The sequence below is a fragment of the Wyeomyia smithii genome, chromosome 2 (genome assembly GCF_029784165.1).
Source record: "Wyeomyia smithii strain HCP4-BCI-WySm-NY-G18 chromosome 2, ASM2978416v1, whole genome shotgun sequence".
Taxonomy (NCBI): domain Eukaryota; kingdom Metazoa; phylum Arthropoda; class Insecta; order Diptera; family Culicidae; genus Wyeomyia; species Wyeomyia smithii.
This window is the reverse complement of record NC_073695.1, coordinates 232131160-232203248: the sequence shown is the minus strand read 5'-3', so window position 1 is coordinate 232203248 and position 72089 is coordinate 232131160. Positions and strand designations below refer to the sequence as shown.

Here is a 72089-nt window from a genome sequence, read left to right as displayed (position 1 = left end):
ACACTGGATGTTGCTCATATTGGAGATGAACAGGTCAATGGTTGCGGGTACTCCGGATCTACTCAACCGGGTGGGAGTGGCCGGACCTAAGATGTTGTAGTGTCCTACTTGTAGGTCGTTGAAGAGGATCAGGCCGATTTGGTTGCGTCGACTGTTATAATGAACTGCCCCTGCCTCCGAGTCAGTTTGATGATGTCGCTTCTTAGGTTCGTTGCCGACCCGTCCCTTACGTTGACTTGCTTGGGACAGTAAGCTGCGATGATAGTAATGGGACCGACTCCAGTGGTCACTTTCAATCCCACGGCCTCGATGACCTTAAGTTGAAAACTCGGTAGCAGATGACAGCTTATCTCGCGCCGAAGAGCAATAGCCACACCTCCTCCAGAAGAATATGCTCGATCTAGCCGTACAAATCGGAAAGGAAGATGTTCACCTCAGGTTTGAGATGCGTCTCCGTGATGATTGCAATATCTATTTTGTGCGCGTTGAGGAAGTCAACTAGCTCGTAATTCTTGTTCCTGATGGAGCAAGCGTTCCAGTTAGCAATCTTGATGATTTCACGGTCCATACTTGGAAGCGATCATCACCGCAGACTGCAGTTGTTCAGCTCTACTTTTGCAATTGCGAAAAGTGTTGATGCATTCCACGACCAGTGAAACATATTGCTCCATGGTGAGCATGGGTTCGTTTTCAGTTGTGCCAGTTGCAGCTTGGGAGAAAGTCATCACGGACGAGTTCCCTTGGAGACCTGGTGGGGGTGAACGGCTACCGGAATTTGTTGCTTCAGCATACGTAGAGGCAGCTGTGACTGGTTTGGTGGTTGGATTCAGCGGTAGCGGGGCGAGCAAAGGTATGGGGTGCCGGGAGCCAATGGCAGGGAACTCCTTTGTGTTGTTTGGGGGCATCTTTCGGCGACCTGGTTGATTGTTGGTGGAGGCCCGCTTACGAATCTCGATGAACTCTGCGCGTGGATCTGGATTGGTTTGAGTCCATTTGCCTTCAGTTCCTCCAACAGGGTGTCAACTTCCATGTCAGGAAGACAGCGGAGAGCAACCTTGAGGGGTTTTTCTGCTTCGATGCCATGGGAGAAACATTCCACCTCGTGTTTCTGCAGTATCACTTGCACCGCCTTGTAATGATTCAAAGACGGAACCATCAGTTTGTATCCCTCAGTGCACATGCGGATGGTGCATTTCAGTCCTTTGTCGATATAAAACACAATTGCTTCACGTAGTCCTTCCGGGAAGCCTTTCACATAGAAAGATGGGATTTTTTCCTTCTTCACTACTTCGGGATCCGTGGCGTTTTCCAGGACAGCGAATCTGTTGTTGGCCAAAAGCTTTTTAGCCGCAGGATCAGGCGTATTGTCAGGCCGAGGCCTTTTCCCCGTACTAGAACTGGTTTTTGATTTACTCATATTAGGGTTCACTGTAGCGTCGGTTTCCAACGTGAACACACAAACTTACGAACGAAAGTACAAAACGAACGGAGCGAAAATAAACTACTGTACTGCTCAACAAGCTAGCAGAGAATGATGAATGAGCGGCTTCGGGTGAACCAGGCTCTTATATAGGCCAAATAGCACATTTCAAATGGCAAGGTCTATGATTTTGTCGACCGTGATTGGGAAGCAATCATATAACGACCAATCAGTGGCCGAAGTTTTCGTTTGGACAAGGCTTCACTATTTTCAAAAGTACAATAGTTTGAAAAATAAAATTACAATTATCTGCATTTGGGAAGAATCTTAGAAGATTTTCCAATCTATTGCTGCAAGAACGAAGGAAATTCATCGAATACTAACCGATTTATTAGCATTTGAAATTGGACATATTTTTCACTTTTTTCGGTTTTAGATTTTCATTTCACATCCCTATATAGCCGAACTTCCTGAGAGAAGTATACTACTTCAAAAACGGGTTGGAAAAAAAAACCAATAGAAAAAGAAAACCAACCATTCCTCTTTTCTTTTGTTGTCTAATGTGGTCTTTTAAACACTGCCCAAAATACTCCAATTTATGACATTTCATTTTTCAATTTTATTCTATTTTTTAAGCGTGTACTGCATTTTAGGCAAAAATACGAACTTCCGGTTTCGATGGTTTTATTCGTCAATATTTCTATGACATGTTGAATATATATTGATATCAAGACTCAATGGGGCGGTTAAAACTATGCTTCAAAATGGTGGCTTCCATTCTAAGGACATTAGTTGATTTAACAAATATCTAATGTTATCATTTCAAAATTGAACGAAAATGTTACAAACCAAAAACAAATTATTTTAATAGGAGTTCGTCTCTCTGTTTGTTTATTCTATGGATATTTTCTACTCAGCACCTCTAAAGAACCCTCCGTTCCATAGAAATCACTTGATAAGCCCTAACCTCAAAGTCGCTGTATAATTCAACCTCTTGCTTCTTTCGGCTTGCGATACCAATTGTGCAAACACGCACACGTACAAATTGTACACTCCAAATTACTTCCAAGCCGTAATGGGCGGCTGAGACGCCATCAGCAGTGCCAGCCTCTCTCTCTCTCATCAACGCCATCATCATGATCGGCAGTCGAAGGCTAACTCAAATCTACACCTTTCTTTCTTCAGAACGTTCCGTCTCTGGTCCCTTTCTGCTGGGTCGCCTCGCCACACAGCAGTAAAGCCAAAATGTAAATGAGCAAGCAATATTTACTATTTTGATAGCACGTTTTTCCAGACGGACAAACAAACCACGCCATTCTAGTGGGTCCATCGTCGCTGGTTGGCAAGAAGAGGGTCTCGGAGCAAAGACGACGACGTCGACGGAGTCGGTTCTAACCGGAAGAAAGAGGGAAAATAAAAAATGGCTTCACTCCTAGAGCTTTTCACCCGTTTCATTCCTGTATCGCAGTTTCGACCACGGCACAACCGACACTTATTGTCGGATAACCACGTCTGGAACCCGGAGCAGGAAGGCAGAAAAATAACACCTAAACAAATATTGATTCGAGATATGGAGACGGCAGAGTATTCATTTGCAAGTTATAGCTTATCTTCCACTATGAAGAAGTTGTACGCCCATAGAGCGGGCAGAGAGATCACTCGTTCTTTTTTTTTGAAACTCTATAACCAAACAGAAGTATTGCAGTTTATCTTGAAGAGTCCAATATATTAGTCAGCCAGCATCATTCTCTTTTCAGTATATGGTAGTTAATGAAATTATTTCTCAAAGTGTTAGATCCGCACACTCTGTGACCGTGGGGGGCTGTTTCGCCAGAACCGTATGTGCAAACAATTGCCGTTTGTCTGTTGACAGTGGAAATACTAGCCATTCTTGACCGGTGACTGTTTGTACCCCGTAGCTGGATAATCTGCATAGCAATCTGCATTACGTACCTGATCACTTGGTTACTGTCGTCGTTGTTCAATTGACGCTGAGATAAAATATTGTAGCGAATTTGTTTGTTGTTCAAAGCCGTGAATTGCCAAGTAGTAAGGTTTAAGATGTGTAGTTTTAATTACATTAAATTATTAATGCTTACGAGGGGCCGTTCCTAATGGAAAATTGTTCCACTTTTTTATTTCTCTAATATGATTTTTCAAATCTTCAAGAGTTAAAATTAGTTCTTTTTTTTATCGTATTTTTTATTTGAATCCCCAAAATTTTTTATTCGCACGGCTTAGTTAACGTTTGCGTAAAGCGAGAGTCATGAAATCCCGGATGTCACAGTATACCCTTCTGATTTAATCAGACCAAGTCATTTCTGGCAATAAAATCGATCCACTTTTGGAGAACAAGAAATACAATTTTTGTCCTCCGAACCTATTTTGAAGGGGCTTGGCTTGGCAGAGAAGACACAATAACCGGCATTCATACGCACAACCAGGAAGGTAGCAGCCACCAGTGAAGTGTTGGCATTTATCCACTCGAGGCGAGTTTCGAACGCATGTATTGAACATTATGGAAATTTGTTTTTTTCTTGTATACTGATTTATTATACTGCCCCAATGTGCGCCTCTTGGATCGATACTTGAAAATAAAATTTTGCTAAAATGTTTCAATGAACAGACGAGGTTCGATCGTTCGTTGTTCGAGAGCATATGTTTTGGGGTGTCGAAGAGCAGCGGATTTGTTGATTCAAGTTTACTATTCATAAGTTGGAGGCAATTGATGTAAAACGCACCAAGCTGGTGAAGTATTCACAGGCAACTTCAGTAAAAGTGTAATTTATCCAGCACACCCCACTATTGATTCGCTTAAAAAAGCCAATGATTTTGAATAAACATTAGATCTGCTTATTAATTATGTATGCGCGACGACGACGGCTCATGAGGGGTAAGTTGTTACATATCATCAACGAAGCGGTAACTGTTTTGAAGCTTGGATATCTCAGTTTCATTCGTCCTCATTGATCGACAGACTGGTTGACAGAGACTCCATTCAAGAAAAAAATGTTTTGGTGCTTCCAGTGTCGCTCATTGGACGGTCGTCAATCGTCGGCCGACAGCTAGGGTGAGCGGAGGAAACGAATTCATTCTAAGGCCTGGAGCGTCAACCTTTGCTTACAAATAGGCGTGGAAAATTTGTTTGTATTAATATTAATGACGACAGTAAGTTAATGTACGTATATATGTAGAATTTTTTATTTTTCTGTCTGACATACCGAGAGTACCTTGAGAATAACATGAACGCTTATGTTGTGACGAAATGGGATGATAATTTGTTGTTTACATGCATCCTTTTGCGAAACTTCAACCAGCTGCAAATAAATAAATATTTTGGACATGAATGATTCAATTCACACGACTAGACCAGTGAAGTTCAACAATCGTTCGGTACACTAATAGTTGGTTGCGAAATCTATCGCAAAAGAAGGGTCAACTTGCCGAGAGATGCATTAGCACTTGAGCATTGCCATTTGTGGGTATCATGAACAAAACATTTGAAAATTACTTTCAGATGTTCCTTGATAAGAACTGGGAATTTAATGGAACTAACTTGGAAATGTTTCGTATGCACATATTTTCAAAACTTAATAAAGCTTGTATAGCTTAACAATTTGGAATGAGGTTTAGAATCGACATAATCATCGTAATCTGTTTGAACAATAATTTCAGGGCATAAATTCGAAATCATGACTATACTTTACGAAGTAGTCGAAAATCATGCAGATATTTTCTAATTTGTTTAATATTTTGAGGAAAAGATATTATGTAATTTATTTGTTACTTAACGCGAATATTTTCATTCTCTAATTTTTAATTATTTAATTTTATCATTTTACCATTTTTCGACCTCCACTCATTCATACTTTATTTTTTTTCCTTTTCATTCTTTCATTCTTTCATTTATTCATTTTCTTATTCTATAATTTTTATTTCTTTTATACTTTTACTTTTTCATTTTTCATTCCTTGGTCCTCCATTCTTCAATCTTTAATACTTTCATTGTTTTGTTCTTTCATTTTTCCATTCTTTCATTCACTATTTAATTTTTTAAGTTTGTTTACTTCTTTCTTCTATTATACTTCCATTCTTTCCATCATTCATTCATTCATTCATTAAATCTTTCACCCTTTTATTTTTTCATTCTTGTTTTTTTTTATTTTTTTCATTCTTTCATTCTTTCATTCTTTCATTCTTTCATTCTTTCATTCTTTCATTCTTTCATTCTTTCATTCTTTCATTCTTTCATTCTTTCATTCTTTCATTCTTTCATTCTTTCATTCTTTCATTCTTTCATTCTTTCATTCTTTCATTCTTTCATTCTTTCATTCTTTCATTCTTTCATTCTTTCATTCTTTCATTCATTCAAGCTTTCATTCTTTCATTCTTTCATCCTTTCATTCTTTGATTATTTCATTCTTTCATTCTTCCATTTTTTCAATCTTTTTTTTCATTTATTCTTTCATATTTTCATTCTTTCAATCTGGAACTCTTTCTTCCTAACTTCTTTAGTTCTTTAATTGTTTATTTCTTTGATTGTTAAATTCCTTAATTTTTTAACTCCTTAACTCTTAATTACTCTAATTCAAAAATTCAATGATGCTTAATTTCCTTAATTCTTTCATTTTTTTTATCGCTTCAATGTTATTTTAATCTCTAATCGTTCTTTTATTCTTGCGTTCTTTTATTCTTTCGCTAATTTCTTTTTCCATTTTTTCATTCTTTCAATATTTCATTCCTTCATTTTTCCAATTCTTTTATTTTTCCGTTCTTTCAATCTTTCATTCTTTTAGTTTTTCAGTCCTCCATTCTTCCATTCTTTCTCTTTTTCTTTTTCTTAATTTTTTCATTTTTTCATTCTTCTATTCATTCATTCTTTCTCTCTTCCATTTTTTCATTATGTAATTCCTTAATTCTTTAATATTTCAATTCCTCAATATTTTAACTCTTTAATTCCTAATTCTTTTTTTTATTAATTCTTTATATTTTTATTCTTTCAGTTTTTCATTATTTCCTTGAAAAAATAGTTTTTTCATTATGTCATGCTTTTACTCTTTTATTCTTTTATTCTTCCATTCGCTCATTCTACTATTTTATAAGAAAATGTTTTTCATTTATTCGTTTTTTTTATTTTTTCATTACTTATTCTTTTATTCTTAATATTCCCTTTATTTCTTTTAGTCTTGAACTTTTTTATCCTCCAATTTATTCATTCTTATAGTTTTTTTTATTTTATCATTTATTTATTGTTTCATCAGACTATTTCTATTATTTTTCCATTATTTCATTCGTTTATTCTGTTAATGATAAAATTGAATAAAAGCATAAAGTTTTATTCAATTTTATCATTTAGTATTTTCCATTTTGTTCTTTATGTTTTTAAATCTTATAAAGTTGTTTTGATGTTCTTATTTGTTCCTTCATTTTTTCAGATATCAACTTTTTTGCAATCCTTGAGTTATGCAATTTTTGACTTATTCCATTATTCAGTTCTTTAATTTTTAATTTTTCAATTCCTCAATTCTTCAATTCTTCAAACCTTCAATTCTTCAATTCTTCAATTCTTCAATTCTTCAATTTTTCAATTCTTCAATTCTTCAATTCTTCAACTCTTCAATTCTTCAATTCTTCAATTCCTCAATTCTTCAATTCTTCAATTCTTCAATTCTTCAATTCTTCAATTCTTCAATTCTTCAATTCTTCAATTCTTCAATTCTTCAATTCTTCATTTCTTCAATTCTTCAATTCTTCAATTCTTCAATTCTTCAATGCTTCAATTCTTCAATTCTTCAATTCTTCAATTCTTCAATTCTTCAGCTCTTCAATTCTTCATTTTTTTAATTCTTCGGTTCTTCAATTCTTCAATTTCTTAATTCTCCGATTCTTCAATTCTTCAATTCTCCAATTCTTCAATTGTTCAATTCTTCAATTTTTCAATTCTTTAATTCTTCAATTCTTCAATTCCTTAATTCTTCAATTCTTCAATTCTTCAATTCTTCAATTGTTCAATTCTTCAATTGTTCAATTGTTCAATTCTTAAATTCTTAAATTCTTCAATTTTTCAATTCATTCAAATTCTTCAGACAGACAGACAGACAGACAGACAGACAGACAGACAGACAGACAGACAGACAGACAGACAGACAGACAGACAGACAGACAGACAGACAGACAGACAGACAGACAGACAGACAGACAGACAGACAGACAGACAGACAGACAGACAGACAGACAGACAGACAGACAGACAGACAGACAGACAGACAGACAGACAGACAGACAGACAGACAGACAGACAGACAGACAGACAGACAGACAGACAGACAGACAGACAGACAGACAGACAGACAGACAGACAGACAGACAGACAGACAGACAGACAGACAGACAGACAGACAGACAGACAGACAGACAGACAGACAGACAGACAGACAGACAGACAGACAGACAGACAGACAGACAGACAGACAGACAGACAGACAGACAGACAGACAGACAGACAGACAGACAGACAGACAGACAGACAGACAGACAGACAGACAGACAGACAGACAGACAGACAGACAGACAGACAGACAGACAGACAGACAGACAGACAGACAGACAGACAGACAGACAGACAGACAGACAGACAGACAGACAGACAGACAGACAGACAGACAGACAGACAGACAGACAGACAGACAGACAGACAGACAGACAGACAGACAGACAGACAGACAGACAGACAGACAGACAGACAGACAGACAGACAGACAGACAGACAGACAGACAGACAGACAGACAGACAGACAGACAGACAGACAGACAGACAGACAGACAGACAGACAGACAGACAGACAGACAGACAGACAGACAGACAGACAGACAGACAGACAGACAGACAGACAGACAGACAGACAGACAGACAGACAGACAGACAGACAGACAGACAGACAGACAGACAGACAGACAGACAGACAGACAGACAGACAGACAGACAGACAGACAGACAGACAGACAGACAGACAGACAGACAGACAGACAGACAGACAGACAGACAGACAGACAGACAGACAGACAGACAGACAGACAGACAGACAGACAGACAGACAGACAGACAGACAGACAGACAGACAGACAGACAGACAGACAGACAGACAGACAGACAGACAGACAGACAGACAGACAGACAGACAGACAGACAGACAGACAGACAGACAGACAGACAGACAGACAGACAGACAGACAGACAGACAGACAGACAGACAGACAGACAGACAGACAGACAGACAGACAGACAGACAGACAGACAGACAGACAGACAGACAGACAGACAGACAGACAGACAGACAGACAGACAGACAGACAGACAGACAGACAGACAGACAGACAGACAGACAGACAGACAGACAGACAGACAGACAGACAGACAGACAGACAGACAGACAGACAGACAGACAGACAGACAGACAGACAGACAGACAGACAGACAGACAGACAGACAGACAGACAGACAGACAGACAGACAGACAGACAGACAGACAGACAGACAGACAGACAGACAGACAGACAGACAGACAGACAGACAGACAGACAGACAGACAGACAGACAGACAGACAGACAGACAGACAGACAGACAGACAGACAGACAGACAGACAGACAGACAGACAGACAGACAGACAGACAGACAGACAGACAGACAGACAGACAGACAGACAGACAGACAGACAGACAGACAGACAGACAGACAGACAGACAGACAGACAGACAGACAGACAGACAGACAGACAGACAGACAGACAGACAGACAGACAGACAGACAGACAGACAGACAGACAGACAGACAGACAGACAGACAGACAGACAGACAGACAGACAGACAGACAGACAGACAGACAGACAGACAGACAGACAGACAGACAGACAGACAGACAGACAGACAGACAGACAGACAGACAGACAGACAGACAGACAGACAGACAGACAGACAGACAGACAGACAGACAGACAGACAGACAGACAGACAGACAGACAGACAGACAGACAGACAGACAGACAGACAGACAGACAGACAGACAGACAGACAGACAGACAGACAGACAGACAGACAGACAGACAGACAGGCAGACAGACAGACAGACAGACAGACAGACAGACAGACAGACAGACAGACAGACAGACAGACAGGCAGACAGACAGACAGACAGACAGACAGACAGACAGACAGACAGACAGACAGACAGACAGACAGACAGACAGACAGACAGACAGGCAGACAGACAGACAGACAGACAGACAGACAGACAGACAGACAGACAGACAGACAGACAGACAGACAGACAGACAGACAGACAGACAGACAGACAGACAGACAGACAGACAGACAGACAGACAGACAGACAGACAGACAGACAGACAGACAGACAGACAGACAGACAGACAGACAGACAGACAGACAGACAGACAGACAGACAGACAGACAGACAGACAGACAGACAGACTCCTTTTATGTAGACGTATCCTCCTTTTTGTATTTGTCTATGACGAATTTCGTGTGAAGACTGTTATGAAAGGCTATAGGACGAATGAGCGTAAGGAGTCCTTCGTGCAAAGAAAAGTTTTTGGCCAGTGAAGAATGTGTGTATCGCATACCGAATTTTATATACAGCCATACATGCTTTCGTTGACATTTGAATAAGATGAACGAAAAATTGAAAATCATGGGCGTATAGGGTACTAGACGGCAACGTTATAGTTGTGAAACATTTTTTCTGTCGGCTGTCTTATTTTTTGCCAAAACCACCATTGTTATAGACGAACACTTTCGAATGTCATCAAAAACTATTTTAGCTTTTCCCCAAACGCAGTGGCTAACAAATTGCAATTGCTTTTTGTTCGCGATGTTTTGTTTAGATGTTGTAAGTGACCCCACCTTTTTTTTTGCAAATTTTGTCATTTCCCCAGTTTCGTAATGAGCAAATAGTTTGACGAACAGCGGAACTGAACCGATAAAACTCTCAACCACGCTCACAAACAAACATTTATTTGCTCTCTCAGTTTGAGAGGGAGAAGTTTTCGCTAGCTTCTCCTTTACTAGAAGAGAAGTTGGCCAAATATCAAAACATTCAGGTTCACATTGAAGCCACAACCTAACCGTTTTCTAATTTAATATTATAGGAAGATTGACAACTCACCATGGGTGCGTATTCTGCAGAAAATTCGATTTTATACTGTTTTTGCTGCACCCCAGAGCGATGAGAACGGTAACGCAATGCTCAGTTGATCGCCGAGCAATTTATTTCATTTTTCTTGCGTGCGCGGATGAGCAATTTACAAGAGTTTCACTGGATTTTTGCTCTGTCAAATTAGGAGCGTTGTTTCGTCGGAGAAACTATTACTCTGCGCTCTCTCTACAGCAGATGGTGTGATGCACATTGAATGTAAGCTCGCAGTTATTAAGAGGAAAGAAAACTGTTTTCTCTTTAAGATGAAGATAAGCAAAACAAAGCCGGGATGGAAGTAGATAGTCACAGGTGCAGTACTCAGTTTGTTACGCTGTTGCGTGGTGTTGCATATAGCATCTGTGCGGCTGGGGGACAACAAAATTCCGTTCGTGCCGACGGTGACGACGTCGCAGACGTGAGAATGAAGTTCAAAATGCTGCGCACGTGCTGTTTGAATAAACCGTGGCGTAGTTTCGTCTATGGTCAATTCGAGAACAACATAAGAATTGTTGTTTATCGCATGACAGTAAGATGCCAAATGAAATCGACTTTCTAAATTTTTGTTTAATAGTGGGTATCACAAGTTTTGTCTTATAGAAAACAGTGCGCATAAAAATTCCAGCTCTCAACCACGCAACAAAATAACACGTTGTATCGTGTTGGAAGACATCCAAATTCTTCTCGTGTAGATTGGAAGCAGACACCATGTGCGCAGCACTCTCAGCCACACAACAGCATATCTGTTGCGTGTTGCAACTCGCGGCTGCGGCTGGGTATAGCAAAATTTATTTTACTTCATACAAAATATTAAAGGATTTCAGAAAGACAGTTGTTCGACATCACAGCATTTTTAACTCAGAAAAGTTCTGAGTCAGCACACTATATTCCTGAAAATACCTGAAAAGTTTAATGAATAATAATTTACGTATTCCTACGTTCGTGTCTTGGATACCATCCTTTTTTTTTTATTTTGATCCAATATTTAAATTTCTCCTAATCGTTGTTTACTTTACAGCTATGGGTATACTGCCATGAGATGACATTGTGACGTAGATCCAGGTGATCAGTTTTTCAGTACGGCCCAAAAACAAATGAATTTCGTGTCACTTTTGTATTAAAATAGGTGCCTACGTCACTTTGTTTTTTTTTTTTGATTTCATGCAACGTACGAGTAAACTACAACAAAAAGGTAAATACCAAAGGATAGGCCTTCGAATGCTGAACAAATCAGCATGAAAAACCCATATTAAAAAAATGGCACTTACATCACTTTGTCATCTCACGGCAGTATAAAAATAAAATAAAAATCAAAGAATCTCATTGTTTTTGTCTTTTATGTCCGTTGTTTAAACTTGTACGTAGACTTCCAAAAAGTTACTAACAAAACGATATAACAAGAGCTGGTAACTAGCTGATTCGCGAAACTTCCGAAACTGCTCATCATGAGGCAGTCAATCAAAATGTTTCCAATCATTAACTATATCATCATTTTACGAGATCGTTCTTTTTCCGCAGGCGTTTCTCAAATATAAAATAATTGCCTCAATTGTAAAGCTTTATTTCAAATCACTGTGTGATAATGGAGCTTCTATACAATCGCCTTTTGTTTTGTTTTATCGCCCGAAAACGGAAATTCATATGCAACAGAAACGTATACCGGGTGGGAAATCAGTCGTTACGATTTGAACAAACAAAAAATCCACTTGCGCCAAATATTTGAACAACAGTTTAGCTGCTATAACGATCTCAAAAGTGTAATACTGTCGGAAATTTATCACCAATTTGATGCACATAACTGGAAAGATGAGAAAAATGTAGCTAACGCAGCTGCAAATTTATTGTTCATCAAACTCAATCAGGTTGAACGAAAATCGAGTCATTCAAACAATAAAAAGATATTAATCAAAATAATATAATGCATTTCGCATTGAAGAAATATAAGTGCGCTTTAAAGAAAAAAAATTGAATTGTGAAGCTTTACAAAACATGATTGGTCGTTTTTTAATCCTACGAAGGACCTAACGTGACCAGTCAGAACGATGTCCGGATGCGCAACCGAAGCAGAAAGGGTCCCTAGGAATCAGGATGAAAAGTGAGTAAATAAATTAGAAAATCCCTTTCTCGAGGGTTCTCGTTTTACGGCCGTATCATTTCTATTATGGTGGATTTATGGTAGGAGAAAAAAACGAAAAGACTAAGAGGAAAAAATCTGAAAACACTTGACGCATTACGGCAGAGTTGCCTGTCATATCGGGCGGTTGTACAAAGTTTTCCTATCCGCTTGGGTTTGCTTCGCTAGCATCACTCTAGGGTCTACGCACATTGCACAAGTGTAAGAATATTTATCTTTCAAATACGAATAAATTAAGCTGAAAACTGCTTCGGGAGGATAAGTGAAACCAGAAAAGAGAATGAAACTAAATAGGCGTCGTTTTCGGTACCGGCGAAACGCTGATGTTGTTAAAGATTTAAAGTTTTTTTTCTCTTTCTTGCTCTTGCCTGTTTTGGGTCTTCGAAAGGGAAACGTAAAAAAACTCCGATCAGATAGTATTGGAAGGAACAAAAAATCGGTTCTTATATTCCGACGGCCTGCGATGCCTTCCGCTAAAACCACTTCTGCTGTACAATAACTCGGAACGCAAAGATTATGTTTCCCCCGGCGTTTGTGGGTAATTACTTATTATCGTTATATTTTGAGGTTTAATTCGAATCACGAGCCAAACTAATTACTATTTCAATGCAGCTTATTGTTTTCCTGTACAGGCTTAAGAGCGTTCAATAACTGTATCAGAGGTCGTACCTAAGCCACGTTTTCATTGTTCATTCGATCAATTTTTTTAGAAATATCATCATAAATTGAGCAAATGCTCTATAAAACAACATTGGTTTTATCATAAAACAGTCAAACTATTAATTCTGTAGCTTAATAGTTCTTCTGATATTAAGTGACGACGTGGCAAAAGATTGTTTTCTAATGTATGTATGTGTATGTATGTATGACCTTCTAGATTCCACTGTCTGGCAGTGATAGGGTGAAAAAAAGACAATGCTGTTGATTCTTGTTTCTGCGTCTGTCTTGTTTTCGGAACCTAGAAGGTGTTAGCTCTACCGACCTTCCAAAGACCCTTTGCAGAATGACTGAGTACTTGCAGCGCATTCCGGAGTCAATTTCCATTCGGTAAGCCCTCTCAGACTTTCAATTCATTTGACATATCAATATCAAAAAAATTGACCCGTATTTAATATATATAGGGTAACTGACGGCTTCGTCAGGTGATATGCGTTGTGGGCAGGATTCAGTTTGCCAAACTCTACTGCTTATATTCCACTCAGAAACTCAATTTGTGTTAACTTACCTTGAACGTTGAAGTTTTTTTGTTCGCATGAATGAATCACTCCATTAAAAACTCAAACATTTTTATTGTTTTTTTTTTTTGACAAAATTTAAACTGCCACTTTCACACATCTAGATATTTTTTTCGGCCGAAGAAAACTTCCACGAAACACATCTTTGCCGCTAGCGATATTTGGTTACGATTTTCTCGTGAAATATCAGGGCTAGTAGCAGAATAATAGTGACTTTAGTGACTTTTCAATAAAATATTGACCAAATAGAGACCAGATAACGACCAAATAGTGACCAAAAATATACAAAAGAGGGTTTTGAAATTTATTGTTGAACCATAAATAAACCAAGAATTCTAACTAAAATCTGTATCATAATTATTCAAAATGCATCTAAAATATTATTCACTTAAAGCTAAATATTAAATCTAGAATTAGTTAAACTAAACCCTAATCTAAACCTAAACCCAAGTTCTTAAATTTATCATAATTACTTACGCTACAGTATAACTAAAATTAATTATATGAATCACCCTAAAGATACGATACGATTATAACGAAACACATCCCAGACAACCAGAAGTCGCATAAGATTGCGCGGATTACCTCGTAGAAAGTTCTATGGCACATCAGTATCGTATTGCTGTATGAACAACGTATGTGTTTAATCGCTTATGGTGTTATTTTGCGAACTTCTTGCGATGAGTGTAACATACTCGCATAGTAATATACATAAACTCATATCATGCCTGTCGAAACTCATAGTAAACTCACAAGGTGATGATTATACGTATAAAGCAAAATCTCCAGTATCACGTCGTATTGCATATAAATCTAGTCGCAAAACCTATCATTTTGTATCACCCTTAATGACTTAACTCATGAAAACAAGCCTAGATAACTAAAAATCGCATATGTTTGCACGGGTTACCTCGTATAAAGTTCTATGGTACATCACTATCGTATAGCTGTATGAGCAACCAAGTGTTTTATCGCATATGGTTTTGTGTTGCGATTTCTTGCGAAAACGCCTTCTAAAGGCCAGAAAAGGCCAAATAAGAAAATGATCCCAAATTGCGCTCAGAATCGCCAAAAACGCCTTCTAAAGGCCAGAGAAGGCTAAAATAGAAAATGATCCCAAATTAAGCTCAGAATCGCCAAAAACCCCTTCTAAAGGCCAGAAAAGGCTTAAATAGAAAATGATCCCAAATTGAGCTCAGAATCGCCAAAATCCCCTTCTAAAGGCCAGAAAAGGCAAAAATAGAAAATGATCCCAAATTAAACTCAGAATCGCCAACGACCCCTTCTGAAGGCCAGAAAAGGCCAAAATAGAAAATGATCCCAAATTGAGCTCAGAATGGCCAAAAACCCCTTCTAAAGGCCAGAAAAGGCCAAAACAGAAAATGATCCCAAATTGAGCACAGAATGGCCGAAAACCCCTTTTAAAGGCCAGAAAACGCCAAAAAAGAAAATGATCCTAAATTGAGCTCAGAATCGCCGAAAACGCCTTCTAAAGGCCAGAAAACGACAAAAAAGAAAATGATCCCGAATTAAGCTCAGAATCGCCGAGAACGCCTTCTAAAGGCCAGAAAACGCAAAGATTGTTTTCTAATCACCCCAAAACCTCACCGAGATCCGGAAGAATTTCTCAACAGCCAGACGCGAATGGGCACACACGATCGCCAGCCGAACCTTCATTCTGAAAGCCTTCCGAGCGCAAATTAAAAATTTCCTGTTTCCATTCACCCAAAAGTGCACTTTCGCTTTCCGTCACTTCCTACCTTCGATTGCCATTACATTCTTCATTCAGGCGGCACAAGAGCGCACCGCGAGTGGATTATTGCCACATGAGGCGGTAAATGTAATCGAATTATAAAAAGTAGGAAGAAATTGCGCACGAAATAGAAACCAGGCCGGGGCCCGAGCGAAATGGAGCTCGGAAAAGCGCAAGCAAAAAGCCACCCCCTGTCCCTTGCCACCTTCTATCGTGGGGCCCCCAGTCAGCCTAGCCGAGGTGCAGCAAATCTCAGCCAAATCCACGGCCAAAGAAACCGAAACAACTTTCAGTTTCATTGAACGAACAACCGCTCGCTGCTGCGCAAGGGAAGTAAGTAGGCTGTGAACGGTGCGAAAAGAAAAGTGAGATAGCGAGCAAAATAAAAACAGCAAGTCTGTGGGCTTTACATAGAAAAACCGGGAGAAGGAAGAGAAAACTCGTTTGGCAAACGTTTCTAGTGCCTTGGAAACCACTCCGCGTACCTACCAGCCGACCAGAAATAAATTCAATTGCATCGGCACTAATTTTTATCTGTTTTTTTTTTCTTTTCTTCTTTGGGTTTATCTGCCTCCCACCGTGTCCGTGCCCGGAGGCCAATGTAAGCAGGTCTCAACCCGAGAAGACCTCTTGATTGCGGTTTGGAATTGCAAACGTAATCCGGAATTGTGTAACATTTTCTCAGGTGTTCTTGGGTTGTTGCCTAAAAAAATGTAATGCCTTGGCAGCATTTTTTTTTCTTTCTTCGAACAACGCTGACAACATGACAAGTCATAAATTCCTGAGTCATAACGTCCAGTTAAGACCACTTGTATTCTTACTGCACTTTTAGCTGCTGCTCAGCATCCGCCCGTTTTTTAATTAGTGCGCAGTCTGTGTTACGCTTCTGTCTGAACGGTTGAAGTGAGCGAAACAAAGACCTCCAGCGACAGCGTCTATTTGAATGATTACGATTAATCAAAGCTGGTTAGTGACCCCAACGCGGTAGTGGTCTGAGCCAAGCGGAAAGCTTCTTCCAGCTTTTCCAGTAGCTGTCGACATCTCATGAAATGCCTTCCAGGAAGAGCGCTTGGGTTAATTGTGAAAAAAAGAAAATATTAGAAAAAAAAAGTTTTGACATCATTTTGTTTTGATATGGTTTGTCGCTCAGTACTGAAAAGTTCGTCAAGAGTCATTTTGTTTCAAAGAAATTATATACCCAAAATCCGACGTGGTCAGGTTCAAAAATCGCGAAGACGAGATCAACAAACATCTTCTTGAGCGGCATTCTATCGGTCGGCAGAATTATGGCAAGCGTCGTAGTGGAACCAAGGATCGGATACTGGTGGTGTTGAGAACAATCAAGACAAACCCAGGGCTGTTAGATCATAATATCGCAAAGAAATTCAATGCTGGCCAAAGCACCGTCAAAAAAATGGTCTGTAAGAAGAATTGCGATCTGCGATGGCCAGAAGTTCTATAAAGCCACTAGTCGAGATAACTCTTAGCAAGTGCAAATTCGTGACAATCGAAACTATCGATTCAAGAATGCTTAAGTAGTGCTTCCGAAAAAACGTGTTGTTCCGTTTTTTTGAGCTCAAAATGAACCTGGAAAATTCTGGTCTAATTTGACGACCTGCCAATACAGCAGAGAAACGGGATTCGTTCCAGTAATTTACCCTCAATTTCGCCAAATTGAAAAAATACTGCGTAACTGTTAAACAGAAGTTTAGGAAGAGTGGAAAGGTGACTCGGAATGCGACAGATATGAAAAGATGGTGGAACAGAATGGCCGCTCCGGTAAACCAATGCGCCCAAATTCCTAATACTAATTAAGAATTAGGAATAGGAAATTAGCGACGATTATTTAGTGAAAAACCGGAACCCACATTTTCACTAAATAATCGCCGCTGGGCTAACAACCTGAAATATAGCATTTCTTGTGTAAAATTGGTCAACAAATCGAATGGTGATGGTTTCATTTTAGGCAGGGTACGGGAAATGGTCTATTTTGCCCCTTTTCACGCTATTTTTGCGTATTTTTGGAAATATAGACCTTTTTCCATGCCCTGCACAGAATGAAAATAACACCAATCGATTTTTCGACCAATTTTACCTAAGAAATGCTATATTTTAGGTTGCCAACCCATCGGCTTCTAATGAGTGGCAATTTGGGTTCATGTTTTCCCAGCGTGCAATTCAAGGGGTATTCGAAGAAGAATTTGAGATTTAACTGAAACCAAATCAAAATAATTATTTCAGTTTTTTACTTTAAAGTGCTATAAATTATCTTTATTTTGAATACTCAATATTTTTACTTCATTAACATGGCTCCGAGGTAGATCCATTTTTATCGTCCAGATATTAAACGACCCACGCTTTAATATACTAGGCAATTTATGTAAAAAACACAAAATGAAATTGAGTGAAGTTATTACATAATTGAACATCATTATCATCACATGACGACTATAGAAAAACTATGGCCAAAATTGGCTCTAATTGAGTTACCATATCACGTCTTCAATTATATTTTGGGTAAAGGAAAATCGAAAATATTCTTTATATGTAACATAGTATGGCCAAAACCAGTGTTTCACCCTGGATCCTTTCAATAAGTTTATTGTTATGTTTAAATAAAACAACACAAGTTCATCGATTGAAAAAAAAAAAAATAAAAATTTGATCGAAATTTGTACTAACTTTTTTGACTGTTATGATAATTTTCAAGTCATTTCAAATTATTTATACTATTTATACTGAGTTCGTGTTAAAATTCATGAAATATTATTTTTCCTCTAGTTTTCTGCGTTTTGTATCTTCGGAGACATTTAATTTTATTTGGGTGCGCAACTAAGTTCTCGCTGTTTTTTATTTTTAAGAAAAAGGTTACCTATCAATCATTAAAAGTTTTACTTATCGCTAATAACAGCTTTGTCTCATCTATTTGTCAGAGCTGTACTGCCTGTGATCGCATAATTGTAACATTCGACATTTTATGGATTTTGCGCTTTTTATTGGGAAATGCTCAAAATAGTATGTACTTTTCAAATCTGAAAAAATATGCTTATGTTTGTTTGAAAAAAATTGTAAAAAATACCAAATTGTTTTGTCACATAGCGTAAATAACCGCATAATTGTCACACTACTTAACCTTTTCAACTAATTTGTCATAAGAGCTTCCATCCAAATCCACATCTGTATCCTTTGGAACTCGGAAGTGATTCTGGTCCGGAAACCAACCACCGGTGATCCGTTTCTGATGTTTAGCTCATGCTTGTTGAATACAAGAAAAACTTCATTTCCACTGTGATAAATTCCAAAAGTAGCTTGAAAGTAACGGCATAAAAGTATCATTGCAAAAATTTCCACCAATTTGACTTCAAAAGTAGTGTTCAACGTTTACATAGTGTAAAGTAGTGCTTTCTTCGTGATACTAAGTTTAGTTGAACTGTCTATTTGCAAAAATATATTGGGAACAATGCATTTAAGGTCAAAATATAAAAGTGTCATTTGCTCGAACAACCAATTTTGCAAATGTTACAATTATGCGGTTATGGGCAGTGTAATACCGTGATGATCAAAGTGTTCGTCTTTCGAGGTTATCTACGAATCAGGCCATTGTGCCATCGAATGGCACAAATTGTAATCGGTATGAGGCCAAGTGTTGTCATGCACGAGAATCAAATTTTTGTGTTTATGCTCGTATTGTGGCCGTTTTGGTCGGTGCAGTGGTCGGCTTAATCACATCAATTAAAGTCGAAATCGTTCCACAGTGATGGTTTAGCTCGGTTTTAACATCTTATAATGAAAAACACTGACCTGGTGGTGTAAATGAATCCATTTTTCATCACTCGGAACGATGCGGAGAAGAAAGCCCTTCATTTTTTGCCGCTTGAGTAGTTGTTCAATGATGAACGACGCTTAATGTTCCTTGGTTTCAAATCGTCAGGAACGCAGGTTCCTTATTCATAATCATTCCTAAACCATGCAAGCGCTGGGAAATGGCGTGGAGGTAACTACTAGTACCGAAGTAAGCTGTTCCTGCGTTTGGCATGTATACTCATAGAGCAATTCCTCCAATCATACATTTTCAAAGTTTTTTGGCGTTTCTTCACGTGAACAGTCGTTTACATCAAAATCATCAAACTATCGCAACACGTTATTTCATTTAACGCAGTGCTTCCGTGAACTTTTTTTTTAACTCTCGATGTGCTCCACGCAATTGTTGTGTTCGACGAATCATTATTTTGCAGTCAGCCAGGCTTATGTATGTTTTGCAGCCAGTTGACGTCGAGTTCTGGAAAGAGGAGCACTTACGACAAGTCATTTTCGGGTTTTCAGTTCATTTTCCGGTTACACGGCCATCAGTAAGCATAATGGACATCTTGTAGACGGTTTAGATGTCTGTAAAGAAACCGCAAAACATGTTAAAAAATTGATCATAATGAATGTAGTCATATAAGTGTACTACATCAGTAATACAACCGCATAAAATTACTTGATCAAATAAATATTTTGAACGATTTCTATAGTTCTTCTAGGCGGGACAAAATGCGCCATGAGAATAAAAACAAAACGCTCGCAGTGTAACCAATTCCAAGTAACACACAAAACATGTTAGAAAATAAGTTACAACGAAAGTAGTCATATAAGTACTACAAGCGCAATTGAAAACTTGTGTTATTGTATTGTGTTTGAAGTTGTTTTCAATCAGTAATACAACCGCATTTGGAAAACAAGTTCTGCTTTACGAACTAATTCCATTTTTTGTCATAATTGACTTACATTTTAAGTTTAGTAAAGCGGGCAATGTATGTAGTTTCGCGGGAATGCGAAGATGACGGGATGTCCCGTCTGGACGAGGGAAATTTTTTTCTAAGTCTAAGGCAGCACCTTCTATTCCCTTCATCTTCGCATTCCCGCGAACCTACATACATTGCCCGCTTTACTAAACTACATTTTACATTTTTCGTAACGAGATAAAATATTTTTATATTTGGTGTAAAAAAGCCTTCTTCAGCTAACCGAAAAAAAATGTAGTTCGATGGCTTTCGGCAGAAAAAGAAACATACCAAGCAATATTATTTCCTTAGGAGATCAGGTAGTAGAGAAATGTGAACGAGGTAGGGACTTAGGAGTCATACTCGACTCAAAATTAACATTCACTGATCATTACAATACAATTATCAATAAGGCTAGTAACATGCTCAGTTTTATAAAACGTTTCTGCTATAATTTCCAAGATCCATACACAATATAAACACTTTATAATTCCTATGTCAGGTCACTTTTAGAATACTGTAGCATTGTATGGTCTCCGTTTTCGGCAACACATGTAGACAGAATAGAATCAGTACAAAAACAATTCCTGTTATATGCACTTCGTAATATACGGTGGACGTCAATTCCCCTACCATCATATGATGAACGCTGCAGACTTATTGATATCCAATCATTAAAAGCCCGTCGTGAATTTGAAAAAATGATGTCATTTGTTAACGATATCGTATCTCAGCGTGTCGATTCACCCGAAATATTATCAAAACTCAATTCTTATGTACCTTCTAGAAATTTACGAATTCGGACTTTGTTTTCTTTTAATCATCAACGAAACAATTATGCTAAATACGGGCCTATAAATCAAATGATGTTAGTGTATAACCAACACTGTGAAGCAATTGACTTTTCTATGTCGAGAACTAAATTAAAACAATATTCCAATTCAACGCGCAATTTAAATCGACATTCATTGTAATAATCCGTTAAGTAAAGAAACTGTATTAACTCTTTTTTTTTCTCATTCACTAGTATAAATAACATATAGCATGTAAGTTAGTTATGAACACATGTAGTCTACTTTTGTTTGACGAAATAAACAAAAAAAAAACTTGTTCTAGTAGCCTTCAATTTTTGCGCTGTTCTAGTGATAGAGAGTCGTGGAATAGGTAACGTCAACCATTCTATACCAACCTGTGTGACTTGGGATATCCAATTTTTGTCATCGTTTATCTAGCAACGTTTTTTAGATTTTGTATCCAGATAACATTGAAACTTTACGAAAACAATTTTAATGTTAAAGCGAAAGAAACAACTCATTTGAAAGGTTGAATATTATTTCTGATCATCGATTTCTCATCAATTAAAATTGTCACTGATAAAAACGATTGTCGAACTAGTTGCACTGCGTATTACAACACATTTGAGTCGGCACTGTTTAACAGCTTAGTACTCGATACTTGTTCTAGTAACTTGTAGTTTTTGCGCTTTTCTGGTAATAGAGATGACATGAAGTAGGTAACGTCAACGATTCTATAACAACGTGTGTTACTTGGGTTATATGTGACTGGACGCTCCACAGTCAATGTTCTATTCTTTCATTTCGGATCGCTCAGGAACTAAGGAAGAACCGATTGAGGAACCAGCAGCGAACGTGGATATCGAACGGTTTGTGCTCGTGGTTTGTAGTTTGAGTACTTTGAATTGGTTTTCTATTTCCACCCTTCTTTGGGTTCAAGATACGGTACTCCCTTTCACACGCAAGATTGATTCGCCTCAATCATCCTGGCTTCTGTCTACAGGTTACTCTTTGAAGCCGTGGTTAGAGTTTAGAAAGACGACGGAAGAATCCTGAGAATAATCACCACAGTAGGAGTTTTGGTCAGGTTCAATGTCGCATTCGCCAATCGTTGGAATATGTCCGCCATTTCGTGTAAATAGCAGTCCCTATCGTTTCCTTCGTTGTATGTTTGATTGATGCTTTTTTTTAAAATCGATACTTTTGTCGTGAGAGTCGTCTTCGTAAATTGCTTCTGGAGTGTATCCTAAATTGTTCTTGGAGAGTATATGTACGCACCCTTTCTTCTTTCTATGCTGCCCGATAGCCTTAAGATGTACTAGTGGGCGATCAAATAAACAAAACAAATAATCCTTTCTATGCTAGTATTTCTTGTAATGTTCGGTTTTGTTCAAAATTGCGTCGAAACAAGAAGCATTGCGCAAACACATTGTACTGTTCTATGAAGAGCCCAAAAAACTTTGCAAAAAGTTCACGGAAAAGCGTTTTAATAGCGAAAATCTTCAGTTTTCGACTGTGTATAATATCCTGGAAACCTCAGTAATAATTCACAAGAAAGATAATGGACACAAGGTAGAGAATTTTTCTTGAAGTACATCTGCGTTTTTTGACAGCAGTAGAAAAAAAATCTAAGCATTTAGATGTAACCCGTGCATAACATCGAGTAAATGATCATTGCATGCTCGCTCCCTACTCTTCGCAATCTCCAACTAATCTCGATTTTTTCAGCTAAATTTGACAGTTATTTGCTTCCATCATGCCTGTTTTACAGGGTGTTCAATAAATTCGAATACAATAAAAAATGTGTTGAAGCCGAAAATCTATCTATACATATAAAAATACAGCTCTGTCTGTCTGTCTGTCTATCTGTTCCATATAGGCTTGGAAACTACTGAACCTATCGGCGTGAAATTTCGTATATAGGGGTTTTAGGGGCCGAGAAAGGTGACTAAGATAGTTCGAGACCCCTCCCTCTTCTGAAAGGGAGGGGTCCCTTACAAATGAAACACAAATTCATGCACATCTCGAAAACTAATCAAGCAAATGGAACCAAATTTGACAGGAGGATGTTTTTAGGGGTAACAAAATCATCCATAATAGTTTGATACCCCTCCCCTTTCTGGAAGGAAGGGGTCCCATACAAATGAAACACAAATTCATGCACATCTCAAAAACTAACCAAGCAAACGGAACCAAATTTGGCAGGTGGATGTTTTTAGGGTTATCAAATATATCAATAACAGTTTGACGCCGCCTCGCCCCGGGAGGGGTCTTAACAAAAGAAACACAAATTTCGCACAGCTCGAGAACCAATCCACCTAATAGAACCAAATTTGGCATGTAAATGTTTTTAGAGGTAACAAATATGACCATAATGGTTCGACGCCCCTCCTTCTTAAGTGAGGGAGGGGTTCCAAACAAATGAAACACAAATTTCTGCACTTCTCGAGAACTAACCAAATAAATGGAACCAAATTCGGCAGGTGAATATTTTTAGGGGTAACAAAGTTGTCTATAATGTTTCGACACCCCTCCTTCTCCTGAAAGGAGGGGTTCCACACACATTTCTGCACATCTTGAGAAATAATCAAGCAAATGGAACCAAATTTGATATGTTGAGGTTTCTGAGAGCAAGAAAAATTTTCGACTCCAGACGTTACTGTTAAATTTAAGATGGAAACTTCCGGTTTCTATCCGGAAAATGTCTCTAAATATAATTTTAAAATCCAAGATGGCGACTTCCGGTTTCTGAAAAACAGCGGCAAACGACCAAATATGGGTATTTCCGGGATTGTTATGATGCACTGAAGCCACAAATCGACCTCAGACAACATTTTGAATTGTAAGATGGCGACTTCCGGTGAAAGGATAAAAGACGAAAATGACCATATACCACCTAATATGGATGTTTCTTTAACCAGAATGACGCTCAGAGGCCAGAAATTGTCTCTGAATACCATTTTGAAATCCAAGATGACTTCCGGTTTTTGAAAAATAGCGAGATATGACCAAATACCACCCATTATGGGTATTTCAGAAATCGTGATGATGCATTGAAACCATAAATCGACCTCAGACAACATTTTGAGTTGAAAAATGGTAGCTTTTGGTGACTGGAAAAATGCCGTAAATGACCCGAAAACATCCAAACATGGGTGTTTCTTAACCAGAATGATGCTCAGAGGCCAGAAATTGTCACAAAATGTCATTTTGAAATACAAGATGGCGACTTCCGGTTTCTGGAAAATAGCCGAAAATGACCAAATACCACCCAATATGAGTGTTTATCTAACCAGAATGAAGCTCAGAGATCAGAAATTGTCTTCAAATGGCATTTTGAAATCCAATATGGCGACATCCGGTTCCTAAACAACAGTGGCAAATGACTAAATAACACTCAATATAGGTATTTCCGGGATTGCTATGATGCACTGAAGCCACAAATCAACCTCAGACAACATTATGAATTGTAAGATGACGACTTCCGGTGAATGGGAAACTGCCGAAAATGACCAAATACCACCCAATATGGGTGTTCCTTCAACCAGAATGACGCTCAAAGGCCAGAAATCGTGTCCAAATACCATTTTGAAATCTAAGATGGCGACTGCCGCTTTCTGAAAATCAGCCAAAAACGGCCGATTTCCATTCAATATGAGATGCTTCGATACCAGAATGATACACAGGAGCTAGAATCGACCACAGACACTATTTTGAATTCTAAGATGGTGACTTCCGGTGTCTGGAAAACAGCCAAAAATGGCCGATTTCCATCCAATATGAGTATCTCCAAAACCAGAATGTTGCACAGAAGCTAAAAATCGATCACAGACATTATTTTGAATTCCAAGATGGCGATTTCCGGTGGCTGGCAAACAGCCGAAAATGACCAAATACCCTTCAATATGAGTATTACCGGAACCAGAATGATGCAAAGAGCTAAAAATTGACCTCAGACACCATTTTGAATAGTAAAATGGCAACTTCTGGGAAACAGCCGGAAATAACCTAATACTACTACATATGGATATGTTCGTGATCGAAATAATGTATAGAAGCCAAGCATTGACCCTGGACACCATCTTGAATTCGAAGATGATCACTTTCAGTTTCTGAAAAACAACGAAAACTACTGAATACCACCCAATATGAGAATTTCCGGAATAGAGGTGATGTACTAAAGGCAAAAGACGAGGATGTTTTCATTCCGATTAATCCAATAATTTCAAACGATATAAACAAATCGCAAGAAATCAATGAACTTGGAATGTTGAAAATTATTAAATTAAACACAAAAATAAGCGGGACGAAGTTTGCCGGGTCAGCTAGTAAAAGATATTTTTTTCCGGGTCAATTTGAAGAGAACCCTTACGATATATTAGCTGGGAGTACCGCTTTTGTGCTGTATGACAAGTTTGCGACGTTTCTCAAAAGAATCATTCGCGGCACGCACCTGGTTCACGACGTCACGTCCCAGATCTTGGAAAAAAAAACTTCCTAATTGATCCATAGTGCTTACTTTAGGTTTGTTCTGCTTGGTCAGCATGTACGACCATACATAAACGTTCAGGGGATTAAGGTCCCTAAAGCCGGGAGAGCTCAAAACCTTATTGAGAAAATCAGTCTAATTTTCCACGATATACACCGTGTGGTCCGTTACGCCGTCCTGTTGAAAGACGTAATGATGTTTCCCGTACAGGTCACGAGGTGCCGATCATTTTGGACGTTGTGTTGCCAGAGAATGAATTTCTCATCAGAAAACACGAAATCCTGACCTACGTGCCGTTTGGCTCTGTCTAACCTTTTCTTCGTTTATTTGTTTATTTCTAAGTGCATCATCTGACATAAAGTCTTAATGAAAAAAGGATAATCATTAAAAGTAACTAGAGTTAGTTAATCTACGTTTAAAGATATGACTAGGCACACCAAAATCAAAAAGATGCTCGACACTCGTGAATGTTCTCACACAAAAGGCAACAGGTTCATAATAACCATAGTTCGTGCGATGGAATTGGTTCAAAAGCATCGGAGAGGGCCTCAGCATACGTTAAGATGCACGAAAATTCATCAATGACAGCAACTTCGGGGAATCCAGTTCAGTGTTCAGAATCTTGGCAATGCATACAGCCTGTTGTACTTTGCGGCGGTGCTCTAGAGTGTCAAGTCCAAGCGACGGCAACGATCCGGGTAGGGTGGCAGATTCGTAGGATCACGCCAAGGTAGTTCTTTCAGGGCCAATCGGATGAAACGTCTCTGTATACGCTCGAGGCGCAGGTTCCATGAAAGCTGGTGCGGACACCAAACCACACTTACGTTTTCTAGTAGGGGTCGTACAAGTGAGCAGTATAAAGCTTTCAGACAATGGGGATCCTTGAAGTCACGTCCAATTTTTGCGATGAATCCTAATTGGCGACTTGCTTCCGAAACAATTGCAGCACGGTGACTATCGAAGGTCAGCTTTCTGTCAAGTATAACTCCAAGGTCGTTGACGTAATCTACTCTGCGTAGTACTTCTCCGTCGACAGCATAATCAAAAAGTATTGACCGTTCAATGCGGTGAAAGGTTATCACTTCACATTTTGTAGTACTTAGAATTAGCGAGTTTAGTTTACACCACGTCACAAAGCTATTTAAAATTGTAGACGATAACAATCCTCGATGGTGCGAATCGTCAAGTAAATTTTTAAATCATCGGCGTAAACTAATCTGCAACCAACCCCAAGTGCATCAGCAACGTCATTGAAGAAAATAATGAAAAGAAGCGGTCCTAAGTTACTACCCTGTGGTACGCCAGACTTGTTCGTGAACGCAGACGATACACCTGATCCAAGCTTAACTTGCAAAATTCTATTGCACAGGAATGATTCAAGGCATTTAACGAACCGTGATGAAGCACCAAGACGGGAAATTTTGTTCAGCAGTATTCGATGATCAATTCGGTCGAAGGCAGCTTTGAGGTCAGTGTAGATAACGTCAACCTGTACGTTACGTTCGAGTTCAGAGTCGTTGATGTCGTTGCGTGTGCAATTCAATACAATAGAGCTTACAACGATCTCGAACAATTTAGACGCAGCTAACAGATTAGTTATTCCACGGTAGTTTTTGACATTTCGTCGATCACCACTTTTAAAAACCGGAAACATATAGGAGTGCTTCCATACCTCAGGAAACTTCCCTTGAACCAAAGATTGGGTGAAAATTGTGCAAAGTGGAGCAGCCAGAATATCAATACAACGGCACAAAAAAACGGGACCAACAGTGTACGAACATTTAAGTTTATTAGCGGCGGTAGTAATCATGTCATGCGTGACTTCGAAAATGTCAAGTTCAGCAAGGTCGGCTGGCACATTAGCCGTAGCACGCCGAGCAACGTCATTTGAGGCACAATCCGTGGCAAATACTGAGGAGAAAAACTTCGCAAAAAGCTCACAAGAATCAGAGTCCGAGCAGGATACCATTTCCTCCAAATAGACGTCCGAAGGAGTTGAGCGATTTTTCCGTTTTGAATTAACGAAATTCCAAAATTTTTTCGGATTTCTGCGCAAGTCTGTTTGAACTCCCAGAACATATGCTTTGTAAAGACTAGAGTTTAACCGCCGATATTCTTCACTTGAGCGTTTAAAATTTTGTTTAGATTCGTAAGACCGCAAACGGCGAAGCCTGCGCAGGCATGCGTTTCGTTTACGCTTTAAAACTCTTAAGCTGTGATTACTCCAAGCTGGAGTGGAAGGCTGTTTCACAAATGGTAAATTTTCTCTAAGCCATGAACCAACAACTGAGCAGAAGTTTGCTGCCATCAAGTCCACATCATTACTGTTCAACAGTGCTGGCCAGTCAATGTTTGAAATTAAAGCATTAAAAGCTTCAAAGTCGATTCTTCTGTAGTTTAATTCCCGCCTCACGGGTGTGTCACTAGAACAGGCAATCGCATTACACAAGTTAGTAGTAGAAATTGTCAGGGGGGAGGGGGGATGGTGTACTCTCATCAACGGAGTTCAGTTCAGTTCAGTTTTGAGTTCATTTAAGTTAAACTAACTCGCAGATAAAATATTTTTTCTCTCACATGAGCGTAAACGAAAGTAAACAAGATACGAAAAAAATGTAATTTTCAAAATCAAGTTTTGCTTCAGGACGACAGTTTAAAATAAACTTTTGCAGCAGGTATGCCGATTGATTTGCAATTGTTACAAACTTTTCTAACGGGTTTAACGTTCAGTACATCAAATTGGACTACCCAAGTAACAATCCTAATGCGATTTAGTTTTATTTATATTTTATGGTAGTTTTATCAAAACATTACTGAATATAACGAGTTTTATCACAAGGTTTTTTAAGAACTTGTGGTTTTTATTTATCAGCAATTTCCAAGAGTAATTAACGAACACTTGAAGAGTCCTCCATAAAACTTCTTCATCAATAAGTCTAATGAACCTGAGGAGCGGTTTTTAAACCTACTTAATATCCCTTTTAAAATACCTTTGAGAAACTTCCATAAAACTTCATGAGAGTTTTACGATAGTTTTATGATACTTATCTTTAAGATGAATCTATCTTGAAAATGTGCCCAAAATTTTATCTTAAACCCATTTTGTCTCATGAAAGAGAAAACATTTGTGAAAGAAAAGAATCTAAAATAAACAAACATTTTTCAGCTCATTCAAGCTAACTCCTTAAGTCAAGTCAAGTCAAGTCAAGCTACATCATATTAAATCAAATCATTTAAGCGTGTATACTTTTGTTGAGAACAAGCATCAAAAATGATATTCATGCCCCTGCTTCATGCATTATGTTGCATTTCTTAATTTTGCCCATTCATGTTTAAGGTCCTAGCTCTTAACCGATTTGAGAAATTAAAAACATGTAAAAGGAACAAGAAATTTAAGCAATTAACCATGGGCTTGGATGCAGCAATCATTCCTATGAGTATTTCTTCCGGTGTCACCACCATTCACTACACTTCTTCACTACATTATTATTGCTTGTGAGCTTTGATAGCTTGCGTTTCTTTGGAGGTGGCACTGGATAGTCTTTCACTTCAGTATCAGGCCAAATCTCCATCCGTTCGAGCTCATAATCAGCTTGATGCTTGACTGTAAACAAACAGCTGTCAAACGGGAGAGAGAGCTATCCCAGATAAAATTTGTTTGTCTTGAAAAGTTCAAACAAGTTTTATTCAAGCGCAAGTATTCTTCTTCGAGAATGCAATAAGTAAATGCCAGCTTATCGAGATACTAAAAAAATCTTATTAGTCTTGCACAAGAAGTTCTAGTTAGAACCCGTCTTATGAGAGATTAATATAAAACCATCGACAAATATGGCGAACAGACTGTGTTTGACTCCATCAAAATAATAGCAATTTGTAATTAAACGGTAATAAAAGACCGTGAGTCTCAATGCTACTAATAATTCTGGCAGTTTAGCAGTGAATGTTGACCATGATGAACACAAAGTTTAGTAAAATTTTCCATAGTCCAGCAAACCGGAACTTAACGAAAATTCCGATATTTTTCGTATTTTCTAAATAAATTATTTATTTGGCAGTAATATCATGGCGCGTTGAAAATTACAAACTTTTTTGACACATAACACGTAAAAACTGAACTCGGCAATTAAAAATTCTCATATATGAACTTGAAAAAACGTGAAGATTTACCTACCTATTTTATTTAACGACTACGCTGACATTCATTTTGGAGAAGGAGTAGATCGATGGAGTTTGTTTCATAAATTGCTCTATGTAAATGATAAATTAATTCTGTTCCAAGCGAAATAAGCTAGAAAGAAGAGTTGCGAACCTGATTCATAAAACTCTCGAAATTTGTTACAGTTTTTTCATGGTTGTGAACAACTCCTGAACGTCATCATGAGTACATATCGATAAAAATATAGAGTTTTAAGCAAACTTTAGGAACTATTCTTGAGAACCTTCTCTAGCATGGGCCTCCTTGGTCTTATGGGGATTTTATGGCTGATTTGTAGCAGTTTGTGAGAATAATAAGATTTATACACTGTTTTAAAGGACAAGCAATCAAAACTTCTTCAAGTGCATCGTAAAACTGATATTGTTACTTGGGTAGGCTCGTAAAAGCAAAGGCTACTTGAGCTGTGGGAGCGAGGATGTTTCGGCGAATTATTCACTGAGTTAAAAAAGAATGATGTCATAACAGGCACTTGGTGTCTTATCTGTGCACAGCTTGTTCGCTTCGTAGGGCTTACTCGTTTGATTTTGAAATTTTTCATTCAGTTTCTTTAAAAGCAGTGAAGGAATAGGTAATGTTTCACTAATTTCTAATATATTACTGTTACCTGGCGAAATCAACATCTGGTAGTTCAATAGTCAATGTAATCGAAAATTGTAATCACACTATAGAACTATAAAAATGGAAAAGAACAGACTTATCACTTTAAGCATGTTTATTTCTTTTCTTCGTGTAACTTAAGCCTAGTTTTTGACTTCAATAATCCTATCTACGTCCCTTTTCGAACAGATTCCTTGCCTGCCGTAGGGAAACATCCTTCGTCTCCGGAAGAAACACTTGCAGTACGATGCTCCCGGCAACGATTGGTACACCGGCAGCCAGTAGAATCTCCCCGAACACGGGTCGATCGATGGAGAAATTTGGTGAAAAGGCGATCGACAAAACGACAACATGTACCAACTGTTCGACGGACTGTACAACGGCTACCGAGAGTACTTTCTTCTTCGGCGAAAAGGCTTCCGAGCAGTAGACATCCCCTGCGAACGCACAACCACTTGCCGACACCAGTTGATAGGCGAGGAATAGAGGGACAGTCGTTGCCGATGACATATCGCTGTTGGTTTGGTAGAATATTCCGGCGGTTAGGAGGAGAACTCCACTCAGCAAGCTGGATACGGTGAGTAGAAGTTTCTTGGGGAGTCGGTCCACAGTTTGAATTCCAGCGATTGCTACCGATAGGCGTATTAGAACCATCAGAACGGGTGCGAGGTCGTAGTCTTGGATGTTCCACCAGATGTTGATGTCATCGATAGCATACAATTGCAGTAAGTTGATGATCAGATTGAAGGACAACGCTTTCACAATAGCGCATACGATCAGCAAGCTTAGCGGTCGTAGGTTTCCTTCCTTATGTAGGGAGGTATTTTGCTCTGGATCGTCCCAAACCACGATTTTAGCTTCAACAAGCTCAGCAAATACTATCGGTGAATCAATCGGTTCTTGACGCAGCTTTGCGATCGTATCGGCCGCTGAAACTTCTCCCTCTCGCTTCAGTAAAAATAGTGGAGATTCTCGAGTTAGAAACGTCGCACACAGACCACTCGAGACGGCAGCAAGGATCGATATAATGCCATATATCTGTGTAGGTTCCATCGAGTCATCATTCAAAATCAACGAATTGATTGTGGCGTGTAGAAGATAGCCAACCATCAGAAAACCGTTCACAAAGCTTACGATTGTGGTTCGTAGTTCATCGGATGCGATTTCGCCTGCGTGGATGACGGTGTTGAGGTACGCGGAACCGAATGCCATTCCACCTATGATTCGGGCTATAAAAATAGACCACAAATCGAAGAATCGTGCTGCCAGCAGGACCCCGGCACCGATATACGCGTAGTAGTAGAAACGCTATAATATGATAGAATAGTTATTCACTAGCAGAGAGTTTAATCTTGGAATTGTGAAACTTACCGCAATGTGTTGTTTATAATAGGTAGGCAAAAGATAGGCAGTAAGTGCCGCCCCGGCTATCGCCCCTAGATGAAATACAAGAATAGTCAACAGAATGGTGTACTCTTCATGGTCGAATGTCCACGAATGCTGATGCAGCTCGGGATTGAACAGTCCGACGGCTAGGAATATTCCCGACGGCATCAAGGTGAGTAATCCTACCGATAGAATTCTAGAATAACGTGGATTTATGGACACAAATAAATGTTTTTCAATACCTGAGGATATTCCGTAAATCTGTCGTATATTTTTCATCAGCATTTTGCTAACAAATGAAGGTTTTATCTTGTGCAAAAGTTACAGAATACAGCTAGTAAGAGAGTTGCTTCCGCCTCAGTTGTAAACATTATGAAGATACTTTGCTTTCCACAGAACTGTGATACTGCACTCCACTTTCAGTCTAGTTTTGGTGTTTCTTATCGCTGGTGCCGGAGAACTGATATGATAAAAGATGGATAGCGATTGCATGGCTAATGGGCGAATGATGTTGATGAACACCGCTCAAGTACAGCCATTCTCGGTCGACAGACAATTTCCAAAGCGGTAAGGTTGAATCATCATCTCGAGCTTATCCTGCTGAAGAAAAATAAAATCTACAGTTGGCGTTAGTTACTGCACTATTTATTTAGCAAACAGTTCTCATTTGAATCAGCATCGATGTTCATAATAACTCTTTCAATTTACAGAAGGGTTCCTTTCGTTTGTACAGGGAGGGCATTTAATAAAGTGCTGAAAAAGTTGAGATAACACTGCGAAAAATTTTTGAGTTCATATCTCTTTCAACAACATATGAAGTAAAAACCAATCGAATGAACTTTTATAACTCTTTAATGCAATCGATCAGACCGCAAAACGGGAAGGCGAAACGTTATGAATAATCTGTTGGTTGTTTGCTGGTTATATCAAACAAACGGATTATTTCCATTGTTCGATTCGAAGCGCCTCACAGCATATTTGATGTCCATTGTACCTCGAATAGCCGCTCGTAAGTAGCTAACAGGTACTTCAGAATACACAGGTACACAGGTTAAATCACCAAATTAGCAGTCGAATCAGCCCTCCAAGCGACGTTCGCTTGCGAATGGTCCGATCTTCACCGGCAGTCCCAGCAATGGTTCTCTGCCGATCGTTGTCGAGTTAGAAAACCATACTTCATTACATCGTTTCTTCTCTACGCACTAATTTATATTCAACTCGAGGCTCCTGATCCGGCCACTTTGAATTGAAAATTCTACACACTCATCGCGCTTGGGCCGAGAATCCGCACAATGCTCAATATGTTTAAACATTATTAATTGAGAAACATCGTTCTGTTTGCGCTAGCGTTAGCTTGCTGTACAACATATGTAGCGTCGGGTTGATGGCATAAATTCATTCTTTTAGCGAAGTGTCGTTAGTCACCGTGCTTGGCTATAAATTTTGTCTATTAAGGAACGCCTTGAAGTAAGCTGCCGGATCGCTCCAAACGGCAGCGTTCACAAATCACGAGAGCCTTTTTACTGCACAAATATTTTGAATGCTGCACCATCAAACTGTTGACAGTCCCAGTTAGAGTGCAATAAAAGTCAGCAACATTTTAACAGTCGTTGTTCATAGTTCTACTCAGAGCAAATTCAACATGGAATCGTGATTTCAAATGAAAACGGTCGCCGACTGGTGTTTGCACAGTAAATTAGAACTACAGCTGCACTCGAGATGCGGCAACGACGACGACGACGACCGAAGATCGCTGAATCACTGCTCAAATTCGAAATTCTAACATAATTTAGTTCAACAAATCGTGATTTGTTTATTTGCTCCGCCGATGATCTCGGGTGACTCGAGGAAAAGTTCTGGAATTGATCGGAACGCATCGGAATGTTAGCCGATTTGACATTTTTCTGCTGCTGGCGAAGAACAAAATAATTTAGGGAGGGACCCTACTGTAATAAGTCGAAAAAAAAATATTTTTCGGATTCTTATAGTGGAGTGATGTGTTAGGGTATTTTGGCTATTGATTAAGGTATATTTGGAGATATATTTTTCATATCCTGGATAAAAATATAGTGAGTATTACGCTATTGGCAGCGTTTTTCTCGAAACCATGTTTTTCAACTGGTGGTAAGTTTTTCTCAGCATCTACTGAACGATTGAGCTGAAGTTTTTTACAGCTTTTTAAAAGGGATTACATAACTTGTTACATAGCCGTTTTTGATAATTCCAAAAACCGCCGCCATTTTGGCAAAAATCACTATTTGAAAATTTATAAAACATTGAAAAATTCAGATATCGAAAAACGGCCATGGTAAGTGTTCCTTCTATACCGCAAACTTATCATAACATGTCAACAGCAGTTAAAACTAATAAAATGTGTCATAGCTTACGGTTGGAATCACAAAATTTGCTGGCGATGATGCATAAAGAGTGATTTTAATATTGTTAGGTACCTAAATATGTAAAATTTAGAAATGATGAGATGTCAGTCAAATTTTATTCGTTTTTCAAAAATGGAGAAAGGTTTTTGCTTGGGGCTGCCGAATGATTTCGGCTTTCCTCTGCAAATCAACTTTTATGTACACAATACCCGCAACTAAACATGCTACGAAACCCATATACTACCGTACGGATTAGTACACAATACGAATAAAGAAAATTTTGTTGTTGATTTCTATCAGGCTTATTGTTTTCCTCAATAGACCATCTCACCGAATCTCTTTAACCTCACTTTTCTGACAGTTAGCCGTACCTTTGTATTCTAGTGAAGCAATCGTGAGGGTAGTGGAAATGCTTCTTAATTTATATTTGTTTTTAGTGTACTAGCACCTAGCGCACAATATTTAAAGGGTATTTTGGTCACAATAAAAATGCTCTGCTATAATTGAGAACTATACTACATCGCCTGAGGGTAATCAAAGTTACCAGTAGCTGTCCAACTGGTCTATATGTGGAAAAAGCTGAGTTAAAATTTACCGCGCACTCCTTCTGCGGCATGAGCGCTGTGTGTAGCATTTTTTTGCGCCACACTTCTTTCTTTTGCTTTGTGCTGTGTTTCTGCCGCTCGCAGAAAAAAATTAACTCACTTGCTTCTTACACCACAGCCTAACGAAACAATAGTTGTGAATCACTCTAGTGAGAATACACAGAAGTACAGCGCAGTGCGTGTTGCTCAGATAATTCAACAGAGACAACTCAAGTTTATGAGTTTAGCTTAGCTTAGCTTAGACTGACTGCACATGTCAATGGTTGCTTCTCCGTGACTGTTCTAGGCTTCATTCATTCTCTTGATTTTTGCTCAAACTTTCTCTTCTACCTGTCGAACGCCTAAGAGAACTACTAACCACGCATTTATTCGTAGAGCGATTCATTCGCAGAATTCATTTTTACTCACAATAATAGTGTGCGAGGGGTAAACAAATACTTTCTCTCTTAGTCTGAAGAGATCAGTTTGCATTAGCTTTTTAGTTACTTAGTGAGATGCTAACCAAAGAACAAAATATGGAGGAATATATTGAAGCCACACCTCAACAGATTTTGAATTTGGTGGCATAAAAAGATTCAGAACTCAGCATTAGTGCGTATTTTGCAAACGTTCGACTTTACACTGTTTTAACGCAATTCTCAGATGTTTACTGAACAACTAATTTCACTTATCTTGTGTGTACGGATGAGCTATTTATGAGAGTTTCACTGGGCCTATGCTCTGTCTAACGAACAAGAATTATGTAAGTCACAGACAATTAATTAATTTCATTATTTATTTACTGTATTCGAGCCAAATCGTAGTGAATGGGAACGAGGAGGTCCCAGCGCCCGAGACGGCTCTATAATTTTCTATACTGATGGCTCGAAATTAGGAAACAGGGTAGGTGCTGGAATCACAGGCCCTGGAGTGAATTGTTCAGTAGCAATGGGAAAATGGCCCACTGTCTTTCAAGCTGAAATATACGCTATCTTAGAATGTATTGCAATTTGTTTCAACAGAAACTATCGTTATGCTAATATATGCATGTTTTCTGACAGTCAAGCGGCTTTGAACGCTCTGAAATCTGTTTGCTGCTCTTCCAAATTCGTCTGGGATTGCGTAAAAATGCTTCAGCAACTGGCTAAATGCAATAAGGTAAAGCTCTACTGGGTTCCGGGGCATAGCGGTGTTGAAGGAAATGAAAAAGCAGACGAGTTAGCCAGACTCGGGTCAGAAATGGAATTTATTGGCCCTGAACCGTTCTGTGGTGTTTCGAACAGTTCTCTCAATATGGCACTGAAGGAATGGGAAAAAGAGCAGGTGCTGCTGAATTGGAATGGCATCTCGACAGCTCGGTAAGCCAAGCGGTTCATCAAACCAAACCTATCTATTACACGAAAACTGCTAAATCTTTCAAAAAAAGACTTACGCACGTACACTGGACCGATTACTGGTCATTGTCCATGCAAGTATCATCTAAAAAAAAATAGGAAAACCAGATGATGATAGCTGTAGGTTTTGTAGTATAGAGAGTGAAAGCTCTCAACATCTGCTGTGTGAGTGCATGGCAATATTTCACAGAAAGCGCCAGTTTCTTGGAAAAGGGCTCATAGAGCCTTCGGAAATATGAGCTAGTTCTCCTTGAACAGTTTTAGAGTTTATAAGCAAAATAATACCAGATTTAATACAAGATGTTGTCCACTAAAAAAATGTAGTGGTCAATATCTTGTAAAAAGGCATACAGCAAAAGAGGACACACCACAATAGATCTAAATTCTGGTCGCAGTGGTAATATGTCCCCGAGAGGGAAAAAAAAGTCACAGACACATCAACCACAGACAACCAGCTAGACTCTTACCAATTGTGAATAAGTTAAAGAATCAAAACAGCCACTAATCGCTAGTAATACCCACAGTTTCCCAGGAACATGTCACTGATCAGTAACGAAACGTCGGACAGTAAAAACCAGATCGTTCTACTTATTCAAGAATGCTCAGCCGAAATTACAACCAAACATCATAAAAATCCCAACAGTCGAACACTCATTAACAATCATGGATTGTCTATTTAACTATTTTTGATTTATCCTCTGTTCAGCCGACTGATTAGATATGCACAACTAGCTAATTAATATTTGTTACCGCTTTTTACACTCACAGACATTACTGTCAAGGTTGGTGACACGCACAAGTGTGTGTGGTTTATTTCAATAGGGCAAATGTAATGTTCGTAAATGTAAAACAACCGTCGCCTCTTATACAAAGAACAGGATGGTCATTCAACACTCGCGCATCAAAGAGATGCGCACACGTCGTTCTATTTATGTTGAGAAATATTATTACAAGATTACATTTTACAAGATTATCATTTATTACAAGATTATCATTTCTAGAACAAATGCCAAAATACGTTCGCGGAAAAACGTAGTGTTGGCGAGTACTCGTTTGACATGTTTGTTCAAGAATGTGCTTAGGAGCCGTTCAGTAAATACGTAAGCATATTTTTCCACTTTTTCCCCTAAGCCCTAAGAAAAAATATTTTTGAGTTCTGAGAATCTGTTGGACTGACCTAACATGAAAAAAAGGTGGAGCCACTCACAATATCACAAACAGAAAGCAGGCTCGTGATTGGTTTAGAATTAGAAATGGAGTGTTGCGCTACACTGAAAGATGACGCAAGACCTACTAATTTCAAAATGAGCACCATAAGCGAATACGAACATTGAAAAAAGGACCTTTTTGGCGGTGTTATTTTCCCTTTGTAACTGTTGATCGTCCATCGGCAGCATTGTTATATTTCCTCGTTTCTGCAAAACTGGATTTAGGGTAAAGTAAGTATAAACATCTCCTATCTTCACCAAAGTTATATATCTCTACCAGCACCAATGCACAATGGTCCAGAAACCAAATTCAGGGGGAAGTTTGGGTCTAGGGCTCTATGGCAATATTGTAGAGAAAAACTTTCTTCTACAAAGTTGTTACATATAATAAAGCGCTTATTAATTTATAATTTAAAATTAAGGGTGACCAGAATGTTCGATGCAATCAAGTATCTAACTTTTTTATCTTTGTAAATAGAAGAAAAACTTGTTCTATGATGTTATAGCTCCAATAATTTTAAATAACTTTGTAAAAAAAGTTTTTCTCTATCTTTGAGAACAACCGATTCATATTGAAAAAACCTATTTTGCGCTCTAATTTTTTATTTCAAGTTTCACCTTGAAACTGTCTTTGAACGACTTTAAGAGCTTTTCAAAGGAAACAATTTGCAATGCCAATATCGCAAATTTCTCAATTCTACTCAAAGTTATTAATGTTTTTCATAAAAAAATATGCGTTGTTATTTGTTTGTCATTCTTTTTGGAGCAAGCATAAAAAATATCTCTTGGTCTCATTTTGAAGAGCATACTTTACTCTATGAATAGAGAAATTTTTAAAAATTTTACTTTTTAAATTTGAGTAAATTCAATTTAAAAACATGACAAACATTTTAATAATTTTATACATTATGCATATAAAAGCACCCAGGTTTATTTTTTGGTATTTTTTTCTTATAACTAGAAGTAATAACCTATAATTTGATATAAAAAGATCGGAAATTGATCAACCGGGGTTCAAAAGTTATGAAATTTTTTAAAATTACATTCATCGAACACAGTCGTTTTTTATGGTCACCCTATTTTGAAGTTGATCACGCAAAGTGCTTCAATTGTGCCCAAAATCGCAGGGATGGATCTATGTTGAAAATATATTAATATAAATAAAAATATATTACAAAAGTTCACATCAATGGACAACGTAATTCTAATTCCCTAACAAAAAAAAAAATGTTGAAAATAATCAATGCGGTATTTTTTCGTTGGGTTGTTAGGGGGACTATCTCCGAAATAGAGTGACATTCAAAACGACTATATTCGATGTATTTTATTCCAAAAAATCATAACTTTTGAACCAGTTGATCGATTTTCGATCTCTCTGAATCAAAGTTAAGATAATTACTTCTAGTTATAAGAAAGAAAACCAAAAAAGTAAATCTGGGTGCTTTTATATGCATAATGTATAAAATTATTGAAATTTTTGCCATGTTAAAAACATTTTACTCAAATTTAAAAACGAATTTACTCAAATTTAATAAAAATAAGAGCGGGGGCCTAGTGTGGTTGGTAACGTCTCCGCCAACCACGCTCGACGCCTGGGTTCGAATCCCACCGCCGACATAGGTGTCGATGGTTGTGAGGTGGCGTGATCCACTCACAACCAACCCAACTGGTCTAGATTCAATCCTAGCCGACACCGGGAGATTTTCTGAGTTGAAAAATCTCTGGGATCACGCCTTCCATCGCATGAGGAATTAAAGCCGTTGGCGCCGGTCCGTTAATAAACGGGTCGTGAGTTAGGGTCCTGGGTGTGGAGTCGCCTCCCTGGGCGTCGGTGATTGGCCACAACAGTGGCGGAACTAGACCGACGGAAAATAAGCGAGAATAAAAAAATATTTTTTTTAAAAATAAAATATTTTTAAAAATTCCTCCATTTATGAAGTCAAGTATACCCTTCAAAATGAGATCAAGAGATATTTTTCATGTTTGCCCCAGAAAGAATGACAAACAAATGAAAAACGCATACTTTTTGATAAAAAACATTTATAACTTTGAGTAGAGTTGAGATATTTACGATGTCAGCATTGCAAATTTTTTCCCTTAAAAAGCTCTTAAAGTCGTTAAAAAACAGTTTTAAGGTGAAATTTGAAATAAAAAAGTTTGAGCGCAAAATGTGATTTTTCAATATAAATCGGTTATATATATTGAAAAATTTGGTATATCGAAAAATTTGGTCACCCTATTTTTTGATAATTTTTCAATAAGCGCTTTATCATTTGTAACAACATTGTAGAAGAAAGTTTTTCTATAGCATTGCTATAGAGCTCTAGACCCAAATTTCCCCCTAAATTTGGTTTCTGGACCATTGTGTAACGTGGGTAACAACGATAGAAAAAAAAATAGCTTTCTGCTCCAGATGGCTTGTTTCAACGGTCACTTGTGGTCATGGCTTTGCATAGAACCCTTCTGTTATTCAGCAAACAGTTACGTAACAATTTGTTACGCTCTTGCGTGTTGCATATTGCAGGTCTGCGGCTGGATAGCAACAAAATTTTGTTCGTGCTGAAAAACTTGAGGACCAGCCGTTTTTTTTATAGAGCGTTCCTTCATTTTGAATGAAGTGTAATAAAAAATTAGTGTTTTGTGCAAACGATGAATTCAATTGCTACCGATTTTTTATTTGCGCATCAAAATCGGTATCGGCGCAAACAAGTGTTAACAGTCAGAGTGCATGTAGATTAACGTAACATTTCTTTTTTAATTCTAGCGCTAAACCCTTTGAGAAAATATTGAATCTTCAATTGTTTTTATGTTCTATTCTAAAGAGGACAATTGTTGTTCCATTCGAAATCGGATATGATGCTGATCCCATCTCTGTGTTACCCCAACAGTGAGAATGAAACACTCTGATAACACAGTGGAAACCGTTTTCACACTGGAAATTAGACGACCGCTGGCAGTTTCTGACTGCCAGTATGCTTGTGTTGCTGTCAAAACATGGCAGACCTTCATCGGAAGAAATACAGCTGCTTTTAAGTTATGTCCCACGGTCGCACCATTCAATAGTAAAATGATTTATTCGAGCAGAAACAGACTCTCATATAACCCAAAGAGTTGGTTAATTAGGTACCGTACTGCATAAAATTTAAATCAACGAAAAATGAGTTTTTTCCCATGAATCCCGAAAGTTTAGCATGTTGGTTATTTTATTTTTGTTGCAATTAAATGCTTTTTATGTAGCTTTAAACATGTTTTGTATATGAAAATAACGAACACTCAGAACTCGGCTTCGATTCAAATACCGAACACTTCATCGTGATCACTAAGAGACAGATAGGCAAACCTTCGGAATACTGATTGTCACTTTTTTCAACGTCTGCTGATTCCCTGGAAGTGGCCCTAGGTAGAAAGCTATACATCACTGGGTGAAGAACATTCCGAGGAACGAAATAGTATATAGTAAATCTATTTATTATTACACTAGCTATAATAATTCTATTTTTATTCTGAATAGTTCGAAGTTGAGACTGTTCGAAGTTTGAGTCAACAAGCGAGAGAGAAAGAGAAAGCAAGCATTAAGCGACCAATCGGTAGTAGAAATCTGTGTTTCAATAAGGCTTGACAATTTTCAATTAGTACAATAGTTTGTATAAACAAATTACAATATACCACACTTAAGCGAACGCGTAGATAATTTTCCAATCGATTGCTACAAGAAAGGAAGAAATCGGTTGAAAGTCAACCGACTTATGAGCATTTGAAGTTTGACATATTTTTTCTTTGACCGTTTTTGATTTAAATTTTATACTCCTATGTAGCGGTGCTTCCTGTCAATTTTGATCCGCTCGTTTGATAGCAGTCTAATGCTTATTTTTGGTAAACTTTGAACACCAAACTGTCGGGAAATTTTGAGCTTTTAGAGATAAAAACGACTTTTGATAAAGTTGAAACAACAATGTATAACAAAATTGAACTAAATTTACAAATCTTTAAGATAGAACTCCAACGAAATACAACATAAGTTTATAGCATACCCGCATAATCAATAACCATAAAATGTGCCAAACACCTAGTTCGCGATATAGACCCGACTGTATGGGGTATCGTTAAACCATATAAATTATCATCCGTTTATGGTTATTAATTATGCGAGTATTTAACAGTATTTTCACAAATTGTTGGCTTTTCGTTGTTTTTCAATGTTTTTGAATACATTCAATGTGAATGTGAAGAGTTTTTATTCCAACTCGTCTAAGTTTTCTTGTTTAGTGCTCATTTACCTAATTCACGTTTTGAGGGTAATTTATTTACACTCTCCATTCAATGACTTTGTTGAAAAAGTGTCGTCAGTGTTAGGATACAACACAACACGACTCAGAAGTGAAACTGAAATATTTCATTCATCAACGTGCCGTCTGTCTACGATGACTTACTCCTTGGCAGGGTTGATATTTGTTGACACTCTTGAGTGAAAGTGAAAAAAAGCATCCATAAACGTTATTTTTTTACAATCCTTTCAGAGTTCTCCTTTCCCGCTTTTTGCATGGAAGTGAACTGTCAAAACACCTCATTATATTTCATGCGATGAAAGCGAGACAACAAAATCAGTTTATCAGTTAACAAAGATTGTCAAGGCATCGGTCAGTGTCAGTGAAAAAGTGTTTCGGTGAGGTTTATTTTGGTTGAGTGCACTGTTTGTTTTTCTTTTTCGCTTTGAAGTGAAGATCATTTGGTTGGATTTGTCGTCAAATTTTATTCCGTAACCGTGAACGATGCGTGCGATCTATTTCATCTGAGTATAACAGCACGCTACTAGGACGAAAATCTAGTGTATCTGGAGGAGTGCTACGATCATTGGAAGTGAAAATTGATAATGATTGGCTGTAATTTTCGAATAATTATGCTGGGGAAAATGACTTTTATCAGCACTGCTCCTTGGACATGAATTTTGATTAAAAAAAAATCACAGGAGGGTTGTGTGCAAAGCCACGACCGCGAGGGTAAAGTAGAATACTTTTACACGGCTCTACTTACGGCTGCACATTAACCTACGGCCGGGCGAAACGGTTCACGCCGCTTTTCGCGTTTAGCCTGGCAGAGGCCTAATGTGCACGGCCAACATATTAGAAAGGTGTTTTCACATTGAAAGTTAGACACGGCTTTACTGGAGTAACTGTTGGCAAATGCATCTACCGCTAATACCGCCACTATCGTACGAAAGCGCTTCGTTTTATGTGGGGAATAATATCAACAACGAAAAATGACGCGCGTCTAAGCACACCCGGACTGTTTCGCCATGCCGCTTCCATTTACTTCCTTATAACATCCGCCTCATGGAAGTACCGGCTGCACCTACCGCTGAGGCTGTTACCATACAGCTACTGGTACCTAAAACTATTAACTCTTCAAATTAAGTGTTTTATTTGTCCTCAAAAGAGCAACTGTTCAATTCCATATCGGATATAATGCAATCGCAGCTCTGTAATATTACGACAGTAATATTCTTCTGAACAAAATGATCCAACTTTTCCATTAGAGGAAGTGCCGGCTGATGTACGGCAAAAATCTCGCCCGATCGCTCGCGTTGGCGTTCGTTCTCAGGCAGATGCCTGAGACGTGGTGGCAAGTGATTTGTTTAATTTGAAGGCAGCCACAGGCGCAACCCGGACGGTCCATCCAGCTCACCTTCCGGCTAATGAATGTAGCTAGTTTTCCCAGAAACACTGTTTTATAGCCGAAGGGTGCTACGTAATAGGCCACGCCTTTCAGTTCAGTTTTACCATTTCCTAATGTTCTTTAGACGAATTATTCCACAATTCGCATTTGATTTTTGTATCCAGCGAATAAACACCGATGGTGCTCTTACACACGCAACAATTTAACCCCTAACCGTATTGCGGCTTGTAACATCAAGCGATTTCGTTTGCTCGCTGTTGTGTGTTGCATCATGTTGCAACTTGGCAGCTGGGAGACGACGAAATTCTGTTTATGCTGATTGATTGGATCGTCTTCATATTAGCTCTGCATAGTCGAACTAACTGCTTTTGTGAATGCGTTCTAACAGGGCAGTTTATTATTCAATGTCGGTTATGCTGATCGCAGCCTTTGCGCTGCCCCTACAGTGGGGGGTTTACTAAATAAAGTAAAAATTAGACAACTACAACAGAATTTGATTGCATCCCGCACAGAATGTCTGCTTGTGTTGATGTCAGAAAATTATTAAGCTTCAATTATTTGTTTATTTGCCTTTAAAAAGGCATTTTGCGGTTCAAAATCGGTTGCTGATCACAACCTTTGAGCTGCCCTAACATTGGGGGAATTGAGATACACGGACAACTTGCTCTGTGGAAGCTATTTCACATTCAGTAAATTAGACGGGTGCGACAAATTTAAATTGCTAGGATGCAACACAGAATACTTGCTTGCGTTGACAAAAATTATTAACTTTCAATGACTTGTTTATTTGCCTTCAAAAAGGCATTTTGATGTTCAAAATTTGATTTCCCAGTGGCAATCTTCATGCTGCCCCAACACGGGGGGGATAATGGCAGTCTGGCGACACACGCTGAGAAAAACCGCGCTGCTCCTGAGACGTCGTGACCAACCACAGGGCTTGTGCTGCTGCTAAGAAAGGACGACTGCTGTTGTCGCTGTCTAGAACAATTATGAGCGGCTCCGGCTGAAACAGGGTCTTGTATAGGCCAAACAGCATGTTTTCAATTGCAAGATTTATGATCCTGTCGACCGTACTTGGGAAGCAAGCATATAACGACCAATCAGAGGTCGAATTTTTCGTTTTGACAAGGCTTGACTATTTCCAATAGTACAATAGTGTGAATAATAAAATTACAATTATCATATTTTGGGAAGAATCTTAGAAGATTTTCCAATCTATTGCTGCAAGAACGAAGGAAATCCATCGAATACTAACCGATTTATTAGCATTTGAAATTGGACATATTTTTCACTTTTTTCGGTTTTAGATTTTCATTTCACATCCCTATGTAGCCGAACTTCCTGAGAGAAGTATTCTACTTCAAAAACTGCAGTGACGCATTATCGCGCCTATCTCTACCGCTTATCACTTGCAAAGCTATGATTCGACATGGTGTTATCGTCGCAACTGATAATCTATTGTTTCCTGTCCTAGCTAATCAATTCATGCTCCAAAAAAACCGGTTCTGGGGAATGAAAAAAATTTACCTTACGACGAGGTCAGGTCCACTACAAAAAGCTGCCCTTTTCCGTTCAGTTTACAACGCGGATCGATACGGGAAGCACTTGTTGTTAAATTAGGGCGAGGAAACTAAGTAATTTAATAGAAGTTCCCAGATAAATCATCATGGTTACCTGTGCAGAGTGGTTTGCAATGCTCCAGAAGCATAAACCACAAACCAACACACTATCGGCAGGTTAGTTAATCTTTGATTTGTGGAAGAAGCTTCGAGTGACGAAATAAAGTGAGATTAGATTGCCGTGTTCAATTTTTAGGGTGTCATAAATTACGTACACAAATTACGTGACGCATGAAGAGTAACAAGCAGTAGGTACACGGAAAACGAAAAGTACCAAAATTCATGTCGATTTCACTCAACGGAGTCGTTCCGTGCAGGAAGCCAATTTTGAGTAATTGTAAATTATTTTAATAGTAGGTGTATAGCACTCAGTGTAATAATACGTCAAAAATACTCAACGTTGAGTTCACTCTTTTAAACTTTATCTTGGGTAGTTTCATTCGATTGATTTAACATTATTTGGAAATAGAAAATAATTGAAAAACAATTTACAAAATCTATCTTAGTATTTATTCAAGTACCTTCCAATTTGGGATCACTGGCTTCATCAATTTTCTCTGTTAGCGCCTCCGCTTCAGCTCCATTCTCACTATTCATTGTTAATCTTGTTTTTAATTGACGGCTATTATTAACAAACAGATGCACATAAACCGTTCGTCACTTAAAATCACCAACTCAGTGCCAAAACTACCAATTTTTACTAATATTTGCCACTTTCACGAAATCAATCTCATCACTCGGATTTTCAATTTTTCAACCAGTTTGATTTTTCATCCAATGTTGGGTTCAAACTACGCTTTTTATCAAAACACCGCCATTGAGTAAGAGCATGTTAAAAATCTATCAAGTTGAAATGACTCAGCGTTCGCATTGCAAAATTACCCAACACGTAAGTTGTATAATGTTTACATCATTTCAGGTTGTTTGTACCCACCGGTTGGGTAGATTTTGTTTTCCGTGTACATTTGACCGGTGCATTACAAATCTGGGAGGTTGTCAAAAATCGAGTAGTTTCGTTACGTAATTTGTGTACCACCCAAAATCGTTTGTGTTAGGTTGCAATTGAAATTTCTACTACAGTCATCCCAGTATTATGGGCCAACCAGTATCATGGGCCAGTCTACACTTTGTATTGGTTTCTAACATATTCCAATAACTTTTAATAGTCAAATTTATGTTTAGTGAACGTGAACAACGTTCACTAAACTTAAATTTGATTATTACAAGTTATTGGCATACGTTTGAAACCAATACGAAGTGTATTGGTCCCAAATACTGGTTGGCCTAATACTGGGATGACTGTATGTAGCATTGTGTGGAGAAGAACGTTTTCCGAGATAACAAAGCAAAACAAAATACGTCATTATTTCGTGCAACCTAGGGCAGTATATTTTTATTATTTTTCAATCCTTTCCATTTTCACTTTCATTTAGGTTATCAATTTGTTTGCTATGCGAGTGTGGTCTTTAGTCTAGTTTTAGTCCAGTCTAACCTATTTTACTCTTGCACTTTCCTAAACACTTCCAGCCATTACGACGTTAATGACTACCGGCATGTTGGTCGGTTCCACCATTTTCAACATGGATCTACTCAACCAAAGATGGACTCACGGACAGTCGGACAGCACTATACTGCTTATTAGCATTGCTTTCTACCTAGCGGCTATAGTGGGCTCCGTCGCAGGATACTTCCTTGTGGAACGCTATGAGAAGAAACCAAGTTCGGTGAGTTATTTGCTACCCAAATGAACGAAACATTTACCAACCCTTTGCGTTTGGCAGAACGTGTACCTGGGGCTGGCCCTCATTGCCAGCGTCCTTCTGGGATGACATTGTAGCTGTCGGATTTGCACGAGTGCTCTTTGGTCTTTCCTATGGCATGGTCTACTTAGTGGCGCCGAATCACGGAGGCGAGGTATCCATTAAAGAGCTTCGAGGTTTGAACATGGCATCCGTTCATTACGGTCTCATACTAGGCGTGTTGTCGCATGGCGTGTTAAGCCCCATGGCCACCTATGGTCTTGAGTTACAGCCCAACCGAGTTGTTGGCATTCTTGGTTTGACGTAGGGGTAAGCGGGGTAAGACCGCCCCCTTAAGCAATTCTGTTTATAGAAAAAAAAGTAGCGGCTGCAATATCATTTTTTCTTCGCTAAAAGGTTCTTCTATTCGATACCCGCATTTAAAAAATAAGAACTGAAATATTCTTGTTTATTTTCCAGATTTTTTTTAAATTTTTAAAATTCATTGAAAATGTGCAGATCTTTTTCATGCGGGGTAAGATCGCCCACCATTTTTTGAGGATAAACAATATTTTTAGGGCAGAAACGGTTGATTTTATCGGTATAGTGTCTCTGACAAAGTTGTAGATGGTAGTTTTTTTTTCTTTTTAAATAAAATATACACTGTGAAAAATCTGAAAAAAATTTTTTTTTCTAAGTTTTAACTTATTTTGTTTTCTGATTATTCAGGTTCAAATCAATGTTTAGGTAACTTTTTTGGTTTTCAAAATAAATAGATTTTTCAGAATTGGGGTTTTTCAAGATATTGAATACATAATATACCTATCTTTAAGCTAAAAATTAAAACTCATCAAATCTGTCTGTATGATTCTTTTGAAGAATTATTATGTATAGAAAAATACTAATAATTATTATTTATTTTATTTATATTTTCAATTTGCTATGCTCTTTTTTTTTTGAAGAACAAAATTACCAACGACTCTATACACAAACCGTCCAAAACAAATTTTCTTCACAAAATTTGAGTTATAATTATTTCTATAACTCCATGATCCAACAACCATAAAATTTTAGCTTACCTTTCGTAGATTTTACGGACAAAAACATGTTTTTTTAAATAAATGTGATATATATATATATATATATATATATATATATATATATATATATATATATATATATATATATATATATATATATATATATATATATATATATATATATATATATATATATATATATATATATATATATATATATATATATATTTACATATATTTAATTCTATTTTTATATCTTTTCTTTAAATTTTGTGTGTACTTTTTCGGAAGTGTGTACTTTTTCGGAAGTAAAAAACTACTATATTCAATTCTGCTGAAGTCGTCATACCAATCAAACAAACCGTCCTGGCTCTAAAATTATTTTGGTTCATTAACACCATTTTCAAACAGGTTTACTTTTTTCAAAAATAAATCTTGTTAAAATATATTACTAGAAAAGCTCCAACCAAATCCGAAATGGTCGATTAACATCGATGTCTTATGTGGCTTGAAGTTGCTTTACTGATCCTGTAAATATACCCTTTGTAGTGTCGAGGCATTTGGGTCTTCAAGTAAAACAACAAGCAGTTGTATACGTGGCGGTTTTACCCCTTGTATAGTGGGCGACTTTACCCCCAGTGGAACAGTTTCATATTTGAACGAAAAAGTAGTCAAAATTACAAGATTACTCACGGCCTTCGATATTTCCGAAAGAATATAGATTCAGGCAAGCGATTTAACGTATATTCACGAACAAAACAATTGATTTTTTGACTGAAAAACCTTAAGTCCCGTTGCCGCAAAACAATAGCGCATTGACTGGTTGCCAGCTGAAAGGTTGTTTTTGATTATTTCTGCGACCGTTCGCGCACTATCAAAACAGAAAAACGTGCAAAATGTTATGTCATTATACTGTAATAGACACGTTAAAGAAATTTTTCAATTATTTTATAACTTGGTAGTAAAACTACGGTGGGCGGTCTTACCACGCAGGGCGGTCTTATCCTGTTTACCCCTACATTGTGTTTGGTGGTGCATTGGCTCAATGTTTGACCTATGAGTCTCCGGTTTATCTGATTCAGCGTGGAAGAGATGATGAAGTGATACAAGTGATGATGGAACTTCGCCTCGAGTCGACGGAAACTTGGGATATTCGAAACGATTATCACGAGCAGTCATTCAATATGGCCGTTAATCTCGTTCGATTGTATATTCTGGATGAGCTGTTCGGTACAAATATGTACAGTATGTCTGCTTTATCTATTTTTACGATTCGTGCTCTTATGGCAATGCTGTTATTGTTCACAATTGATCGATTTGGAAGACGCGCACCAATGGTTCTGTCATCGGCAACCAGTGGCGTGATTTTGGTAGTGATGGGAATGGTCTATCTGATAGCTGATCACGTCAACAGGGACGTGGGCATTGCGATTATGCTAACGTACGAAGTGGTCGCATCGACTGGTCAGACTATTGTTCCGGATGTGTACACATCGGAAGCCTTCAACACGAAGAAAAAGGCAGCGTCGATTGCGGTGATACAAACGGTGGAGAACATTCAGCAGCTAATCATTGTTTCGGTGGTGTTTTTCTGGGATTTCAAGTCCGGAGCATACCACGGTGCTGTAATGTTGTTCTGTGGAGTCCCGCTGGTGATCCTAGCTGGGCTGTTCTACCGTTGGCTGCCAGAGACCACCAAGAAGACAATTAGGCAGACGCGAACGGAGTTCTCCAAGCACGATGAAGTTGTATTAAGTGGTATGAGAAAACCGAACAACTTGAACGATTAAAAATAAATTGTGTTGTATTTATTAGGCCGTTCTGGATGGGAAAGTGAAAGTCTTACACATCAGCTGTAAGCTCCAAGCAGATAACAAATAATTGATTCGTTTGTTTGCCATCGCTTATCAGTATCGATTTCGAACTTTTGAAGTAGAATACTTCTCTCAGGAAGTTCGGCTACATAGGGATGTGAAATGAAAATCTAAAACCGAAAAAAGTGAAAAATATGTTCAATTTCAAATGCTAATAAATCGGTTAGTATTCGATGGATTTCCTTCGTTCTTGCAGCAATACATTGGAAAATCTTCTAAGATTCTTCCAAAATGAAGATAATTGTAATTTTATTATTCAAACTATTGTACTATTGAAAATAGTTAAGCCTTGTCAAAACGGAAAATTAGACCTCTGATTGGTCGTTATAAGATTGCTTCCCAAGCACGGTCGACATAATCATATACCTTGCAGTTTAGAATATGCTATTTGGCCTATATAAGAGCCTGTTTCAGCCGAAGCCGCTCATAAAAGTTCTAGAAAGCGACAACAGTAGTCGTCCATCCTTAGCAGCAGCACTAGCAGTGCAGTGGATACCAGCAAAAGTGGATAGCGGCCACAGCTGTGGCATAGCACAGTGGGGCGACTCCATACAAAGGCTGGCAAAGCAAAAAAAGTTTCGATAAATGCGACAAAAACTTGGTATTCACATAATTTTGGGGCGCTGAATACGAATTTGGCATCCATTTTTTGTTTGGGGCCGTCCATAAAGCACGAAACCCAATTTTTAATATTTTTTGGCACTTTCTTCCTTTTTATAGAATTATATGATCTCTGACCACAAGTAGTGCCACCGGGCGTCTTCCCCATTAAAAGAAACGTTATTTATAGACGACCCATCGAACTAAATAAATTTTAAATATATATATTTTTTCAAATAAACTAAAACAACATAAGTTATACAAACTAATTACAAATTGAAAAAGTCATCATCATCATCATCTTCCGCTGTGATCGCTTGAATCTTGTGTTGAATTGTTTCCAGAAAATTTGAAATTCATCATACTTATCAGCAAGAAAAATGTCTTTCGCTGCAATTTTCATTTCTTCTAGTGATTTTCGATGTTTCATTGTTTCATATATATGTTATCTTCCTAATCAGGGTTCTATAGTTGAAAGAGGACATTTAAACACATGTATAACACCATGACTTGACAACTTACTAGACAGTGAATTAGGTGGTGCCGCTGAAATTGAAGGCTCCATAATAAAATTCAACAAATTTATGAATTTGAAAACCAAGACACTGGAATGACACAACGTTCTAAATGAATACGAAAAGATGCGGAGTGCGACGACTGTTCTTTGTTTTACCTAAATTTTGAATGTAGTCACAACCGTGGCAAACTGCGGCAACTAAACTTTTAAGCTACTTTTCTACCAAAAATCAGGTTTTTTTTAAATTTTTTTTTAGTGTCAGGCCTACTATAACCAAATTTTACAATATCTAATGAAAAGGGTTTGTTTTGCACAATTTTTACAACAACTTTTCCTTTGACGTCAAAAAAATCCAAGCTATCCTTAAAGCTACAGAGCGTTTCAAAGTAATGTACTTTTTTCAAAAAAAAAAAAAAAGACAAAAAACGTCAGTTCGCCAAGCTTTGAAAAGTCATAAAAATTCAGATTTCATGATATTGCGCCCAAATTTTGGATTTAGACACTTGAATGTTATAGCAATAAAGGAAAAATATCATGAAACAGCAAACGAAAAAAAAAATTTTTTTGCTGATGGCCAGCGATTCCCCACTGTGCATAGCAATGGATAGCGCACCAGTTGCAGCGGATCTCAGCAACGATAGCAGCTAGGCCAGCTGATGCAGGGGCAGCGGATACCAATGGTAGCGTATAGCGGCCACAACTGTTGCATGGCTATGGATAGCGTAGTAGTTGCAGCTGGTATATCCTGACCATGAAGCATTTATGCAATAGTTGAATGAAAGTTGCAATTGCAGCAATCGCCCTTTTTCAAGGCTACTAAATGTATTTGGAAGAGCATAATATATGGTTATTAATAAACTGCAACTGAGGTTTAATGCTGCTGCAAATGCACAGCAGTATGATGTTTATTACGATTTGTTGATACTGTGCTTAACAAGCGGTATATACGAAACAAATCCGATTTAGAAATGACTGACACGCAAGCAGCCGGGTTATCTTTCTTGTAAATGTATTCTACTTCAACCTTGCGGTCGTGGCTTTGCACACAACCCTCCTGTGATTTTTTATCCACGATATGTAATTGAGCCTTCGCAGAACAGCGCGTTGACAAGGTAGACATGAATTAGTCGGTTGGTAACATTACCCGGTGACACATGTGGCACGAACTTCGGAATTAATTAAAAACAAATAGGGCTAATACAATCATATCTATTGAAAGTTAAAAATTTTTCAAAACATATTGAGTAGTGTTTCTTTAGACTACAATGTTTGAAAGAAAAAATCGACTTGTTTGTCCTGAAAAGGACGGCGTGTCAATTTTATATTGTTTTAGCTGAATTCGTTATAGAACTAGAACTTTGGTAAAATCGATTTAGTCTGCAACAAAGTCGAGTGCAAATATGTAGATACACTACCCATCCTAAAGTTTAAAGTTTACTGAGTGTTGCAACACCCAGTTCGAATATTGCAACACCCAAAAAAGTTTAGCAGCACCTACAATAGGCAGATTTATGTAACTCTATCTTTTGATTCTGGAAACCTAGAGAATTGTAATTTTCAGCAAAGTTGCTCAGGAGATCAAGGGCTTATGATTGAAGGAGAGTATAGTTCGGTATTAAGCCATAACGCAGTGCTAGTGTGCATGTAGTTTTGAGCGTTCCGAAGGTTTAGCTCAATAATACCATCATTTAGAGAGTTGCGATTTTCAGCAAAGTTGCTCAGAAGATTTCTGGTTGGCTAATAATTTTGTTTGGAATCCACCCATATTAGAGTACGGCGAGCATTTGTTACAGTGGGTTACCATATATCAAAAACACTAACTTTTTGTGTTAAGAGATAGAGGAATGGTTTATTCGTCAAAGTTTTAGAACGTGCAAAAATTAGAATCTTTGCTGAACAAACAAAATTCCTATATTCATTGAGTGCAGAGTTATAGAGTATTTATTGTAGAAGTACTTAAAAGTTAATTTTTTGCACCTAACTTTTGTTAGCTACATTTTACAAGAAAACGTTGTTCTAAAGAAGCATTTTGGCGTACAAAACACAAGTTTTTGTTGAAGGCCACACTTCTCCAGGACTTTTCCTAACAAAGTTATACCATGTTCTAGCTTATTTTTTCGATAACTTCATGAACGTATAAAGTAAAAAGGGGCAAGCAGAATCATGATGTTAATAGTTTTTATCGAAGTTTAGCTCAAGTGCTCAGAACTGTTATAAGTTCCATCTGTCCCAATCCATCTAATCTTTATTTTATACGTTGTTAAAGTTATCGAAAGAGCGGGGGCCTAGTGTGGTTGGTAACGTCTCCGTCAACCACGCTCGACGCCTGGGTTCGAATCCCACCGCCGACATAGGTGTCGATGGTTGTGAGGTGGCGTGAGCCACTCACAACCAACCCAACTGGTCTAGATTCAAACCTAGCCGACACCGGGAGATTTTCTGAGGCGAAAAATCTCTGGGATCACGCCTTCCATCGCATGAGGAAGTAAAGCCGTTGGCGCCGGTCCGTTAATAAACGGGTCGTGAGTTAGGGTCCTGGGTGTGGAGTCGCCTCCCTGGGCGTCAGTGATTGGCCACAACAGTGGCGGAACTAGACCGACGGAAAATAAACGAGAATAATAAAAAGAAAAAAAAAGTTATCGAAAAAATATGCTGATATGTGCTATAACTTTGTAAGGAAAAGTCCTGGAGATGTGTGGTTTTGAACAAGAACTTATGTTTTGTATGCTCAAATGCTTCTTCAGAACAAAGTTTTCTTGTATAATATAGCTAACAAAAGTTAAGTGCAAAAAATTAACTTTAAAGTAACTTTTACAGATAATACTCAGTACTTTACAGATAATAGGTAAACTTTTCATACTTTTTGACGATTTGTGATTATGCGGGTCATTCATCCAAACAATTGTTCCGAAGACACTACTAAGCTAGGATGAAGGTGAAAGGCGCAACGAAATTAAATTCCACTTTTTGCCTTATTGGACTGTGCGTCGGCTTCAGAGATGCCAGATATTTTTGAAAAAAGGTCTGCAACTGCTCGTAAAACCGGAAAAATGTGCTTGAAATCTGAAAACATCTACCCGTGTTCCGGAAAAATTTCGCTCGCGCAGGCAGAAGTCTGTAAAAAACTGCACACATTTTAAGAAAATCTGCGAGAAATAAGGAGACTCTGATAAAAATCTGCAGAAACCGCGGGGAAACTGCAAATGACTCCAAAAATCTGCGTTTTGCAGACAATTTTGCACATTTGGTATCCCTGGTCGGCTTACATTCAAGCCGAGTGGTTGTGACCTGGGAGGGAGAAACGGATACGAAGCTGTGTGAGTGTCAAAATGAACCAGAATGAGCTGTCACAGACTGTCAATTTGAACCAAGAGAAAAAAAGCGCTTTTTTGTAAAGAGTACTGTTATAACTGAACGGTATCGCTTTGCTTGATAAAAACAGTTCGCAAACAGTTTTCTTATTCATTGTCGTTATTTTATTTTTGGCTTATTTTTACGTAAAATAATAAATTTCATAAGCTTTAAGTAGTAATGATGTTAGCGAACTTCAATTGTTAAACATGCGTTTTTTTCTGAATTTAAGGCTTTGGTTACTATTTCGAACACAATTCATCACGGCCGAATGTTGATTCTCGTTTCACAAAATAGTGAGATGTAGGATTGTAAAATTTTTGATATTGCACGAAACCCTGAAAAACCTGCCTCAAAGGTTACACCCCTGTATACATTTTCAGAAAGTCTGCGCAAATATATGTAAACTCAAAACTCTGAAGAAACTTTTATACAACGGTGTTTTATAGATGAATTTGCACATTCAGCATTCCTGATGTTAATAAAAACTTCGTTTGAGTCATGCATGCGTTACAACAAGAAGATTGCTACACGCTATCAAAAAAGGACGCAGGTCCGTATTCTCTGTTTTGAGTGTAGTATTCGTTTCTCCCTCCCAGGTTGTGACTTCAGTACATGGCGCGTTCAAGAAAACGCGTGTGAGCAGCGATGCCGACCTTTTTTCAAGAATAACTGAAAGAGTTTAAATAAAAAAACTGGTGAAAACTGGATATAAAAATTTGAGGCTTCTGCGGAAATTTGTTTGATTTTCGGTTCAAAAATGTTGCGTAAATAACAATTATATACATATATTGCACCGTTATTTCATGCTAACAAAAAAAATGGAAGAGACAATGCATTGCTATTTTGATTTTTAGTGATGTAGATTACAGTCACTATGTATAAAGTTGGGTGTACTCGAAATTTTGAAAATTCGACTGGAATTCGATACCAGAAAACTGAAGGGCATGAATGCACGAAATATTGAAAAGACCATACTTTTGAGGGGAATAAATTCAATAAATAAGGTGACGAATTGAAAACTGGATAAAACTGGACCATTTTTTTTAAAACTGGAGATATTTTACCTTTAGCTGTTTCGCTGGCGTGACAAAAAAAAAAACCGGAGATATTCAGAAAAAACTGGAGGGTTGGCAACGCTGCGTGTAAGCGCCATCCAACAAGCAGACATCCGAAATGTATACACTGTATATAACTAGAGTGGTGCCGTGTCATCCAGAGTAACGCTGGTAACACTGGTAACACTGAACATTCTATCTCTTTTCCCCCCACGAGTTTAATAGGTTGTTTGCAGGGGCCTATAAACGTCAACTTTTTGCCTACCAATCATAAATTCTTCACAGCGGTAATATTGCATTTTAAATACTTACAAAACTTATCTTATTCTTTGAAAGTGCACATTGTACTGAAAACAAATGTTGAGCTCTTGTTTTTTTTCCATCTAAAACGACATTTACTCGAGAATAAGTCTACCGAAAAAATGGGACGCTTACTCTTCTTTTTTTTAAGAAGAGGATTTGTTAGTAGCTTAAGTATTTATGATAAATATTAGTAAATAATGAGTATGTGTGTCCAATCACAAATGGTGACTTCTCAACACTGTTAGAAATTTGTAATGTTAATTGCTAGGATTTGTTTGCTTTCGCAATCAGGACTTATCATTCGTAGGGATTTGAACCTACTTGTCAGAAAAGAAGAAGTAAACTTACAACTAACTTAATTGCTTACTTATTGGCTATAAAGAGCTTATCGTAGCAATCGAGGATTGCAACGATTTTTGTCGAAAATTGTTAATAATTTTATTTGACATAGCTTCTAATGGTTCAACACCAGTAAGTCTATATAACTCCAGTGTATCAAACCAAGGAGGACGCTTCAAATTTTATTCTGAATCCTTTGGAGCATTTTTTTCCTTGTTGAACAGCAACTTGACCAGATCGTTACAGCATAAAGCATTGCTGGTCTGAAAATTTGTTTGTAAATCAAAAGATTGTTCTTTAAACAAAGTTTAGAATTCCTGTTAATGAGAGGATAAAACATCTCGTATATTTGATGCACTTGGCTTGTATACTCTCAATGTGCTCTTTGAAAGTTTTTTATCGTAATTTAGTCCCAAGTACATAACCTTGTCAGACCAACTTAAAATAACCCCATTCATCTTGACAACGTGATTATTGTTTGGCTTGAGGAAAGGAGCCCTAGGCTTATGCGGAAAAATTATCATTTGAGTTTTAGAAGCATTGGGAGAGATTTTCCACTTTTGCAAGTAGGAAGAAAAAATATCTAAACTTTTCTGCAATCGACTGCATATGACACGAAGGCTTTTTCTTTTTACGGAAATGCTTGTGTCATCGCAGAACAATGATTTTGTGCATCCTGGAGGCAAATCAGGAAGATCTGAAGTGAATATGTTATACAGGACTGGGCCCAAGACAGAACCTTGAGGCACACCTGCTCTGACAGGGAATCTATCAGATTTTGAATTCTGATAGACAACCTGCAGAGTTCGATCAGTAAGATAATTTTTCAAAATTTTGATTAGGAAAATTGGAAAATTAAATGTTTGCAATTTCGCAATCAAACCTTTATGTCAAACACTGTCGAATGCTTTTTCTATGTCTAAAAGAGCAGCTCCAGTGGAATAACCTTCAGATTTGTTGGCTCGTATCATATTAGTAACTCTGAGCAATTGATGAGTTGTGGAATGCCCATGGCGAAATCCAAACTGTTCATTTGCAAAAATTGAATTTTCGTTGATGTGTGACATCATTTTGTTAAGAATAATTCTCTCAAACAGTTTACTTATTGAAGAAAGCAAACTGATTGGTCGATAGCTTGAAACTTCAGCTGGATTCTAATCCGGCTTTAAAATTGGAGTAATTTTTGCATTTTTCCATAATTTGGGAAAATATGCAATTTTGAAGCAGCAATTGAAAATTTTCACTAAAAATTCCATTATGCTCTCAGAGAGATGTTTGATTAGTATATTAAAGATTCCATCGTCACCAGGTGCTTTCATATTTTTGAAATTTGAAATTTTTAATAATTGATTTAATCTCATTCAATTTAGTCTCAATTATTTCTGCGGGTAAAAAATTCTGGAAAGAAATTAAATCAAATTGACGTGTGACTTCATTTTCAATTGGACTCACAAAATTCAAATTTGAGTTATGAACACTCTCAAACTGCCGAGCAAGTCTTTGAGCCTTTTGTTCATTGGATACAAGGAAACGTTCACCATCTTTTAAAACTGGAATAGGCTTCGAAGGTTTCTTAAGAATCTTCGACAGCTTCCAAAAGGGTTTTGAATATGGTTTCAATTTTTCAACTTTAGTCTCAAAATTTTGATTTCTCAGAAGAGTAAATCTATGTTTAATCTGTTTCTGTAAATCTTCATGAATAGTTTTAAAAACAGGGTCACGAGAACGTTGATATTGACGTCTGCGGACATTTTTCAAACGAATCAGAAGTTGAAGATTTTCGTCAATTATTGGTGAATCAAATTTCACTTGAGCCATTGGAACAGAATAATTCCTGGCATCACCAATTGCACATTTTAATGTCTCCAAAGTGGAATCAATATTCACTTCGTTTTGCAAATCAAGCTCATTATTGAAATTTCTCTCAATATGAGTTTTGTATCTTTCCCAATTAGCCTTGTTATAATTAAAAACAGAGCTCACAGGGTTTAAAACTGATTCATGTGATAAAGAAAAAGTTATTGGAAGATGGTCAGAATCAAAGTCAGCATGTGTGATCAAATCACTACATACATGACTTTGATCTGTTAGCACCAAATCAATTGTTGATGGGTTTCTTACAGAAGAAAAGCATGTAGGACTATTCGGAGACAAAATAGAATAGTATACTGAAGAACAATCATTGAATAAAATTTTGCCATTGGAATTACTTTGAGAATTATTCCATGATCGATGTTTAGCGTTAAAATCGCCGATTATAAAAAATTTCGAACGATTTCTGGTGGCGACTAGCACTGGCATTTATATAACAACATGCCAAACAAAGTTTGACACAGCCAAAGTTAACAGTTCATGCAAGAAGCAGATGTTCTAGCGTAATGTCGAAGAAAGCTGCGACGAAATATAGAATCACTTGTTTATTCTGACTGTTAAATCTATAAGATGTCAATCTGTGAATTTCAGTTAAAGAATTGAAATAAAAGCAGCTTATTTCACAGCACTGTAAAAAAATCAAAGACGAGCTGAACTTATTTGTGGGTTCCCGAACAATTTCAAAACGGCTTGTGGAGCATGGTCTCGGTAATCAAATCATCTGACAGGTTTCTATGCTCTCACAGAGGACCATTTCGATTGGTTATTGGCGAAATGTGCTGTGGTCTGATGAAACGAAGTTCAACTGGATGAGTTCTGATAGAAAAGGTTCTACGTGGCCAAGGAGTTGAACCGCTGTATTGGCGCGACAGAATAATGACGCAGTATCACTATGCTCAGATATTGGAAGACACGCGGACATCATAGAGCGTCCAACCCAGTCAACAGACTTAAATAACCATCGAGAACCGCTGGCAAATCGTCAAAAATGAGCAAAAATTATGGGAAAAGATCCAAGCAGCCTTTGCGCAGTTGTGCAATTCCTATCAGCACTTGTCAAAAGCTGGTCGTTTGTATCATCCGAAACAAAGGTTATACGACTAAATAATTGCACGGAATAGTGAATAAAGCTTCATGTTTGGTGTCGAGAATAGTTTTGATCTTCACTTTTTTGACGCTTTATTTTGGTATTATCTTGAAACAAAGCTAGTTGACTAGTTCATCTTAATAGGGGAACTGCTCCATTATTCATCTCAGCCCGTATATTCATCTCATTCAACATGTAAACACAATTGAAAACAGGAGAAAACGCATATTTTCTTTTTAAACTAATCTGCTAATCCATGGAATGGATTCTTCTTAGGTCACTTTTGATTCCTCATTAGGTATAATCCTCAAAAACTCATTTAAATGCACTAAATTTGATATTATAGTCGGGCATCAGCACTCGAAAACTTATTTAATTCAATCACCTACCTCAGAAAACAAAATCCGCGCATCGTTCTATACGGCTACAACGGGACTCGTTCAGCAGCCAACCAAAGTTTGTTTCATCACTGGCGGACCACTTTTTATTTTAATCACTAAACAAAATCACTCGATACACTAAGAATACTTTAATCTTTGGAATGTTCACTTAAAATTTCCTAAAACAAGCTTGAATTAGCAGAAATATATGAGATGAATTTCTGCAATTCCTAAATTTCAACTGTAAGTATTTTCATCTGTTTTCACTGCGTTGAAGAAAATCAAGAGTTGCCAAATCAGTTTCTGTTAATACGAAAAAATCATACTGCAAATGTTGAATAATTCCGACATAATTGATATAAATCGAGAGCACTGCAGTGGTTAACTAGGTTACCATTTTTGCACGTAAACAACTACAGCGGATATCTAGGTAACCTACTACGACGTGCTGCGGCTACGTTCATTCATGATAATGTGATTCATTCATGATTAACAGTGAGATGAGTATGGGGGCATCGTGAGATGAATAATTGAACAGTGATTCAAGTTTTGAGATGGATATGGAAGCGTTGTGAAAAATGGTTTGTTTAACAAAATTCAGGATAAATCTAGCTAATTTTACTAAATATACAATGCTAAACGATTCCATAAGAGTACGTAAGCATATTTAGCTTATTGTTCAATGATTTCGTGAAAATTTTGTGTTTAATCCGTGCATTGTTCCCCTATTATTTTGAAAATTGCACGAAGCCGTATAGCATATCTGGAGCCTACTACAGTATCTATAAGTGAGCTTCATACACACTGTACGTTGAATCAGTGTTCACTTTCCGCGAATACGTTCTTCATAGTAAAGTGCTATCATGAATTGAAACATCCAATATTTGCTCAGCCTGTTAGCGCAGGCGGGTTAACTGGTTTGAGTACTTATCTCACCACTTGATCGATGCATTGCTTCTGGGACTCAATGTACGGAAAATCTTGTAGTGGGAAGTCTCATGATACTTCGGTGTACCCCGTTAGTGCCTTCAGAAGGAATCGGTTGGAAATGTAGTCTAAAAGTACTCGTTTGCTAATCAATGTATTTTTCCAAAACTGTTTCCCATTCGCTAATGCACAAATAACAAATCTTAGCAGGGAAGAACGAAAATTGAGTTCTTCGTGGTAAATCAAATTCGCACTGTGGTGTTAAAAATTCTCATGCTATACTCCATTCAATGAACTCCAATTGCCCTTAGAGTATGTCGAAAAAAACTTTGTCAGAAATTTACTGTAGAGTACCAATATAAGCCCGCTACCCTTTTGTCAATTAAAGAGTGAAATTGAAATATTTCATTCATAAGCGTACCATTTGTCTCGTCAAAACAATGATTACTCCATTCTGTTGAAGCCTAATACCTGACCAACTAAACTCTAATGACGCATCAACGCACTCAGCTCTACCGCTTATCAGTGGCAAAGATATGATTCAATGACTGTGTTATCATGACCCACCTGACAATCTATTGTTTCCTGTGCTAGCCACCCTGCATCGAAAACCCCGTTTTGGGTAATGATAACAATTTGCCACTCCACTGGACCACGCAAGGTCGACTACTAGAGCTGCTTTTTCCCGTTCAGTTTGCTACGCGAAACGATAGGAGAAACATTTGTTTGTTGAAACAGGGAAAGAAAAAAAATCAAGTTACTTCCGATTACTTCTGAAACGAAATTCTCAAGTGAATCATAATGGTCACCTGTGGAGAATGGGTTGAAATGACCCAGAAGAACAAACCGCAGTCCAACACACTATCGGCAGGTTAGTCAAACTGTATTTTGTGAGCGTAGCTATGAGTAACAAAACGAAAGTGTCGAAGGTTTGCTGTGTCGATGTAATAAACGTTTTGTGTTGGTATTAAATTAAAACTCTACACAAGACAAGAGTATAAATAAAACGTATTTCGAGATAACTAAGTTTAATTTGGACTCTTTAGAAATGATAACATGGTCTCGCAGATAATAAGTGCTTGTTGGCTTTCATGCAGTGTTCGGGAAAAGCTAGAATATATTTTTTTCATACAGGTATAAGGCGATTGACCTTTTATAAAATTGATATTCCTTCTCTGTTCTTTACTCTTTACTCTTTACTCTTTACTCTTTACTCTTTACTCTTTACTCTTTACTCTTTACTCTTTACTCTTTACTCTTTACTCTTTACTCTTTACTCTTTACTCTTTACTCTTTACTCTTTACTCTTTACTCTTTACTCTTTACTCTTTACTCTTTACTCTTTACTCTTTACTCTTTACTCTTTACTCTTTACTCTTTACTCTTTACTCTTTACTCTTTACTCTTTACTCTTTACTCTTTACTCTTTACTCTTTACTCTTTACTCTTTACTCTTTACTCTTTACTCTTTACTCTTTACTCTTTACTCTTTACTCTTTACTCTTTACTCTTTACTCTTTACTCTTTACTCTTTACTCTTTACTCTTTACTCTTTACTCTTTACTCTTTACTCTTTACTCTTTACTCTTTACTCTTTACTCTTTACTCTTTACTCTTTACTCTTTACTCTTTACTCTTTACTCTTTACTCTTTACTCTTTACTCTTTACTCTTTACTCTTTACTCTTTACTCTTTACTCTTTACTCTTTACTCTTTACTCTTTACTCTTTACTCTTTACTCTTTACTCTCTACTCTTTACTCTTTACTCTTTACTCTTTACTCCTTACCTATTTCGTTTTTCATTGTTAATCTTCACCTTTTATTTATTGATTCTGTTGTTTTTTTTTGCTACTTTTTGTTGCTTTTCTTTTTTTTGTTGCTCTTGTGTTGCTTTTCAGCTGTTCTCATGTATCTCTTCTATTTCGTCTTTGTTGTTTTTCTTCTGCTTTTTTGTATCTCATGTATTGCTATTCTACAGTTGTTGTTGCTTTGCTGTTAATTGTTGGTTTCTATTGTGTCCTTTTTTTTACTCTTCTCCTATTTTTTGTTCTTTTGTTGGTTTTTGTGTAACATTTATTCTCTATGCTTCTTATCGTTTGGTTTTTTGTTGCTTTTTTTGTTTCTTTTCTGTTTTTTGGTGCTTCTCTTCTTTTGTTTTTATGTTACATTTATGTTGCTTTCCTATTGTTTCTCTGTTACTCTTCAATTCTTTCATTAACGCTTCTCTACTATATATAAAAGTTTTTGGTTGCCTCCATGTGGCATTTTTTAAAAATTTCTGATAATTTTTGCGGCATTTTATTTTCCTTTCTGTTGCTTTGATGTTACAATAATGTTGCATTCCTGTTGTTTTTTTGTTTCTTTTTTTGTTATCTCTTGTTACTGTTCCGTTGCTTTGGTTTCCATGCTTCTTTTTTATAGCTATCATGTTTTTCTGTTGCTTTTTTTGTTATTCTCTACTATTCATTCTTCGTTCTTTGTTTCTATTTCTTTTTTGTTTTATTTTGGTTAATTTTTGTCATTTTTCTAGTTCTATTTATTTGTTGTTTATGTGTTACCTTTCTGTTTCTTTTATGATTTTTTTCTGTTGCATCTTTGTTATTTGTTCTTTGCTTCTCTGGTTTTTATTTTTTTTTTGTAGCTGTTCTGGTTTTATTATGTTTGTTGTTTCGATGTTGCCTTTTTGTTTCTTAAGTGATAGTTTTCTTTCACTCTTCTGTTTTTGTTTTGTTTCTTTTCTGTTGGTTTTTGTATTACTGTTATGCTTCGTTTATATTTTTTATCTGTTGTATTGTTGTTACTTCTATGTTGCTATTTTGTTTTTTTGCATCTTTTCTGTTACCCTATCTGTTGTTTTTATGTTACTTTTATGATGCTTCTCTGTTGTTAGTCTGTTCCTTTTTTCTTTTTCTGTTTCGTTAATTTTCTGTTGTTTAATTTTTAAAGTTGCTTTTCTGCTCTTTTTTGTCTTTTTTGTTACTTTTTTGATGCTTTTTTGTTGCTTTTCTGTTACTTTTTCGTTAGTTTTTTGTTACTTGAATGGTTTTACTTTTCAGTTAATTTTATAACACTTTAATGATGCAACAGATGCTTTTTTTCTGTTGTCTCTTATTATTGTGCTGATGCTTATCTGTTGTTTTTATTATACTTTTATGTTTCTTCTCTGTTGCTTTCATGTTTTTTTCTTCGGTTGCTTCACTATTGCTTTGATTTTAAATGTCTACTATTTATTCTTCATTCTTTTATTCTGTTACTTATCTGTTGCATTGATGTTACTATCATGTTGCGTACATGTTTCTTTTCTGATGCTTTTTTGTAATTTTCTGGTTCCGTTTATATTTTTTTGTTGTTTTTTGACATTTGTTATTTTTTTATGCTCTCCCGATTACTTTTTGGTTGGTTTTATGTTGATTTCATATGAGCCGTTGAGAGCAAAAGTGGTTTTGCTCTAAACGTTTTCGGGTTGTCATTATTTTTCCAAACAAAAGTGGTACATGTTATTCCATTGAAGTTTGTGTAAGTTTCTCAACCAGAACTCGTTATGCTTTTATGCACCGTATTTTGAAACCTTTCCAGCAATGATTTAGTGCAGTTATGTTGAAAATAATTTACTATTTGAGTATTTTCGTTTATCGTGTCTCCTGAAAAATTTACTTAATGGCACATGTACCACTTTTGCGCTCAACGGCTCATATTGCTTTGGTGTTACTTTTTCGTTTCTTCGTTGTCGCATATTACTTCTCTGTCGCTGACATATTGCTTTGCTGTTGATTTATTGTTTTTTGTGTTGCTTTTCTCTTATTCTTCTGTTCCTCTTTCGTTGGTTTTCTGTTGTTTTTGTATTATAAAGGTGTTCTTAGGTTTCTTACCTTTTGTATTGTTTTTGCTTTTTTGTTCCTTTTTTTTGTTTTTTTTTCTGCTGCTTTTCTGATGTTTTTATCTTGATTTTTTATTGCATTTCTGTTGCTTCCTTGTTTCTTTTTTATATATCTGTTTCCTTGATTTTTTGTTTTTTTTTCATATTTTTTCTAAGTTGCGTTTCTGTTGGTTTTTAATGTTTTTCTGTTACTTTTAATGCTTTTTTGTTGCTTTTCTGTTACCTTTCAGATACTTTTTGTTGGTGTTCTGTTACTTTTTTGTTGCTTTTATTTTGCTTTCCTGTTGTTTTTCTATTGCTTTTCAATTACTTCTCTGTTGCTTTTCTAATGCTTTTCTGTTGCTTTTTTTCTTTCCTGTTGTATTTCTATGGTTTTTTGATACTGTTTGGTTACTCTTTTGTTGTTTTTGTGTTTCTTTTCAATTGTTTTTTTTTTGTTACTTTTCTGTTGCCCTTCTGCTATTACTTTTTATTGCTTTTCTGTTGCTCTGTTAGTTTTACTTTTTTGTTGCTTTCCTATTGTTTCTGTACTACTTTTTGGTTGCTTGCATGTTTTACTTTCTTTTGCTTTTTGTTGCTCTTTTGGCCTTTTTCGTTGATTTTCTGGGTTTACTTTCTTGTTGCTTTCATTTCTACTGGGTGTCTGATGCTCTTCTATTGATTTTTTGTAATTTTTTATTCAGTTGTTTTCATGTTACTTCTATGTTATTTTCATGATGTTTTTCTGTTGCTTTAAAATGGTTTTTATTTTGTTATCTCTTGTTATCTCTTGTTGCTTTTTGTTGTATTGATGTTTTATTTCAGTTGCTTTGTTATTGCTTCTCTGCTGTTTTTATGTTTTTATGTAGAATATATTTCCTGTCGGTTACTTTTTTATGCTCTATGTTGTGTATTCGATTGTTTTCTGTTGCTTTCTTTTTATCTGTTGCCTGTCTGTTATTTTTCTCTCACTTTCATGTTGCTTTTCTGTTGCCTCCCTTTTTGTTTTTCGGTTTCATGTTTTTTAGCTTTTTGATGTTCCAATGTTTTTTTCTCCGCAATTTTTTTGTAGATTTACTGTGTTTTTTGTATTACTATGAGGTTTCTGTTGTTGTTATGTTGCTTCTCTGTTTTTTTGTTGCTTAGCTATTGCTTTTCTGTTGCTTTTTTGTTACTTTTTTATTACTTTTTGTTGCTTTACTGTTACTTTTTGGATGATTGTTTGTTTCATTACTGTTGCGTTTTATGTTTTTTCCTTCTACTTCCATATTGCTCTCTGGTGTTTTTTAATCCTCCCCTTTGCTTTGTTGTTTCTTATGTTATGTTACGTTTCTATTGCTTTTCTGTTAATTTTTTGTTTTCTCTATTGTTTTTTTAGTAATATTTTTGTTGTTTATTTTGTTTCTTTTCTGCTGATTCTTTGTCACATTTCTGTTGTTTCTTTTATGTTGCTGTTTTGTTGCTTTTTGTCGTGTTTATTATACTTCAATGTTGCCTCGTTGTTTTCTGTTGCTTTTTATGTTCTTATACTATTGCTCTTGAGTTTCTTTTCTGTTGTTTCCCTGTTGCATTTTTTCTGCTTTCATATAGCTTTGCTGTTTTTGTTTCTTTTGTGTAACTCTTCTATTGCTCTTTCTTTAATTTTTGTTTTATTTGTTTTTGTGTTATTTTAATATTACTTTTAAGTTAACTTTTAAGTGACTGGTTTAAGGGTTGCTCTGTTCCTTTTTCTGTTGAATTTCTGTTATTTGTATGATAGGTCTGTGACTTTTTTGGTGCTTTTTGTTGCTTTCTGTTACTTTTAAGATTTCTATTTGTTACTTTTCTGTCATTTTTGTTGTTGTTTTTTATTGCTTCCTTAGTGATTTTCTGGTGTTTCTTTCTTTTTATTGCTATTTTGCTGCTCTTCTTTTGTTTCTATTGTTTCTTTTGGTTTTTTGCTTTCTGCTATATTGCTTTTCAGTTACTTTGTTACTTTTTGTTGTTTTTTGTCACTTTTCTGTTTTTGTTATGATTCTTTCTTTTTGAAGTTTGTTTGCTCGTCTATTATTTTTGTGTTGTTTTACTCTTCGTAGCTTTTCTGTTGCTTTATGTTACTTTATAATCTTTATTTTTTATAGTTCTAGCTTTAGGGCCACACCAGTGTTGACCAGTGTTATTGTTGCTCTTTTATCGCTTCCCTTTTGATTTTCTATTGCTTTTCTGTAGCTATAAATTTTTCGCTTTTATATTGGTTTTTTATTACTTTTTTGCGGCTTCTCTCTTGTTTTTGTGCTACTTTGATGTTGCTTTTCTTTTTCTTTCCTGTTGCTTTTCTATTGCGTTTCAATTGCTTTTACGTGGCTTTTCTGCAGCTTTACCGTGTTTTTCTGTGATTTTTCTGTTGCTTGTGTTTAATTTGTTCTGTATTTTTCTAGTCTAGTTTAATCTAGAAGAGGAGCTCGTAATCTCAAGGTTACAGAGTCACTTTCACAGAGGAGCAACTACGAAATGTGCGATTGTTTGGCTCAAACTCAAGCTTTTGTTTAGTTCAATCTACTCTGTTCAATACTCAACTCTTTCTAACTCTAATCTTCCAGGCATCATGACACTGCTGACAACCGGAATGCTGATCGGTTCCACCATTTTCAACATGGATCTGCGCAATCAAAGATGGACCCACGGACAGTCGGACAGCGCCATCATGCTTACCAGCATCTCCTTCTACCTGGCGGCTATCGTAGGCTCTCTTGCAGGATACTTCCTCGTAGAACGCCACGAAAAGAAACCTATTTCGGTGAGTTACTCGCTACCCAATTGAACGCAACACTTGTCTAACTCTGTTCGCATTCGGTAGAAAGTGTACCTGGTGCTGGCCCTCGTTGCCAGCGTTCTTCTGGTTGCCATTCCCGATCACATCGTAGCTGTTGCGTTCGCACGTGTTCTTTTTGGCATTTCGCATGGCATGGCCTACTTAGTGGTGCCGATTCACGGAGGCGAAGTAGCGATCAAGGAACTTCGTGGTATGAATATGTCCGCCGTCAATTATTGTCTCATGGTGGGCATCTTGGCGCATGGCGCGTTGAGTCCTACCGCCACCTATGAACATGAGCTGCAGCCCAACCGAATTGTTGGCATTCTTGGTTTGGCCTACGTGGTGTTAGGTGGTGCAATGGCTCAATGTTTGACGTACGAGTCTCCAGTTTACTTGATCCAGCGTGGACGGGACGGTGAAGCGATACAAGCGATGATGAAACTTCGCCACGAGTCGACGGAAACGTGGGAAATACGAAACGAATATGTCGAGCTGAAGACAATGATTCAGGAGGATGAGGAAACGTCTCGGTCGATCTTTCAGGATGGGAATCTGCGCCCATTAGTGCTGCTGTCACTCTGCAAGCTAGCCAGTGTGCTGTCATTCAATATGGCTTCTAACCTTGTTCGCTTGTATATTCTGGATGAGCTGTTCGGTATGGAAACGTACAGTATGTCTGCTGTGTTGCTTCTAACAATACGTATGATCATGGGAATGCTGTTTTTGTTCACAATTGATCGATTTGGAAGACGTGCACCAATGATTCTGTCATCGGCAGCCAGTGGTGTGATTCTGACAGTGATGGGTATGATCTATCTGATAGCTGATTACATTAACACGGACGTGGGAATTGCGATTATGCTAGCGTACGAAGTGGTTGCCTCGAGTGGTCTTACTATAGTTCCGGATGTGTACACATCGGAAGCCTTCAACACGAAGAAAAAGGCGGCGTCGATTGCGGTGATACAGACGGTGGAGAACGTTCTGCAGCTCATCATCGTTTCGGTAGTGTTTTTCTGGGATTTTAAATCCGGAGCGTACCACGGTGGTGTAATGTTGTTCTGTGGAGTTCCGCTGGTCTTCCTAGCTGGGCTGTTCTACCGTTGGCTACCGGAGACGACCAAAATGACGATTCGTCAGACGCGAACGGAGTTCTCTAAGCGTGGAGAAATCGTGTTCAGTGGTACCAGTAAACCAAACAACTATTTGAACGATTAAAAATAAATCGGTTTGTGTTTGACGAGACATTTTTTTTATTTGTAAGGTAAAGTGAAAGTAACACCAAGTATCTGAGTCACGTGCCTCCACTCTCTTAAGCTGCGAGTCCCAACCAGATTACCAAGAATTAATTACCAAAGTTTGCTAAACCCCTACTACCACCATACCTATCAGTATCGATTTCGAAAGTGATATCTACGATATGCAATCAGCCATCCATGGAACAGCGTGGTGACAAGTTGAACATAAATTAGTCTGGCGGTAACGTTTCCCGGTGACACACATTTGACATAAACTTCGGAAGTAATCGAAAAAAAAAACGAAAAAAAGATGGCAGGTTGTACGGAGTGGTGCGAAAGAAGTCAGAAAAATAAAATGCAGACGAATACTCTGCTGAGTGGTAATATTGAAATATAGTTTTAAATATGTTCATTTTCTATTGGAACGCATATTTCACAGGTATTACAACGCTAATTATGTGTGGCTTTTTTGTCGGATCTAGTATTTTCAACGTCCATTTGCGTTACCAAACATGGACGCTCGGCGAGTCAGACTCCGTACTTCTAATGATCGTCAATCTGTTCTATATAGCGGCCGTTCTAGGTTCCGTGACTGGTGCCTTTCTAATCGCTCGCTACGAAAAAGTATTTCTATCCGTGAGTTTTCAACCCAATTTCTGAAGTAAACTTTCGTTGATGTTTTCCTGTGTACCTTTTAGCGAATCTACCTGCTGATGCTAGCCATCGCCAGTATTCTGTCGTTGATTGTTCCCACGGACTTGGTTGCCGCTGCCTTCTCGCGAGTCTTTGCCGGGTTTGCCTACGGAATGGCTTACCTAGCGGTGCTGATTCACGGGGGCGAAGTGCTTGTCAAAGAATTTCGTGGCCTGGTCATTGCTTGCATCAACCATGTCCTATTTTTCGGTATTCTCGCCCACGGTGCCGTCAGTCCGCTCGCACTAACGGACACAAATCTTGAATCGACTAGAATCATCGGCATTATCGGTATAATGGTCACTCTGCTAGCCACTCTGATCGGACAGTTTATGACGTACGAATCACCGATTTTTCTGGTGCAGAAGGGTCGCGATGCTGAGGCAATCCGATCGCTAATGAAACTCCGACTGGAGTCGGTGGAAACGATTGAAATCCGGGAGGCGTACATCGACATCAAAGTGATGCTGCAGGAAGATTCGCACGTATCACGGTCGATCCTAGCGGATGGTAATTGGCGACCGTTGCTGCTGCTTTGCTTAGGCAAATTGGCTGCCGTTTTGTCTTTTAATGCGGCCCTCAATCAGGTTCAGTTGACGGTTGTCGATTTTCTGTACGACATGCCGTATTACAGCATTTGGGGGGCGGTTATTTTGAGCATTCGAATGCTGGGGGGCTTAATATTCGTGTACACCGTGGACATATTCGGACGGAAACCCCAGCAAGTGTTGTCCGCGTTTCTTTGCGGGGCCATGCTGATTGCGATGGGAATCGTTTACCTAGCAGTAGACAGCGTTGATAGAAAGGTTGGTGGAAGTTTGTTCCTGGTCTACGCTCTGCTAACCTGCACTGGAGTAACGCTCGTGCCGGATGTACACCAATCCGAGGCATTTCCCACGAGCAAAAAAGCCGCATCGATTGTCGTCGTTCAACTAGTCGAAAGCGCTGCCCAGGTACTGTTCCTTTCGGTTACATTCACGTGGGATTTCAACGATAATGCGATTTATGGAGGTATTCTGCTGACCTGCGGTATACCGCTGGTCATAATTGCTGTCCTGTTTTTCATTTTACTACCCGAAACAATGAATTTGACCCTTCGGCAGTCGAGGGCAGTATTCGCTCGGAATCCGACCGCATATGAGACACCCCTTGATGGAAAGGAGAGCCCCCATTATTGATATGAGTTTCTTTGTGTGTGTTCAATGAACTCCGCACAGCTCGAATTGCGAATTCCGTCGCATATCAGCATTGCATTCTGGGGTTATGTATATGGAAATGAACAGATAAGCAATTGATATCGGATCCGTAGTCAAAGATAAGGGATTGTTAAACGGTTAATGTCAATGCTGCGTACCTTCCGACGATAATCTGGGAATAAGCTTACCGGGGATCAGCACCTATCGATGACATATAATTTTTTTTGCGTTGTCATTTGGCAGATGTGAACATTCTCTTGTATTTATTTATAGCAACAACTTGGAAGCTTCGCCAATCCGACAACACGTTAGGAGTTTTTGACCCGTATATGGATTATAGGATTTTAAATGAGATTTAACAGTTGGAAATTAGTTCAACGAGACGATAGTGATTGCCTTTGGTTGAAAAATGGAGCCAGCGTGTATCGGAAAACTGACTATGAGCTTAATCATTACGAATATGTTTCTGATAACTTTAATTAAAAATGCAATATTATTTCAAGCTGTGTTTCGGTTGCTGTATATTTTATTTTTTCCAATTTGAAATTCTTGTATCGAAACAAAACGACAGTGTTAAAATTTATAATGAAAATAGTACTGAATTTCCATTTACCGAAGAAAATTTAGTTAAAACCACGAGCATGAAGAATTACTTTAAAAAATATTTTTATTTCATAGTTCCATGGGTTGGTGTCTCAGTGTGACGTTGAACAATTAGTTTGTCGCATTTGTGATCATTACCGAGTTAAAAGGGGATTTATCCCTATGTTCAATGAACATTGTTCAACTCATTAAGCCGACGTTTGCGAAGAATACACGGATTAAACACCATTTTTTCCGAAATCACCGAAGAAATAAACAAACTACGATTGCCTACTCTTTTGGAATTGTGCAGCAATGAAAATATAATGTAAGTTGCCTGCGATAGTATTTTTTTCAAAACAAAAATGGAAAAAGGATAAGAATTTGTCTAGAAAATCAGTCGTTATTATAATCCTTATAGTTATTAATTCTTTTATGCTATCGGATCATTCAATCAATATGTTAGAATTGAGAGCTGTAGATGAATTTAGGCCTCGTAAACCACTCTGTAAAATTAATAAAATTAGCTTGGCTCACTTGTTTCTTTTAGCCAGTAAGTAGTAAGAATAAAGTATTTATTCAACGAATGTTGTTTTATTCTTTAATTTACGATCCTGCGCGAAATTCTAATATAGATTGTTTCGAAAATTATAAATACACTTTCATTCTCAAATTAAACACTATATGTAGGAGATTTTTATCATTGCACTCTCAAGTACATATACTTAACAATTACATTTTCTTCCCAATTGGAATTCAATTTACAGTATTTTTGGGAGAGTACTTGAGTTTTCTAACTTTTTTCTTAACAACACTCATGAGTAATTCAGACAAACAAACAATGTCTCAGAGCCGCACCTTGCTCTAGGCAATCGTACAGCGAATTTCTTTATTCCACCAGCCCTCCTAGTTTTGACCGTATGGGCTTAGCTCGTGAACAACTATCTGGTATCTCTTGCTTACTCACGTCGTAAACCGTAATGTCGTTTCTTTTTCCTGGGTAGATCTGCACTGACTCAGTGGAAAAAGAAAGTTCGCTAGTGGAAAAGGCCCAAACACGATAAGAGATAGCAAATGATATTGCGGTGCAGTTCTTCATCTGTTGCGTGTCGATTCGAAGACGAGCATCAAGCGCCGAGTTCATGTTAGATAGGAAGCAAGAGCTTCACGCAAAGTGCTATGCGTGCTTTACTATGACCTGGTAAACTTCTTACCCATTTTTTTCTTCATTCAATTAATTTTAAACATTTTCAATTGATTCCGCAAACATCAAAAGGTTGGCCTTGTAGTTTGTTTATGGTCTGCAAATGTATGACGAATCAGAAATCAGCCATTTTGGCTGTTTTCCAGAAACTGGAAGTTGCCATTCCACAATTCAAAATGTTGTCTTTGATCGATCAGTGCCTTCAGTGCATCATTACGATTTCGGAAATATCCATATGGGGTGGTATTTGGTTAACTTTCGCTGTTTTCAGAAACCGGAAATCGCGAACTTGGATTTCAAAATAGCATTTGGAGACATTTTCTGGCCTCTGGGCGTCATTCTGTTCCCGGAAACACCCATATTAGAAACCAGAAGTTTCCATCTTAAATTTTAAAAATAGCGTCTGGAATCGAGTTTTGGCTCCTGTGCACCATAGCAATTTGTGTTTGATTTGTATAAGAGCCTTCCCATTCAGAAGTGGGAGGGGTGTTGAACCATCATTAAACTATATTTTGCTCCCAAAACCCTCCACATGACAAATTTGGTTCCATTAACTTGATTAGTTCTTGAGTTGTGAAGAAATTTGAGTT

General features: G+C 37.6%; 3 protein-coding genes and 1 pseudogene across 4 annotated transcripts; 3 read left to right on the top strand and 1 right to left on the bottom strand.

Annotated features, from left to right (window-relative positions):
- Positions 1-30712: 30712 nt before the first annotated feature.
- LOC129725240 (uncharacterized) lies at positions 30713-60528 on the bottom strand. 2 transcript variants are annotated; one of them, XM_055680800.1, is made up of 4 exons: positions 32651-32733; positions 32235-32609; positions 31978-32174; positions 30713-31914 (listed from the first exon to the last, which is right to left on the bottom strand). In XM_055680800.1, the coding sequence occupies exons 2-4, from the start codon at positions 32275-32277 to the stop codon at positions 30772-30774; spliced, it is 1383 nt and encodes a 460-aa protein (XP_055536775.1). In that variant the 5' UTR covers positions 32278-32609; positions 32651-32733; the 3' UTR covers positions 30713-30771. The 2 variants fall into 2 exon arrangements, with proteins under 2 accessions (XP_055536775.1, XP_055536776.1); XM_055680801.1 differs by lacking the exons at positions 32235-32609; positions 32651-32733 and adding an exon at positions 60503-60528 and having other exon boundaries at positions 31978-32188.
- On the top strand, positions 44896-49520 carry LOC129725241 (uncharacterized; annotated as a pseudogene).
- Positions 60529-60577: 49 nt separating the features above from the next.
- Positions 60578-67826, top strand: LOC129725238 (uncharacterized). Its single transcript, XM_055680797.1, has 3 exons — positions 60578-60806; positions 66372-66568; positions 66629-67826. The coding sequence occupies exons 1-3, from the start codon at positions 60737-60739 to the stop codon at positions 67802-67804; spliced, it is 1443 nt and encodes a 480-aa protein (XP_055536772.1). The 5' UTR covers positions 60578-60736; the 3' UTR covers positions 67805-67826.
- A 152-nt stretch (positions 67827-67978) lies between these two features.
- Positions 67979-70823, top strand: LOC129725239 (uncharacterized). The gene is made up of 3 exons (XM_055680799.1): positions 67979-68204; positions 68264-68460; positions 68523-70823. Exons 1-3 carry the CDS (start codon positions 68135-68137, stop codon positions 69693-69695), a joined length of 1440 nt encoding a protein of 479 aa, XP_055536774.1. The 5' UTR covers positions 67979-68134; the 3' UTR covers positions 69696-70823.
- The last annotated feature ends 1266 nt before the right edge of the window (positions 70824-72089 follow it).

What these genes read in the sequence shown, in the direction of transcription:
- LOC129725240 (XM_055680800.1), bottom strand. Translation starts at nt 32,277, where the DNA reads ATGCTGATGAAAAATATACGACAGATTTACGGAATATCCTCAG. An exon ending in GATTTACGGAATATCCTCAG is followed by an intron (nt 32,175 to 32,234) that starts GTATTGAAAAAC and finishes TTCTATCGGTAG; the next exon opens with GATTACTCACCTTGATGCCG. An exon ending in ATTATAAACAACACATTGCG is followed by an intron (nt 31,915 to 31,977) that starts GTAAGTTTCACA and finishes ATCATATTATAG; the next exon opens with CGTTTCTACTACTACGCGTA.
- LOC129725238 (XM_055680797.1), top strand. Translation starts at nt 60,737, where the DNA reads ATGGTCACCTGTGGAGAATGGGTTGAAATGACCCAGAAGAACAAACCG. An exon ending in GTCCAACACACTATCGGCAG is followed by an intron (nt 60,807 to 66,371) that starts GTTAGTCAAACT and finishes CTAATCTTCCAG; the next exon opens with GCATCATGACACTGCTGACA. An exon ending in ACGAAAAGAAACCTATTTCG is followed by an intron (nt 66,569 to 66,628) that starts GTGAGTTACTCG and finishes CGCATTCGGTAG; the next exon opens with AAAGTGTACCTGGTGCTGGC.
- LOC129725239 (XM_055680799.1), top strand. Translation starts at nt 68,135, where the DNA reads ATGGCAGGTTGTACGGAGTGGTGCGAAAGAAGTCAGAAAAATAAAATG. An exon ending in GACGAATACTCTGCTGAGTG is followed by an intron (nt 68,205 to 68,263) that starts GTAATATTGAAA and finishes CATATTTCACAG; the next exon opens with GTATTACAACGCTAATTATG. An exon ending in ACGAAAAAGTATTTCTATCC is followed by an intron (nt 68,461 to 68,522) that starts GTGAGTTTTCAA and finishes TGTACCTTTTAG; the next exon opens with CGAATCTACCTGCTGATGCT.